Genomic DNA, 51,131 nt, shown 5'->3' with positions numbered 1-51,131 from the left:
CTCTTAGTTGACCATCGCCCAATGAAACAAAATGGCTAAGTACGCTCAGTATTCATTTCCAAGAACTTAAGAAGATTAGTTCTTAAAAATGCACTAAAGAAAAGGAAAGCAGCAGAATCTAATAAGAAAAAGGTTGGGCGGGTCTTTTTAAAAGATGGATGAGTTGGAGGATTTCTGAAAATTAATCGTTTGTCTCCGTACCAGCGTAAAAACGGGTTCTTTGTGGACCATTCGTGTTGGACCCATAGTGACAAATATCGCGAGATTTTCATAAATCTCGCGATATTATTGCGAGAAATTGCTTGAAAGTTTAAAACGGCAATTTCTTGCGAGGTTTTTAAAATATCGTGAGATTTATGAAAAAAATATAAATACCGTGATTTAAATGAGATATTTATGCCTATTTATTGTGAAAAAAGTGTGTATTCTTATTTTTAAATATTGTTTATTAATATTTTCTTATAAATTTTTTTATTTTTTAATTTATTTTTTTATTGCCAAGATTTTGCCGAAAAAATGTGAGATTTATGAAAAAATTTCAATTTCTTGTGAGTTTTTGAAAAATGAGATTTTGCCGAAAAATACGTGTCTGTCACTATGGTTGGACCTGATGGAAAAGATATGGATACGGTTCTTGCCAATTGTATCTGAATTGAATCCAGATATGAGCATATCCAATTGAAAATGAATAAAATTTCGGATATCTTTGAAAATCACATGAAATAAATGAGCTTGGATGTGGACTGACGCAGACCTAGTCGTCATCCACTTACAAACAAATCCAACATAGATTGAAGTGGATATGGACTAACCCTTTCTAACCGGATCCATATCCAACTTGGTTGCAATATCACAAGTCTTGGTACGGGGAAAAAGTTCGCAATAATCTGAAAAAATTTATTTTTGGGGAAAATTTAAGGAAAATATACCATTCAAAATTGGACGAAATTATAAAGAATATCAAATTATCAAAAGAAATGCTCTTATTGCATTAAACATCTCGATAAAATCGTGATACTTACAAAACGTCTCCAATATTTGTTGGACAGGTTGGTCGTTTATGTTCCTTGGTGAGATTTCATTTGTTCATAACATAGCCACAAAATATCGGCCGTGAGATATTGAAAACCGATATAATCCCAAGAAAAAATATATATATGATATTTCCAAAATATCTCCTATTTTGATAATATCATGTATCTATCACATCGCCTATTTTGATAATACCATGTATCTATCACGATATTAACTTGTTATTAATGTGATATTTATATTTTTTACAGATATTTTTTTAGTTTATTTTGTTTCTTTATTAACAGATAAATTATCGTCTATTTCTCTTTTTGTTCCCAAGGATATGAATAATTCCCAATATAAGAATACCATTTAGTTCTTACCTATGATTTTTTACTGGTGCATGGATAACCCACGGATAAGTTAACGCAATTCCTTCCTTAAAAGAAGGAAGAGGATGTTGGATTTTAGATCGGATCAGATCCAACATAGATGTGACCCATATTGTCACGGGCACATCAAGCTACATGAGAGAGGCTCTTGGGTTTTTGGGATTACAAGATAGTTATAAGGCCTGGTAACTGTTTATGTATGCTCATTATGGATCTCCACCAGATCTCCCCATAAATATGAAACCTGTAATGATGTGATGAGTGTCATTTATATATTATTGGTCTTTTTCATTGTTTATGGTTTAAAGAGTCTTGCTCACCTCTTAACCTTCTGGCTTAGGCTCATTGTGCGCATCAATTGGTTGAGAAAAACGCCCCATCAGCCGCATCCATTGAAGCATCATTCAAATCATCCATGGCCACATTCAATAAGTGGTTCTTTCACAATCCAGTTTACACTAACATTGAGTTATGGGCCTACTTACCACACATATTTGGGAAGTGGGTGTGCTAGCATCCATGCGGCGCTCACCGAAATTTTTGTCAGCGTTGTTCTCCCTCCCTGGACTTTCGTTTGGCTTTAGAAACCCTCGAGAGGTTGAGTCATGTTATATAGGGCGACAGTTGGCTACTTGAGGTCATGCGATAGTTGACCGCTTGAGTCCAACCATCACCGACGGGCATTGAGGCTAACGGTCGTCGAAGGCTGCCAGTAACTGTGGATGTGTACAACCAAAGTCAGCCGCAGCCAACCCTAGGTTTGTTGTTTCGTTGTCGAAAGGTGATCGTGGACGATGGTGACAGGTTGACAACTGTAGATTGTCGCCATTTGCGATGGAGGTCGGCCAACGTCCATAGGTGGAAGGGGGGACGGCCGCTAGAGATTGTGGTTGTAGAAGCCATAATTAAGCCTCGGTCTGACTGTCATCACAAATGGGTGGCCTTGGTCGATGGCAGTCGGCCGTCTGAGGCTAGTCGTCGCTGACACTACAAGAAAATCATGGATTAGCGACAGACTATATCCATCGCTAAGCCGTCGCTAAACTGTTTAGCGACGGATTAGCGATGAATAGCGCCCATTGTGAATTTTTCCTCGCTAATTAGCGAAAAAAATTTATTTGTCGTTACTTCTGTCACTAATTTGCGATAGATTAGCGACAGACATTATCCGTCGCTAAATTTTAAAAACAAAATAAAAAAAGTGATCCTTGTCGGGCGGTATTCCAGCAGCAATAAGCTGGACTTGTACCGCACCCGACAGGCATTTCACAGAATGGCAACTCTGCCTCATCGTCGAACTTGTACCGTCCTCTGTGAATCGGTGCTCTCCGGCATCGCCGTCCTCCATGAACTGGCGTGCTTTCTGGCATCAGTGTCCTCCAACAATCGCTATGCCTCATCGTCGTCCTTCGTGAACTGACGTCGTCGTCCTCCGTGAACCAGCGTCACCGTCCTCCGTGAATCGGCATGCTCTCCGACGTCGCCGTCCTCCGTGAACCGGCATGCATGCTCTCCGCCGTTGCCGTCCTCCGTGAACCGATATGCATGCGATCTCCGACGTCGCTGTCCTCCATGAACTGGCATGCTCTCCAGCGTTGTCTTCCTCTGTGAACCCGCATGCATGCTCTCTGGCGTCGCCGTCCTCCGTGAACCAGCGCTAAAATGTTTCTTGTATTGAGAATTAGCGACAAAAAAATTTGGTGTCGCTAATCCGTCGCTAAGTAGCGACTGTTTAGCGATGAAAGTTTTTCATCGCTAATCCATCGCTACTTAGAGACGGATTCATGAAGTATGTTTTCTCTAGCTAATCTGTCATAAATTTGCGACGAAAAAAATTCATCGCAAATTTCCGTCGCTAATTAACAATTTTCTTGTAGTGTGATAATGGTTATGGTTGGTCTCGATGGTGGCGGTATCTTAAGGGAACAACCAGAAGTTTTTCACCACTGCAATCGTCGACGGACAACTAAGGCTGACAACAGTTGGTCGACATCAACAACAGAGGTTGGTCGTTGGTGGCAGCTGCAAGCAGCAGAGGATGAAGGGGAGGGGGTAGAACCCTAAGAAAATTGAAGGGTTTATGTTTGTAGTTGGATGAAACTAGAGGTGGCAAAATCTAACCCGACTTGCCAACCCGCTTCTTAGCCGAGTTAGGGTTTGGCTTAAACGGGTTTATGTCGTAAATGGGTCGACCCGCCTAACCTGTTTATTAAATGGGTCAGGTTCGTGTTAGGGGTATGCCAATCCGCCAACCCATTTGACCCATTTAATAAGCGGGCTAGGCGAGCGGGTCAACCTGTTTACGACATGAACCCGTCAATCCGCAAGAGAGCAATAGCCAACCCACATCGCCTGAGTGGCAGCCAGAGGTCACCGACACCGACAGTCAGTCGAAAGGCCACTGACGATGGCAACCATCCCTCATTAGCATCATGATCGGGGTCAAAGGAAGAAAACGTTGGCCAATGCTTGGTGACCCACGTCGTTTACCGGCGACCATCCGACAACCCTGTGATGGCGGCCTCCGAAAGAGGTCCTTGGAGCCTTCCGTTGACGACAGCCGGATGGTCGGCCATCGTTGAGACCGAAGAGAGGAAAAGCTCCTTCTGCGTCTCTGACGACAGCAAACTTCGTCAGCACAACGATGATCCTCGGTGAGACATAGGACATCATCGGTGAGGCAGTGAGCCCCGACGAGCATCCTATCAGAAAACCTTTTTCCAACAAAAGGGATTCTGTGTTGCCAGCTACCAGAAAAAACTTAAAAACCCCTATCGACGTCATGTAATCGGGTGTTGACCCGACCCATTTATTAAACAGGTTAACCGTGTCGGGTTACTCGTTTAATAAATGGGTCATGTTTGTGTTTGCCACATCCGACCCGTTTAATAAATGGGTCATGTTCGGGTTGAGGTATTCTAACCTACCAACCCACTGACACGACTTGATTGCCACGCCTAGATGAAACATCGAGTTTCACTATAGCACTATACTACAATGAAACCAGACCCGACTGGACCAGGTTCGTGATCTGGACTCGGTTTGTGATTTGGACCCAGTTCATGGGTTCTGAGTGGACAGGGTCTCAGTATCACCCAGAGGGATCCGATATGAGACCCAAACTCATAAGGCATTCTAGGTGGATTGGATGCATGATCTACCTAATCTGAACCCAAACCCATTGCAGGATCGGGTGGTTCAGGTCTACACTTGACCCAACAGGACTCAATCTGGACCTGGAAGTTTTCCTCTATTGCAACCGTCGGTGAACGACTGAGGCTAACAATAGCTGGTTGACGTCAACAACAGAGGTTGGTCGCCCTTGGCAGCTGCAAGCAACGAAGGATGAAGGGGAGGGGGCAGAACCCTAAGAAAATTGAAGGGTTTTCATTTGTAGTGGGGTGAAACTTTGGGTTTCACTATAGCATTATACTACATTGAAACCAGACCTGACTGGACCCGGTTTGTAATCTAGACCTAGTTCATGGGTTCTAGATGGACAGGGTCTCAGTATCACCTAGAGGGATCTGATCTGAGACCCCAAACCCATAAGGCATTCTGGGTGGTTCGAATGCATGATCGACCTTATCTAGACCCAGATCCATTGCGGGATTGGGTCTACACCCGATCTAAACCTGGACCCATTAGCGAGATCGAGTGGATCGAGTCTGCACCTAATCTGGTCGGATCCAGTACGAGTTTCAAATAGACTAGATTTGTGTTTCACTTGGTATGATCCAGTCCAGGACCCAAAAACATTAGGGGTTTCAGGTGGATCAGATTCATGCCCAACCCAATTAGATCAGACATGTTTTAGTGTTTCCGTATGGATTGGGTTTAAGCCTGCCTCGAAGGCATCCAATCCAAAGTTGGACCCAGTAAGTGGGTTCAGGGTGGATTGGCTTTAAGTTCAGCCCGATTCGAGACCTGGACCCTTTGGGGGTTTGTTTGCATCTAACCCTGTCGAGCTCGAATCTGGGCCTATTGGGGGTTTTAGGTGGACCGAGTTTTCACCTGACCTGACTGGACCTGTTCTAGATCCAGAGCTATTGGCAGGACCGGGTGGATTGGGTCAACACATGACCTAGATTGACTTGATTCGGACCTAAACTCATTACGGGGTTCCAGGTGGATCGAGTCTATCCCTGACCTGGCAGGACCCGATCTAAACTGAAACCCAATAAGTAGGTTTTGGGTGGATCATTTTTAGTATCTCAATTCGAGGGATCTGATCTAGACCTGGACCCGATATGAGGGTCCAAGTGGATTGGGTCAATGCCCGTCCCGAGGGAGATAATCCTGACCCGAACCCATTAAGAGTTTTTGAGTGGATCGGGTCCACGACACACTTGGTCAAGACCCAAAACCATTTATAGGGTTCCAGGTTGAACCAACTATACTTGATCCTGAAACCTAAACTCGGTATTTGGGTTTCAGGTGGATCAGTTCTGAACCCGACCAGTTGAAACCATGTTCTAGGACCTATTACTGTTTTAGGGTGGATCGAGCCAGTAACCACGGGTCATATCAGGTCAAGAAACAAACCTTGTAACCCATCAAGGACATAACTGGTGCAGAAACCAATACGGTCCTTCTAAGACTGGTTCACAGGTTCTTGAGGCTGGTCATGGTGTTTTTAGAACATGTTCAAGGCATTTTAAGACCGGTTCAATGGTTTTCTAGACTAGTTCATGCATTCTGTGACTGGCTCAAGTGTTCATTGGATCGATTATGGGCTTCTTGAGACCAATTCAAGTATTTTTTGGATTGAGGGATTCGACCCATGTGTTGTTTCATGCATGTTAGATTAGGTCTAAAACCAGATCTTGTGATAGGATATGCATTGTTTGACCCTTTTAAGGAGCATAACTGGTTCAGTGATCAATTTGGTGGATTCCAAGACCAGTTCAGAGTCTTTTCTAACCAATTCTGAAAGGTTTTTCATTAGTTCCTGCAAGAGGAGACCTTGTTTTCTTGTATCTAATAAAGAATAGGGGTTTTCTCATTCGATTTTAGGGGTTTAGAGTTTTTTATGCATGTTTCAAATCGGTTCGGTAGTTTTGGGACCAGTTCAGAGTCTTTTTTGACTAGTTTGAGGTCATTTATATCGGTTCGAGGTATTTTATAGCTGGTTTCAACACTGGGACCTCGAGTATTACCTGGAGAAGCATGCTTTTATCATTTTTCTCGTGCTTTTATGTGTAATTTTATCATGGACGCATGACTCTTGCATGATATTTCATGCATTTTATATTATTTTATATTATCCATGATATTTAAGCATGAATTATGACTGAATTCATAATATATGAAATATGTTTTATCAAATTTTCATTTATGCACATGAGATGTATCACGAATTTGTGTTTTTGATGTTATAATACATAGTTTATCATGAATATACATGCATTATAATGATTGTATAGGCATGCTTTGCAATACAAATATATTTGCAGTAAAAGTTCTCGACCAACTCACTCTGGCTATCACCAAAGTGATTTGAGTTGTGTTGATAGAAGTTTTTTTGAACCATATTGAGAGTGTTATTCAGTATTGCATTTATATGTGACTTTATGGAGCAATGATTCTACCCAAAGGTAGATCATTGTGTTATAAATTCACACATGATGTAATATTAGGTGTGTATATTAGCCCATGAAGCATGATCATACCCAAAAGTATAGTGTTGAGTTTACTCTGGTTACATGATCTGCTGGTTTCATCGATTGAAGTCAATTCCTTAAGAATTGAAGAGGCAAAACAACTCAAAGTATTATTGTTTTCACCAAAGCGGAACAATAATGACTCTATTATGCTTGCCTTAGAAAAAGGTGAATAATAAAGGGTCTCATATTTATATTTTTTATATAAATATTGTATAAGCATTTATTTTGAAAGAAATTGTATTATCCTTTTTGGGATATATGGACTTACATTTAGCTTTTAGAACTAACAAACCTCCCACTCATACAGAGAATAGAACAGTTAATCAGATGGTTGTTTATGAGAAGTGGGAGCGCTTAAAAAGTTGTATATGAGAAGTGAAAATACTCAAATAGGCTTAGCCTATTGCTTTTGCAATTTTGAGTTGCTGAAAGTATTCGAGGCGTCATCCCTCACTGAAGGACAGTGAAGAAATTTTTGAAAGCCATTAAGGCTCAATTTATGAGTTCTAATAAAGTTAAGGTCATTTATTGCTTTATACAAGACTTCATCTCACGCCATAAGAATTAGAAACTTCATTTTGGGTCTTGGTATTGTGAACTCTATTAAAAACTTACTAAAGACATTTTGTGATAATGAAGTTAATGGACTAAGAATCATTTAATATGAATTGATATAATTAGTACGAAGAAAATGATTGTAGATCCTCTTACTAAAGAGTTAGCATCGATATTATATTTCTAACATGTAATAAGGATGAATTTATTTTATCTCTTCTGATGTATGACAATAACTATGGTTTTATGTGATCGCATTCATGAAATTAAATTGATTCTCTATGGTTTTATGCATTATTGATTCTGTATAAATTATTTCTCATTTGTGAAGAGAGAATGAAACTTTGGTGTCTAATGAGTGGAGGAAGAGTACTTTGGTGCCTCTATATAAGAATAAGGGTGATATATAAGATTGCACAAACTATCGTGGTATAAAACTCATGAGTCATACTATGAAACTTTGGGAGAGGGTGATTGAGTCTAGGTTGAGGAAGGTTGTCATGATATCGAAGAATCAATTTGGTTTTATGTCTGGAAGATCAACTATGGAAGCTTATTGAGAGAAATAGCGAGAGGAACAAAGATTTGCATATGTTTTTTATTGATTTGGAGAAGGCATACGATAGAGTACCTTGGGACGTTCTCTGATGGACAACGATGAAGAAAAGTGTTTCTCTCAAATACATTAGTATAATTAAAGATATGTATGAAGGAGTAGTAACCAATGTTCGCACATGTGGAGGGGTGACAACCAATTTTCCTATAACGATTGGGTTACATCAAGGATCTGCTTTAAGCCCTTTCCTATTTGCTATAGTGATGGATGAGCTTACGAGATCAATTCAAGAAAATGTGTCGTGGTGTATGTTGTTTGATGATGATATTGTTTTGATTGATGAGTCTAGAGCTGGGGTTAATGCTAAGTTAGAATTATGGAGACAGACATTAGAAGCAAGAGGTTTTAAGTTGACTAAGAGTAAGACAACATATATGGAATGTCGGTTTAGTAAGCAACGAAGTAGTGATGAGAGTGTAGTGAAGCTTGGTGAGCAAGAAATACTGGTGAATGATTGTTTCAAATATTTGGGATCTATCATTCAAAAGTATGGAGAAATTGATGGAGATGTAAATCATAAGATAAAGGTTGGGCGGATGAAATGGAAAAGTGCAATTGGAGTGTTGTGCGATCGTAGGATGCCATTGCGGTTGAAGGGAAAGTTTTATAGGATGACTATTAGGCCCACTTTCCTATATGGTACGGAATGTTGGGCTGCCAAGAGACATCATATTCAAAAAATGAGTGTAGCTGAGATGCAGATGCTTAGATGGATGTGTGGAAATACAATAAAAGATAAGATTCAGAATGAGGAGATACGTAAGAAGGTAGGCGTTGCACCCATTGAAAATAAGATGAAAGAGAATCATTTACGGTGGTTTGGACATATTCGATGAAGGCCTAATGATGCTCCAGTTAAAAAGATGGAGAAATGGGAAAATATATTACTTAAAAGAGGTCAGGGTAGGCCTAGGAAGACTTGGATGGAGATGATAGGAAAGGATATGAATGCTTTGAACCTCACCGAGGACATGGCATTGGCTAGAAATGATTGTAGGAGAAGGATTCGTGTGGAAGACCCAGAATGATTTTCTTTGTTGGTTCATATCGCCGACCCCAATTGTTTTGGGATGAAGGCGTAGTTGTTGTTGTGAAAAGAGAATGACATAATAACAATATTAAAAGGTCAAATAAAATGGGTTAAAGACCAACTTGTTCATAGCGATACTCTTAACATACTAAACACTTAAAATGAATAATATTATAGTTAATAAAAATATGACATCTGATATAGAGGTGTTCATCTCCATGACTCGGATGATTCATTCTTATGATACAAGATGGCATGTGAACCCACATAGAAATTAAATTGAGATAACAATAATAAACTTCGATGATGTGTTTTTTCCATATCAATGGGTCAAGTAGGAGAATGTTGGATTTTGGATCTGATCAAATCCAACCTGGATGTGACCCATATTGACATAGGCACATCAAGGGACATACATGGGAGAGGCTCTTGGGTTTTGGGGGTTACATAACAGTTATAAGATCCCATGTATGCCCATTATGGACCTCGACCAATGTCCATTATGGACATTCACCAAATCTCTCTATAAATAGAAGGCTTGCAGTAGTGTGATGAGTGTCATCTACATATTGTCAGTCTCTCTCACCGTTTATGGGTTTAAAGGGTCATGTTCACCTCTTAACATTCTGACTTGGGCTCATTGTGGGCGTCAATTGGTTGAGGAGAATGCCGATAACCCGTATCCACTGAAGTGCCATTAAGATCATCCATGGCGACATATGATAAATGGCTCTTTCATGAACCAGTTTATGCTAACAAAGGATGCAATACCATATCAGCCTTTTCCATCTCTTGCATGTGCACATGATTAGCTATTAAAGTGCACATGCATACACAAAGAATTACACAAGATGAACACAATAGAAAGCTTCATAATTTAAATCAGAATGATAGTTTGAAAATAGGTAGAACCATATCTTCCTTCTTTTTTCAAAAGGTAGAACCATGGTTATCATAGAAAATAATGGGAGAGAGGAGCAATGCACAAAGCAAAAAGCAAGAAGCTATATTCCAGTGATACCACAATGCTGAAGCATTAGGCATTATAAAAGCATCTAGGAAAGCAAATAGGAAATGGCAGTGGAAATGAGTAAGCAATATCTGAAGTGTGTTTTATTTAAATGCAATTTTCATTTTTTTTCTTGCCATAACTCCCACATAGATAGGTTTTACAGGAAAACATGATCTTTTGAATGATAGAGAAGCACTTTTTTTCTCCCTAACAAGATGAATACTATTTCAATTTAAAGAATGACCCTATTGTCCTTGCAAAATGGCACACTTTCTGAAATACTTAGCAATTTGACAAAAATGATAGACTTTTTTAGGACATTTTTGTCCTTCTCATATGAGAACTTGTTGAGGTTTGCAAGATATATAGGTATGTTATAGGAAGTTTGCAACCTTTTAATAAAAAAGAGATTCTATGAATATATGCAAATACAGTACAACCTTCACGAATATAACATGCATACCTCACTTAAGTAAATACTCAATGAGCTTCGCTCATGTGTTTGACATTTAAAGTCACTTGTGGTGAATGTCTTCAACATTTGCATTCTAATGAGACCTTCGCAAATATAATACGATATTCATAAATACAATACGACATTTACGAATATAACTTGTGAACCTTCTTTAAGTAAATACTCCTTAAAGAAATCCACAAATATTTGTTGACATTCACAAATACATGTTGTGAATGTCTCTGACGTTCGCACTCTGATGAGATCTCTACAAATACAATATGACATTCATAAATACAGTGTGACCTTTATGAATATAACTTGTGAACCTCCTTTAAGTAAATACTTCTCAAGGAGCTCCATAAATATCTACCAACATTTGCAAATATAATACTACCTTCACAGATACAATACTACCTTCAAAAATATAACCTTAGAACCTCCTTTAAGTAAAAACTCCTCAAGGAGCTCCAGTAATATGTATGACATTTACAAATAATTGTTGTGAATGTCTCAAACTTTTGCATATTTGTTGATTAATATATAAAGTCATTAAAGTGTTTTTTTGTTCTCGTTAGAACTCTAACCATTTTCATTCTCTTCCTCTCCTCTTTGTGGCGATTCCTGAGAAATCATCTTGTAGTATTTCAACGAGGCTGCAACATCTTTTTGGTCATTTTTTTTGTCTTTTGGTTATGTCTTAAAGTGAGTTATATATATATATAGTTTTCTTGCATTCTTAAGTTATTCTTGTGTAGATATATATATATATATATATATTTAATATGGCCTTATAGTATTTGTGTTTGGTTGTTTTCATGAAAGATTTATGTATATTTGCATGTATTTTATTTTAATATTTGACATCAAGAATTTTGTTTAGAGTTTACCATTTTTAGGGATTTTTCATATATATATATATATATTTGTTGGTGTTGTAGTTGATTTATGTTTATTTTATTATTTTATTATTTTTTATTTTTTTATGGGTTTTTTTAGGTAATGGGATTAGGGTTGACTGTGCACAAGCATTAAATTAGTGTGATGGTTGAGGTTGGCTATGCACAAGCATTCAATAGGGGTTAAGGTTTTTGCAAGTAGTTAGTTTTTAAAGTAGTTGTTGTAGGTAATTTTGTTAGTTGAATGTATGAATAATAAGTTGGATTACCTTTTTAGCTTATGCTATTTTCATTAGATGAATGATATATTGTGTGGTTGGTATAGGCAACTTTGAAAGGGTTAAAATACATTATTGTTGCACTGATTATGCTAATTGAAGATCTATAGTGGTCTCTAAAAATAGCAGCTTTAAGAAATTTGTAGCTTTGATGTCTCGTAAAATTAGATCTGTGTAAGAGTTATTGAGCCTTCGACATAGTTATTCTTCAAACGTAAATATGAATAATTATATTAAACGTTGATGATGTAGAATCAAAGTTATTTAGTGGTGATGTTTACTTGGAGGCTCACAAAGTTAAACAAAAAGTTGTTGCTTTTGTATCTAAACAAAAAAAATTGAAACTAATGTACAAGAAACAATTGATAATGAGAATGATGGAAATCCCATAAAAAATATGCATCTATCTCTGACATCATCTATTGAGTACAGTCTTTTAGAGAACATCTAATTGTTCCAAACTGTGGGTGATATTGATGTTCTTAATATGCATAAGGAGGCTCCTGGTGCCTCAGCCGGACTCGGACGATGACAGGGGCCCTCTCTCTCTGCGGCCTAACCTGATATCTTGTGTTCAGATCGGACCCAGACGACAGAGACACCCACCATCCCCAATCCCAGATGACAAGTCCCCCCACCATCCTCGGTCCCGAATGGTGGGTACCCCCGCCATCTGGTGCCCAGACCAGACCCAAACGGCTGGTACCCCATTGACCGGTCCTCTTTGGCACTCTCAAATGGTGGGTGTTCCACTGTTCAACTCTCTTTTATCATGTGAGGGACCTGGATAGTGAGTGTTCCATCGTCCGACCTCACCCCGTGTCCTGCCCCTCTCTGGTCGTGCTTAGGGAAGGTGACACGTAACATCATCCCATCTCGAGACGATGACTGGTCTAGTCATCCCATCTATGGTGTGGTTGTTTGTTTGGTCGTCGTTGTCTGGAATGACCGAACAACTCTGTCGTCTCGCATGTCGATTAGAGGATAAACCATTTGGCTTGTCCTCATCTCATTCCATATTGACCTTCCCCCTCTTGCATGATTTTAAAGAGGGAAGAACTCTTTTGGATGAGTCTTATTCTCATTAGGGATAGACTGTGATCTATTTGGACTGGATGAGAATTTGAAAGAACCCATTGATTTGTGACATTCAAAAAACTAAAAACAAAGGTCTTCCTCAATAACCTGATCATATAGCCCTGCCATACCCTTCTCTTTCGAGTTGTCATACCTACACAATGGTGTTGTTGAAGTGATTCAATAACCACTGTACCTATGCAGAGGTGCTATCAAATTTAAAAAAAGTTCCTAAATGCTAAACGGACCCTCGAGTCTGAAAAGGATAATTTTTTAGATCATTCTCTTGCATTTGTTCTTTTATTTTGATTTTTATTATTTTAAGAACAAATACTAATACACTTTAATCTTTATTGCATATTCGAGCATCTTGACAGTACGATTCACGCTATAAATATTGACGAACTTGCCTGGATCCTACCTATTAAGTTGTACATGTGTGTGTGTGTGTGTATATATATATATATATATATATATATATATATCACCATACATATATGTATATATTTGTTTCATATTGTATATATATATATTTTATTTATAATGATATAGTAGGTAATACTCTCTAAAGATATTTTTGATATTTCACAACATTATAATAGGTTGTGCCCATTAGGGGTACTTTAGTTCTTTTGATTTACTTTATTCTTTTTGCTATTTTTTGTTTTTATAGAGACTATTTGGTTAAAGACTAAATAGAGTTGTTGGGTTCTTTTTGAACTAGTCAACATAGAGTTGATTAGCCAGTAGAGTTGTTGGAACAGTTCAATAACTCTATTTGAGACTACCTCTTGTGTATAAATATGGGTGAAACCCCCTCTTGTTCTCTATTGCTCTTCCCTTTAGTGGTTGTTTGTATTTCCTATATTGGTACCTTGTATTATCCTATGATGAATTTGTGCATATGCACGTTGTGTTTATGTTATCATAAGACCTTTGTAATTATTGTTTTTGTTTTTTCACATATTTCGTGACATAGTATCAGAGCGAGAGATTCTTGATCTCATTATCTTGTTCAAGTTCGTGTTTTGAAAGAATATTTTTTATTGGTATATATGACTTGGATTCAAGGCCCTCGTATTTTGGTATGTATCTCTTGTTTAATTAAAAAAATATATAATATATATTTTCTTTCTTTTCTTTTTAAAATTTGTTTAAAATATTATGGTTATTTCTTGGGCATATAAAATGTGTTTTTTAAATCAACTAAAACTATAGTTTTGTAAAATGTCTTTTAATAAAATATTATTTAATGGCTCTTGTTGGGTTTTTCTTTTGACATTCACCCATAAGTAGTCTACTTTTGATCTCTTTATGGTAAGTTCTCTATGTTATTATTATTTTTAATAAAAAATAAAATTTTATGATCTCGTGTACATATATATATTTATTTTGGGTTTCTTGGACATCATTATGATTATTGGCGACTTTATGCATGTACCAAAACATGTTCTTTGAATTCTATTTGGTGATTTCATTGAGATATGCTCATTAAGAATTTTTAAATTCTTGTATGTTTTATATCTTGAGTCATCATGATTTTAAGTTTATTAGTCATGTCATAGTTGTTTTGTATGCACTCATGAGATTGTTCTATCGACATATCATCTTTATATTTATGTATTGTGGACATATGTTATGCATGTTTTATGTGCCATTAATGATTATGCGTTATTTCAAAATAATTTTTAGTATTTTGGGTTGAAAAAATAGACATTTTGCGTATTGTTTTATGGTATTAAATTAATTTGAAATTAGAGTTTTATCTTAAAAAACTCCTTTTTAAGTGAGCTAATATTTTATTAGATCTTGCGTAAGCATGATAAGTCAAAATATATTATGGGTAAATTAGTATCTTATATGAAATCATGGTGTTCATATTCATATCTTATGTGTTTCTTTATAATTTTTTTTGGCTTTAAAATTACTAGATTATTGTATATACATGAATTTTGATCTCTTTGTGAGTATCTATGATTAGTTGCACATATGTATACTCTTGGTTTTCTGTATGGTTTTTTAAAAATCTCTACATATGTTTTTGGCCATTGTTGTCTGATAATAGACTTGCTTATAGTAATCATACATATAATTGCATATGATTGCATCATTTGATATCTTGTTATTCATATGATTGCACTATACTCATTCTAAAGTTTTAATCTACCTTCATTGGATTTGATTTGAAACTTTGTTATTTTAAATTAGTTCTTATATATGAACTCACTTATTTGGAAACTGGTTTTTTTGAGTATATATTGCCTCCTTATGACATTTGTTTTGCCCATTACAAATTTTTATATAATGCTTCATTAATTTTTGACCTTGTTATCATTGGACCATAGTTGTTTGTTGGAGTGAGTTGTGTGCACCTCAATTTTTTGTCAATTTAGATTGTTGGCTTATAGTTTGACTATAACTAACGGTTTTTTGATTTCGGGTTTTGTGGGTGTGTTGTATCACTCATTTGTTTATTTGACCATTGTTATTGTGGATGTTTATAATTATATTTATCTGTGATGGCTATCTATTTTGAAACCATGGTGTTTCGAAAGATTGTTAAAATTGATAATCTTATTCTTCCTAATGACATTAGTTTATTTTCATTATAAGCTCTCTTATCTCGTATGTTGCTTATATTGTACATGTTATCTAAGTGTCATTATATGTAGATAAGAGATTTTTGTTCACACCTTTGTGTATGTTTTTAGCCCATTATTGATATTGTGATCATACACATAATCTAGTCGTTGATACACTTGATTTTTTAGTGTTATAATATATAGAAAAAATATGTTTATTAAACCTTCTTGTGTGATTTTAGCTTATCATTGACATTGTGATTATGTGCTTGTTCTAGTTGCTGATACACTTATTTTGAGTATCATTATATATAGACAAGAGATGTTTATACACACCTTTGTGTGCGTCTTTGGACTTTTAGTGACATTATGTCTATGCACTTGTTCTAGTCGTTGATATACTTGATTTCTAAGGTTCAGATGTCTAGTGAGGTGATTGTTTATGGTGGTCGAACTATTGTTGAGATTTGCAAAATGTCATTTCTTGATATTTGTAAGATTTTTAATTCACTTCGTATCTTTCACAAATTGGTGTTGATTTGCATATATCATTTTCTTTGTTATGTGTGATTTTTTATTTTTTTTCATAAAAATTTTAAACTTTTATTACTTGTTTTTCCATGTATGAAAAAATGCTTATCGATAAAATTTCATGCATTTCATTGATAACACACACACACACACACACACACACACACATATATATATATATATTAAAATCATTATTTGGTCCTTTGTACTTAATCTCATTCTACTATATGTGAGTGGATTTTAATGGGTTGTGATTTATGAGATTGCTCTAATTTATTATTATGTGCATTAAATATATTGCATATATATGTTTCTAATTGATTATCTTGTCCACATTGTTGTATACATAAATTTAATTAACTCATATTTTCTTGAGGGTTTTTTTTTGAAGTATTATACTTTATATGCATGTTGTTTTTATTATAAATTGATGATTTGTTCTATTTAAAGTATTTTTTTAAAAATTTAGGATATTATTAATACATGATTGTTTATCTCTTCATGATAATTTAAAAATTCTTTAAGTAATTAAATTCTTTTGTGATCAATATTTATGTTTTATTGAAAAATATGTTGATTATGAGCTTATACTTGTCTAAAATTATTTTTTAAAATTTTATATATGAGGTATGCTCCTCTTATCTTGCTTGAATTGTTACTAATGTTTATAAAAATCTTAAACTAGTATATATATATATACTAGTTTTTTTTAGCTATATAACTATTTGGTTAGGATATTTTCTTTTGGTGTAGATGAAATATGTGTTTTGATCTCTTTGCAGGTTCTTAAAGATGTGATGGATTGATAAAAAAATATCTTTGATACATTATATCATGAAGATGAAGATAGCCGATGAAGGCGGTTGAGAATGATCACCGTTGAAGACATTCAAAGACTTATATTTGCAAAATTCTCTGATGCATCATAAAGATGAAGACTTTCAACGAAGATACTTGAAGACTTGGATCCTCTCCTTTGATTTTTTTTTTCTATTTTCAAACTTTTGGTATATCACACCATAAGTTCGAGGGAGAGTGTTAAGTTGTACATGTATGCATATATATACATATATATTTGTTTCATATTGTACATATATATATATATATATATTTTATAATAATATAATAAGTAATATCCGCAAAAAGTATTTTTGTCATTTCACAACATTGCAATAGGTTGAGCCTATTAAGAGTATTTTAGTTCTTTTACTTTATTTTGTTTTTTTTGTCTTTTTTTGTTTTTATAGTGGCTATTTAGTTAAAGACCAAATAAAGTTGTTGGGTTCTTTTTGGACTAGTCAATATAGAATTAACTAGTCAATAGAGCTTTTAGAACAATCCAACAATTCTATTTGAGACTACTTCTTTTGTATAATAAGGGTGAACCCCCTTTTGTTCTTTAATGCTCTTCTAAAACATTCTCACTTTGTAAGTATATTATAAATAAAATATTATTTATTTTATTTTTGCTTTTGTGTTTTAATGCATGATATTGCCCTTAGTGGTTGTTTGTATTGCCTATGTTGACACTTTGTATTATCTCGTGGTGGACTTATATATGTGCACATTGTGTTGTGTTATCGTAAGCTCTTTGTGGTTCTTGATTTTATTTTTTTGCATATTTGTGACACTACCTTCTCGACAGGTGAAGAATGATCAAGACTCGTATATGATGTCCCCACATTTTTAAAAAAGATTTCAGTGAATTTGAGTAAAACTCCCTCTTTCTGCATTCAAATTTTTTTATAAACAACTAGGTATTTCAGAGTGCACGCCATTTTGCAAGGACAGTACGATTATTTTCCGATTTCATTTTTCTTGCCATCTTTTTAGAAGTGCAATTTTCCTCAAGCTTCAAAGCAAACAATTTTTGTTTCGGGCACACTTGAAAGCACATTTTCTAAGGCCTGGGAAGTTTCTATTAACTATAAACAAAATTCTATTTTTGCAATATTTGATATTGGCTGGATGGGAAAGCAAGATCAAGCAGTCAAAGAACAGATAATGGAGTTTACGTAGCCTCGAACCCATCAAAAGTTCACTCTTCATTTCCTCACGTTGCAATGCCACAACAGGCAACAAGAACAAAAAAGGACAGAGGACCCTAGAAAGCCAAGCAACCTTTTATACTATCCAACAACAGTAAAAGAATCTATCTATTTTACTTGCCATCTTTTTAGAAGTGCAATTTTCCTCAAGCTTCAGAAGCAAACAATTTTTGTTTCAGGCACACTTGAAAGCACATTTTCTACGACCATGTGAAGCTCCTATTAACTATAGATAAAATTCTATTTTTGCAGTATTTGATCTTGGCTGGATGGGAAAGCAAGATCAAGCAGCCAAGGAACAGATAATGGAGTTTACATAGCCTCAAACCCATCAAAAGTTTGTTAGGAAAGTTTTAAAATATTAAATCTTGATGATTTTGTTTACTACCAAAAGTGTTTTGAAAAATGTTTAGTCCCATATCTAAGAGAGAAAAGTTTTTCAAGAGGTTTAAATAGAGAGTTTGTTATCTATTCTTTACTTTGGTAAGCCTTGAGTCTTTAGGTGGATTGCGAACGTTGTTGCGCATCGTGCAGCAACAGACGCGTCATTCGCGCACACGCACACGCGCGTGCGCAAGGGCGCTTGAGGCGCAATGTGGCGTTTTGATGGCGCACTTCGCACGCTCGCAGCGGTGCGAGGTGCAAATGTCCATTTTGGATTTTTGGTTTTGAGATATTTGGTCGTTTGAAAGCTTTTAATAGCATTTATATTGAGTTTATGTTGCATTGTGACTGTTGGACGATTTTGAAGGCCTTTGATTGACAGTCAAAGGTGGGTGACTGTTCAAGGACCTTTTCGTCCTATTTTCAAACCATCTGAATTATGGCCATTAATCTCATTTATCTTAAAACGTTTTGGCTTTTCTCACAAGTCTATAAATCTTTTCTTTTTCCGTCTTTTGAATGATCAAAATTTCTGACTCTCCAGTTTTCTCATTTCTTTCTTCTCGGTTTGGCTTGCAGAGTTCATGTGTGGGAGAGGTCATCTGTTCTTGCAAAGCAGTGACTCTCTTGAGGTTCAAGCCTAGTTGTATCTTGGGAACTCAGTCGTAACAAAATCCTTTTTCGCATCTTCGGAATTCCCGGAGTGGGGCGATTGAAGTTCTAAAGATAGCGATCTTAAGAATGTGCCTCTAGGCTTGAAATCTCTTTTTTCTGAAATCCATTTTTCACAAGGTTGGAATAACAAAGTTCACTCTTCATGTCCTCACATTGCAATGCCACAGCATGCATGAACAAAAAAAGATGGAGGACCCTAGAAAGCCACGCAACCTTTTCTACTATCCAGCATCCGTAAAAGAATCTATCTATTTAAGAGCAGACAGGTCCGACCCAGTGGCGGAGGCATGGGTGGGTGGTCGCCCACCCCAGAATTAGAAACCGAGTCGGAATATGATACGACTCGAGTCTTCTTCTTCATTCCCCATGATTTGGAGGTTGCATTCTTTCCTTGCGAATGCTTGTCGAAGAAGATCAGAGCATGGTCGTGCAGGAGTGGAGATCACGCCTCCCTGCGATACAAAGTTGCTCTGCCTCGATGCTGTGGCGAGGACCGTCCCCTCCGAGAGAGAGCTGAGGAGGCACCTCAGTTGAAAGGCCTTCGGCTTGCTGCTGGATCACCACCGAGAAGGAGGTGGCTCAACTACCGTAACAGGCTTTCGATCTCGATATATGATCTTCACCACCATGGAAGCTTCGTGCCACTGCGCCACCGACAGAGGTCGATGATCACCACCCGAAGTCTGCCCACCAACAAAAAACTTCTGGCTCCGCCACTGGTTCGACCTGATCCTTCTTTTCCTCAATCTCTTAGCAATTGCAAATGCTAGCTCTAGAGACTAAGCATTAAGTTTGGGATCACAATGGGTATGGTATCTGGAATTCAAGTCATCATAAGTTATGGTTTTTGATCCTCCAATACACTCAGTGACATTTTGTCCAGTCATTTCCAAATGCACACTCCTCCAGGGTGACTGCCCTCTTGCTCTTGCACATCAAAGAAAGCTCTAAGCTCAGCCTACACAGGAAAACAACAAAACCATTAAACTTTATCCATGGAGAGAAGAAACAGAATGACCGACGGAGCTCATAAAACAACAGCAACTGCTAGATTCACTCTAATTAGCATAATTCTTACTCTGATTGCATCAAAGGAACGTGTTTTCAAGGCACATGGTGCCTTAGTTGAGTTTCCATGCATTGGATCACTGGCCCAAATCACAATGAGTCATGCCTGTCTCACAGCTCGTATCAGATGCGGGAGCTTAACACGCATATTTTCAGCCCCCATCCGAGTGATTATGATTACCCTTTCTGGCTTGTTATGAGGGTTTAGAATCTCACGGAGTTTCACAAGCTCCTTTGGGTCCATCTTATCACTTACCTGTACACCACATATGAATTTACATAGCGAACTGGTTAGATCATTTAGGAAAAGAAAATTTGGGGGAAAATATAATGAAATTGGGCAAAAATTCTGACCAGTACTGCTGAAGTAGCAAACCAACAAGTTGGTAATGCGTTCTAAGAACCAAAGGTCCACAAAGAATAACAAAAGGGTTTTTGTATAATAATAGATTTTAACAGTCCACTATAAGCACATGAAATTTGGAATATAAAGATCATAACTAAATGCAAATTGAGAAAATAGGGGAAAAAAGAAAGTACAGGCTCAAGTTACAGGTTATGATAATAAGCACCACCTTTATACCAAGAGGATTGGCTACTGTTAAGATATGCATATATATGTTTTTTTATTAAAGGTATTTTTGTCTTTTCACAGGTTTTTAATAGGTTGTGCCCATTAGGGTACAACAATCTTTTATTTTATTTGTGTACAAAATAGGACTTTAGGTTGTTCTTGAGGGCATCTATGTAAAATATAAATAGAGTCGTTAGGACCTCCCCAACTGCTCTATTTCTAGCTGTTGGAGAGTGTCCCAATGGCCCTCTAAGGCATTGGTTGTGTATAAATAGAGGGATTCTCCCTCTTGTAAACTCAATGCTTTTCTTAAGTATTTATGCTCAATAAAAATGAATAATTTTTATGTTTTGTGTTTTTCTATTTAGTCCTTTAATGTTTTATATGCACTTAGTGCTTGTGTTGTTGCCCTTTGTTTGACTATTGTGTTGTCTCATAGTGAACTTATGTTGTGTACATTGTGATTGTGAAAGCACTTTCTGACATTGGTTTGTGCTTATGCACTTTTGTGCTTGCTATCTTGTAAGCCCTTAGTGGCATTATTTTTGTATTTTTCACAATTTCATTACATCTACACTATGCAGAGACTCTACATGAGCCCCATCTAACCGCCTTGTCTTCTCCCTTACCCAAAGGAAATGAGTTAAACAATCTTAGAAAAGTTCAGATGTGTAATCCTTTCTCATCAATGCTTGCTTATAAGGCAGGTGATGACACTCATGGGAAGTACAAAGCTCTGTGGTTCATTATGGGATGTTCCATGGTAAGACCAACAGCTGCTATGAATCCCAAAGCATCATCCACTCTCTGGGCAAACTCCTTGTAGATAGGTTAGTTCCCCCCAAAGCCAAACATCAGCTTTTACAAAGAGATTAGAGTACAATTATAGTTTATTTAATTTCATTTAATTTCAAGACATGTTCACAAATTCTAAGTGAAATTATCCAGTATGATAACAGTAAGCGTGACTATTAGATATCTTTCACCTTGCTCATTATGTGCAGTGAAGTCCAAGTTCCACTGAGTGACTCTCTGCATAGCAGCATATCCTCCAGTAGCTAATGCTCAGAGAAGATTCACAGTGGCTGCATACTGGGTATAAGCATTGATCAACCTCTACAGATCTGGAGCTTTAGATTTCTCATCAAAGACATCGCCATCCCTGGTAACTAAGAAGAGTCACCCTATCTCTGGTCTCAATAATCAAAGATGTAGTGCAATTTAACATTCTTAAGGCTTAAGAGATTAAGGTATCTTTGCACATACTTTGTTTTCTCCTTATCAAAGAGGCAGTGAGAAGCAACATTCTTGTGAAAAAATGAAATGAATGCAATCTATGAACAACTTTATTTTGTGAAGAATGGAATGAATGCACAATTTATGAGCAACTTCATTTTGTAAAAAAATAGAATAAACGCAATGCATGAACACCTTCTTTATGTAAAAGAATGAAATGAATACAAAATGTATAAAAGAATGAAATGAATGTAATGTATGAATGACTTTATTTTGTAAAAGAACAAATCACATGTATACATGCAGATTTTATATACAAATTCATATGTATATATGTAAATTTATTTCAAAATATATAAATTTTCTACTTATGTGATATTTTTTCTTTAAATTTCACTATTACAAAACAAATCCACCTGTTTAATAATACATACAAACATAACTAAAATTTATAACTAACATTCACCCATAAACATAACATAACTACAAATTTTGTCAATCTTACATGCAAAATTCCAATAAAGTTTTTAAATACAATTATAAATGAACTTTACATCCAAATGTCATCCACGTTTTTATTCATTCCGTCAAAATTACACCCACATATGGTATTCAGATGCAAATAAGGGGTTGATGATCACAAGAACTCTAGGGTTACAAAAACAGGACATCCATGTGCAAATAAGGGGTTGAGAAATAAAACATCACTTATATAGAACAAAATTTTGCAAGAAAAAGAAATTTCACAATACCCCTGCAATACTCGTTTGGAATTTCTCAAGGCACAAACTTTCGCAAGTTTTTAGTAATTTTGCAATACCTCATGCAATATTCTTCTAGAGTTTCATAAGGTACAAACTTATGCAACACTTAAATGATTTTTGCAATGTGCTTTGTGATACTCATCACACGTTTCACAAGTATTTTAGGTCTATCAACTTTTAACGGGTCTATCAACTTTTAACGTCGTAACCCGCAAAAAAAAATCACAATTGCGAGGGGTAAAAGCATCCAAAAAAGTGAGAACCTGCGAAATTGTCCATTTGATGAATTTAGTAAATTGTGGGGAATTTTTAAAATGTGTCGTTTTTGTCATACCGTACAATCATTTTTTATTTTTATAAGATTAAAAGTCAGTGGCCTAAAATTTTCATAAAATTTTGAAGCTCTAAATACCATTTTTTCATCCAAAATGCATTATTCAAGTGTTGCCTTTTAATAAATCAATCATGTTAAACACATCTATGGGGTCAGAATTTCAAAAAAAAAACACACACCAAAAATCCATTAGTATGTTTCATTCTTGCACTACACCCATTTTGTAGGTTCTCTCTCTCTCTCTCTCTCTCTCTCTCTATCACACACACACACACACACACACACATATATATATATATATATATATATATATATATAGAGAGAGAGAGAGAGAGAGAGAGATATTTTTCATGTTTTTCTTAAATTTGATTATACACATGCATTCTACATGTTTGATTTTATAGGAGTCGGCTCTTGCATCATCCAATTCTGATACCAAGAAGGTTTTTATAAGGCTTAAAAAATCAATGGTGCAAGATTTTCTTAGATATTCAAGGCTTACAAAATCATAGTTTTTCATAAAATAAAACATAATCCAAGTATCGTTTCCTAGTAAATCGATAGTACCAAACACATCTATAGAGTCAAATTTATGTACATGGGGAAAATCTTATGAAAGCCCCGTTAACACGACAATTGGCTAGAAAAATGGTTAGCAGCTACCACCTTTTCTCTCTCTCTCTCTCTCTCTCTCTATATATATATATATATATATATATATATATATATATATATATATATATATATATATATATATATATATATATATATATATATATACACACACACTAAATGGGTCCATGCTAAACCCATTTGATGGTAAACTGCGTGCTAAATGGGTTTTTCAACTTCTCCAGTTCTTTTTACACATGGACCCATTTAGTGTATATATATATATATATATGTGGGTGCTTCTATGGTTTAAGTAGATCTAAGCTCGAAAAGCCAAATCTAACTTTTGGATCACGCTTTGCATGTTCTATTTAGAAATTTTTTCAAAAAACACAACTAAAGTTTGAGCATTAATAAAAAATGCACCTGAGTTTTGGAAAATTTTAAAAGGAACCTAATTTTTTTCACGTTAACCACAAACAAACTTTCATTCATTTAACTTAAGTTACCACTAACCCAAGATGAGTTAAGAGAGTTAATTTACTAGTGAACCCTTCAAAGATTCCTCCACGCTCTTTTTTAGGTGCATTTTTAAAACATGACACTGAGGTTAAAATGGTAATTCTATATCACATTTAACAGCAACCTTAACTGTAGTAAACTCCTAGGCTTTTTTTTAATTAACCACGATATTTTTGAGGTGAGTTTTTAAATTTTTTTAAAACTTAAGTGTTATTTTATCAATTCCCAAACTTTAGGGGTCTTTTGATAAATTTTCTTCTATTTTTATTATTTTTATGTGTTAAAGTTACTCAAATATGATATTTTATACCATTTTTAAACTACCCTTATTTTCGAATTGAAAGAGCACAATGTTGCGTGTTTAGCAAATTCATTGTGGCTTCCTAAGCTAACCATCAATGGCTCCCATGGTTGGAGGAGCCTTACTCATGGATTGAATTTCATTAGAGAGGATGTGAAGTGGCATGTGGGTAACAGTCAAATAATCTCCTTCTGGCTGGATCCCTGGTGTGACCCAAACCCCTTAATTGATCATCTCAACATTCCAATTACAGAGTCGGTAATGTGGTTCAAGAGATCATTTGGAAGATTTGGAGCATTCGTAATCAAATAATCTTTGAAGACGAGAAATTCGCCAATCAGCAGATTCAGATGTGTTTTACAACCGTAAGAGAGCATGGACCAAGATTAACTTCTTCAGCATAATACCATTCTCGATGGCAAGTGGGTTATGAGATACGGGACTTTGACGGTCGGTTCATCAAAGCAGGATGGGTCATCGACCATTCAACACTCGATGACGTACTTTCGCTGTTGAGTAAGGATTTCATTTTTTCATTTTATCCCAATTTCATCCTGTGTTATTGTAGAAGTTTCTCAAAGGATTCACTCGTTCAAATCAACCAAAGTATGGAAGGCAGGGATACAACTAGGGATGGCATTAGATCGGGGGCAGAGGCGGGAGACAAGATCTCCACCCCCGCCCTGTTTCAAAATTTTGCTTTTCATTCTCGCACTGGTTTTTTATTTTAACCTCTACCATCAGTTCATTCTCTAGTTCCATCATCATCTCCTGATGATAGTGGACCTAGTTCATCCTCGGTTTTATCACCTTCCCAATTCCTTGCATCTACATTGCTACCTAGCCCACCGACTACCCTAAACAAACCTAGTGTTGAGTCTCCTTCCCATCTTGATCCAATGTCTACCTCGTCTGCCAGTGAACTGTCTTTCCCTGCTGAGTCGATCCTTCCTAGTGGCCCTTTCTCACCTTTTGAGTCGAGCTTCCCTGCCCCTATTTTCCCTTTTTCTCATCTGGCATATCATGTTCATCCTATGGCCATTAGGTCCATGACAGGTTCTCTCAAGCCTAAAGCTTATACCACCTCACTATATCCCATTCCCTTATCCTATTTCAATACCACCATTCTGAACCCACCTTGTTTAAACAGGCGTCTCAAAGTCCCAAATGGAGATTAGCCATGGAGGATGAGTACAAGGATCTCCTGCAGAATCAAATGTGGCACCTCATTCCACCTCAAACTCATTTTAATGTTGTTGAATCCAAGTGGATTTATCGGATCAAACGTCATGTTGATGACTCCATTGCTCGCTACAAAGCTCGGCTTATAGCCAAAGGCTTCCATCAGAATGAGGGTATTGATTTTTTTTTAGACATTCTGCCCGGTTATTAAACCTACCTTCATTCAGGTGATTCTCTCTCTTGTCTCGTTTCAATGGCCCATTCACCAACTTGATTTTAACACTGCCTTTTTTAAAGGGTTTCTTGATGAGGATGTATATATGTGTTAACCACAAGGTTTTGAGGATGTCAACTTTCCTACTCATGTGTAAGCTCGATCGAGCTTTTTATGGTCTCAAGCAGCCCCCTCATGCTTGGTACGTATCAGAGTTTGAGCACCTATTTGGTCTCCACCGACTTCATCATCTCTTAATCTGATGCTTTGTTGTTCATTTTTCAATGTCGTGTGATTATTGTCTATTTATTGGTTTATGTTTATGATATCATCATCACAAGCAATTCTGTATCGGCAATTAAGCAACTGGTCACTCATCTTGGATCAACCTTCTCTATCAAAGATCTTAGTTGTCTCAACTACTTTATTGGCATCGAGGTTCTCTACTCTATTGTAGGGGTTTATCTTTCTCAACGATTGTGCATTCTCAACCTTCTTCAGAAAGCATCCATGGCTGACGCCAAACCTGTCTCCACTCTATTGAGTTCCAGTTCCAAACTTACTAAGGATGACCCTTCTCTCTTTTCTGATGCTACCATCAATCACAACATCATTGGTGGTTTACAGTATCTCACTCTCATTCAACCTGATGTTGCATTTGCTGTCAACATGGTCTGCCAATACATGCACCAACCCACTGTTGCTCACTGGTCCGCAGTCAAATATATCCTGTATTACCTTAAGGATACGTTACAACATGGTCTCCTACTTAAGTGGCTTGTCTCAATGCAACTTAGTGCCTACTCGGACACTGACTAAGCTGGTTGCCCAGATGATCGTAAATCTACTCATACATTTGTGGTGTTTTTAGGCCCCAATGTCATTTCCTGGTCTTCTCGCAAGCAGAAAATAGTAGTACCGAGGCTGAATATAAATCTCTAGCATGTGCTGCGTATATGGCTAAAGTCATTGCTTGGGGAACTCGACTTCTTACATCCTGAACCGCCCATTCTCTGGTGTGATAATATCGTTGCTCGCTATCTCACAGCTAAATCCAGTTTTTTCGTGCCCGAACTAAACATGTCAAAATTGATTTTCATTTTGTTCGTGATCATGTTCGTAAAGGGCATCTTCAAATCTGCTTTATCTCTTCTAAAGACCAACTAGCGGATGGCTTGACCAAACCGCTTTGGCTGACTCAATTTGCTGATATATATTCGATACAAGCTGAACGTGCGGGCCTCCACATTGAGCTTGATGGGGGCATGTTAAGAAAAGTGTCTACCTACAGTAAAGCAATTGCAGATACGGCAAATGCCCACGGTAAAGCAAATAGAGATAACGTAAAAGACTCCACTCGTGGACTTCAACCAACTGAGATAATCAATAAACACAAATGATCCAGATCTCGGCATTGAAGTTGGATCTTGTTTGTAACTGTCATCCGAGTACTGCAATATCATTTCAACATCTATCAAGACGAAAGACTAACTATGTTAAATATAATTGAATCATCTCACAACTCACGAAAGAGTTAGTGAGTTCGTGTGATATTACATTCAGTGTTTATATCTTTTAGGCTCCGCGTGGTTGGTAGGAGCTATCAGTGCACGTCTCCTTTAAAAAAAGAAAAAAACAAGTTACGTGGTTTGGCAATTTTGGCCTACATCCAAGGTATAGTATTTATTTGTAGGAGCTATGCCTCCTTGAGATACGTGCCATCTTTTTCTATTCTCAAGACCATATTTCCTTTATTTTATGCAATGGTCTTTTGTCTTCTCAAGGTTACATGATGCATGAGAGCCATCAATAATGTCTTCCTTATCCTTGGTCTCTTCTCAAGATTGCCGACTCATTGGAGTTGGCAATAACGCCTTCAATGACGTCTTCATTATCCCTTTGTCTTCTCTTTATTGCTGAGTTTGAGCCTTCTAGATCTAATCCGTTTATATATATCCATGGGCCACCATACCCGTTGTCCAGCCCTACATGTAGTTTGCTAGTTCAAGCCTTAGGAAACTTGCCTAAATTGGTCTGGCCCTATCTGGCCCATATGACCAAACCGGGATGAGGCATGAACTTGGTCATATGCCTGATCCAAGATCTTGTTATTGTCTGTATGACGTGATCAGCTGAATCATTAATTTCCACCATAGTTTGTGAAGCTTTGATGTGCTCCAAGAGCATTCTTTTGGTTGTACCCTTTTGGCCTTTGGATCTTGAGGCGCAAAAAGAATTGGTGATTAGAGAAACTTGCAGACAGTCCTGTATCAGGATGATATGTAAAGCCCATAACATATAGGCATAACTAAGTGATTTGCTATATTTTACAGTGATAACAAAGTGTCTCACTATGATCCGTTTCTCTGATGGGCAGCCAAGGGAATAGACTTGGAAACGTCTATTGACTCATCTCATCACAACTAAAACCAAACAATTATAATCAAGCTTGAAGAAAACAATTAATAGGAGTCCTGGTTGCATGTGGGAGCCATATCACAAGCATCTCAGGGATATTAACAGTTTCCAAAACTGTAACCTGAACAAAGTACATACATAACTATACAGTAAGCACATGATGAACAAATGTTCATTTGATAATAAATGCCCGCAGATTCATGACACATGCACATGCAGGCACACGTTTGACTGCATAAACCACAAGATTAATTGTGAGGTTAATCAAAGTTAATGCATCGCGTGTAAGCACTGTAAGACAATGTCGTATACATAACAGAGATGACACTACAAGAGGACACCATTGCCTATGGCAGCCCCATTCATATCAGCCAAATCAACAACAGTAAATCCCAACACAATACATGAATTATTCACGCAGTTCCTCCAGATGTTAATGTTACTTGAGCTCCAATATTGGTTTTCAACCTTCCTTGCAAGTAGTCTCTGCTTCATCTTCAATAACCATAACCATCTGATTCAGATTGCATCAGCATAATCTCCACTAGTTTCAAGATCATCACCATCATCATCGAGTTCAGCATCAAGATCGTCAGGATCCATAGCTCCCTCAACTGGAACCTTAGCACCTTGAACAGTAGATCCAGCTTCTTCTAGAATCTTCATTATTTCTTCAACGCTCTGCTGAGGATGATTCTTATCTTCATCCTCAAAGTTTTTCCCCTCCCCTTCGATCATTTCCTTTGGTAAGTTCTTTAAAAACCACTTATGGTTCTTTATCTCTGGGATTGTGATCCTCTACATAAGGCAAGTCACAGAAATGTTAAAGTCATTTAGTTTAAACTTTAGCAGGGATGCTAGAGAAAAACTTACCTTTGATGGGTCAGCAACAAATATTCGGGAAAGAAGTTGCCTGCAATCTGCAGATACATGCACGTATTCTGGAATTGAGTATTTCACGTTCCTTATTCGCTGTCAAGATCATGCCACTAAATTAGTCACACCTTCCTGAATTGTTAAAAATTCCATGGCTGCTAAAACCAAAAATTTGCAAGGGCGATAAGGTACTAACTGCAATAGTTTTGCGAAAATTTCTTGGATCTTCTGGATCCTCAAAAGGATATGACCCAACTAACATCACATAGAGTGTCACCCCACAAGACCAAACATCAGCAATCTACAAGTTTCAGTGGCATGAGTCCTTCAACCAAAAAAAATGAATATGGATTCAAAGACAGTATGATACTATAGTGCCGCTTTAATAGCCAAGAGGCTAGGTCCCAAGTCAAAACCAAATAAATCGGTACACAGACAAAGTAAAATGGGAAGAACAAAATAATGGAACTTGATCATCCACCAAACAAGTTTTATTTCAAATAGAGCACTGAATTCAGTTTCATTGATGAGCTCAATTGAGTCCCTGATCTAGGCATCAAAATCAACCCAGTATCTACATCAGTAAGGCAGAGCAGGATCCACTCTTTGGGAATATGAGTTAAAGCAATAACAAGAATATATCCAGTGGAACAAAAAACTAGGGTATAAAACCATTGAAGATACATGTTTCTATGAAAAAGAAATACCTTTCCATCATATTCCTTTCGAGATAATACCTCTGGTGCAATATATGCTGGTGTTCCTACCGTTGATTTGGGCTTAGAATGCAATAACGAAGACTGCACACAAGCAAAAGAAAAAGTCTTACAAATAAATCAAAGGCTACGAAAATCAAATATCCAAACAGCGTAAAATTACTTTGGAGTAACCAAAATCACAAATTTTAAGCCGAGGTGCTTCACTTCCATCCAGAAGAGTGTTTTCAAGTTTTAGGTCCCTGTGACAAATTTCCTGCCATATGACAAATGTCTGTAGGTATATTCTCATAAAAAATGAGCAAAGTTACATGAACAAATAATAACCATCAAAATAAAAATTGACAACAAGTGGCTAAATATACCATTGAGTGGCAGTAGCTGACTCCTGATATGAGTTGTTGAAAGAAATACCTTGCCTGTTTCAGAGCAAAAGTAACAGAAAATGGATTTACAGTCTTACAAACAAAGAAGTGAATACAACTGATGGGTATTTATTAATGGGTACTAATTAATCCAGCAAGACCTCATCCTCACTGAATCTACCAGCATTGCATATCCTCTCAAAAAGCTCGCCTCCAGCAGCGTATTCCATGACAATGGCTAAATGAGTGGGTGTTAACATTACCTGCATATGCCAGTTCCACTGTCATCATCTCTTCCATTTCAGAGCGACTAAAATCTGTTCTAGAAATAGAATAGCACAAACTTAGGTGTAAGTAAGTCTGGCTCTGTCATGGCGCTAGGTCTCTTCAAGCAAATCACAAGGTTAATTTACTTTGGGGGGGGGGGGGGGGGGCATGAGAGAGAGAGGTAAATTGAAAACCAAAAACTCCAGCCAGAATTTCAAGTGGTTCCAGCTCTAATCCAGCCTTCAAAACTTGGTAGCATTCAAGAAGCAGGCCAAATTGATAAGGTCACGAGTTAAAAAGGCTCACAAAAAGGAAGTCGAAAGTTGAAACCAGTGTGTTTGCCAAGGGGAATGAATAAAAGTTGGGATTTAAGTGATTCTTGTTATTTTGTCACTGGTTCTCAAATGACTTGTATAAGTACACCCATAATATGGTAAACTCTTCAACTTCTAGTATGCCATTGTATCATCTCTATATTTTGTCTCTAGAATACCGCATGCATCATAGATCAAAAAATTGCATAATGATCTTATATGTTACAATGAAATTATAAATCTCCTTACAAGTAAAAAAATGCTAGTATTCTGAGCTCAAAACTACATTACACAGGTAGTGATTAACGGCCTGAGTCCAACTAATGGAGCACACACACATACACACGGAGAGAGAGAGAGAGAGAGAGAGAGAGAGAGAGAGAGAGAGAGAGAGAGAGAGAGAGAGAGAGAGAGAGAGAGAGAGAGAGAGAGAGCATCATATGTGCATGGTATATAGATTTACAAAAAAAAAAACATGCTCCACTATATTTGTAATCTGGAAATTTTCAGCCCATTACCTCCTGCCTTTCTCTAAAACCTTCGGGCCCATGCTAATATAGGCGCTTGGGTGATTTTTGGTAATTAAATGTAGAGGTAAGAACTAAATCATTTGACGTCAATGCTGTTTTTTCAATTGCACAAGTGTATATTTTATAAGGTGTAGGCCTAACCATATTATGTTTAGAAAAAGAAGAAAAAGAAGCATGACTGCACTTAAACAAAATTCTGAACAAGTTAGTTCGAAGTTACCAAAAAGCTTATTCCACAAATATATGCATGCAGGGTATTCAAAGTGGTATATCCTGTTATTGATGGCTTAGCATAACTCTGGTAATTTCTGTTAAGAAAGAATGACTAAAAAGAATAAAAAATGATGTATAATATAACTCAATTAATGGCAATGTTTTTGCAGCTCCAAATACCTCCTTTTAGGCTGCATTGAAACAGTTGGTTCAGATTTCTGACTTGGAAACAAGAGGAGATGAACTACTTTGAATACACTAAGAATAATCTCTAGTTCTTTCTTGTTGCTTCTTCATCTCTTTTATAATTCTTTCTTTTTCCTCTCCAGCAAACTCGAGTATAATTAATTGTAATACAATGAATACAAAGGCTTCCATTCAGGGCCACCAGAACAATCATGACTTTTATATTAAACAAACTCAGACTTCATGAAATTTCAAAAAACAAACAGTTATGAACATCAGTGCATTCCAAACTGGCAATCGACTGGAATAAAACATCAATGACAGGACATGTGAAATTGTTGCTTCCTCGGATATCCACTAAAATTTACACACTAAATGGATCAAGGTGCCAAACAAAAAGCATCTCATACAGCGACCTCCACAGAATGGCTTGGAACCATATATTCCTTTACAAACTCTAAATTTGGGCAAGTTGGGACAAGATGAAATGGAATCTGACGATGACATGGACAAACCCACTTGAAACTCAATCTGGTAGAATACAAGTCAATTCAGTAAGCATGTTCAGCTGAACTTTTCTAGTTCAGCAAGCCTTAACCTCATTTTGGTCCTTGTCTCAGACCAAATCAAGTTGGCCTCATTGCCAGACCGATGCATTAGGATGCCATCCCTCAGTCTCCAGTTCATACAAATCAAATAACGCAATAGTAACTTGCATGGTTTACACCTTATGACACAAAGGACTACACTAGCAATGGCCTAACCTGTGCTTTTTTTCACAGTAGAGAGCTCCCCATAACAATGTAAAACAGTCACATGAAATGATGCTTCAAGTTTCCATAATGAAAGTCTTCTAAAATTTCTTCAAATCATCGAGTAGATATGCACTACTCTTCTAGGACTTCCATCTAAATTTAATTGAAAGAGCTCTTACCTCCTTAAACCTAATAATGTTTGGATGCCGCAATGATCTGTGATTAATGGTCTCCCTCCGCACATTCTCATCAATCTGTAAGGCGAAACAGAGAAAAGAAAATAAATAAAACCCTTGTAATTAAATTAAACTACTGAATCAACCAAAACTCAAGATCCAAGTCCATTAAGAATGATAGTAACTGAAATTGGCATTTTTGTTGCTAAAGACGACCAAACACACGGACAACCAACTCGTAAACTTACATATTTTCTTACCAAAAGAAACTAACAAAAAAATTGTGCAAAAAAAATGAAGAGAAACAAAAATCAATTTGTAAAGACCCAGATCATAAATTAACATAATAACTTTAAAAAACTGAATTTTTAAGATGCTCAATGAATACCCAGATCAAACAGAACATCAAAGAAAAGAAAACTTCTTCTTCCCTTACAGATTTACAGCTGGCAAATCATATACAAAAATAATAACGAAAACATTGCTCTTGTGACAATCCAATTCAAAAATAAGAGGAAAAAACTACGCTTTAAAAAAATTAAAGGATAAAACAAAAGGAATCGACCATTATTTGACAAACCAAAAACTTAAAGGAAGAAAAGACCATTGCTTCGGAGAACCAACCTTCTTCCCCCTCTCTATGTATTTGACAGCAACGAGTTCCTTGGTCTTCTTGTCCCTCACAAGCCTCGCCACCCCAAAATGTCCCGCCCCCAGATCCTTTAGAGGCTCATACCTGTCCTCCATCCCTCTAGAGAGAGAGAGAATTGATTAATGAAGGATTCGCTAACGAGACAGATCGTTGGTGATTGCTATAGAATTTTAGAAATGCTTGTTATGAAGTCTGAGAGAGAGAGAGAGAGTTGATGAATCATGAAACAATGAATTATTTAAAATGAGAGGAACCGTTGAAATGCTATGTTAGAGAGAGAGAACTCTAGCCGCCTCGGAGACTCAAATATACGGAAAAAATTTAACATACATTATCAGGACAAATCAAGAAGAGATTCTATATTAGAAACCCACCCTTGTTTAGTCCAGAATTAAAACAATGGTTTCTTGCCATTTTAAAAATTTGCCAATATTATTAAAAAACTAAAATTAGTGCTACAATATCTTTCACATAGGGCCCACACCACAAGGGCTCAGTACAAATGTTATTAAAATCGGTTCACTAGGTGAACTGGTTTAAAAAAACGAAACAAAAAAGAAATTCGAATTGACCAGAATCGATCAAGTTTTTACCATCAGATGACACGTTCCATTAAAAATATTAGAAATTCTAATAGTCTTAAAAAATATTTAAAAAATAATTAGAATCGTCTTTGGGCCGATTAATTCGATCTGAATCAGCCGATTCACACTGATTTTAGCAACATTGATATGTACATCCGGATAGGTGGGTTGAATTAAGGCATTCAAGTTGAAAGACATCACAACTTCGATACCCAAGGTGTGCATCTCTTGCTATAATGTGAAGGAGAAACTGTCCCCAGTGAATAGGGGAAGTAGTAACCACAGATAATGTGGCATCTCTGATGTCTGAACTGAATCAGTCGATTCTAATCAAATCGACACTTCATCAATTTATTGAAAATCAATCTGAACCACTTTTTTAATATTTTATGATAATTATGATATTTATTTACTAAGTATATTTTTAAGCAATTAATTCATATATTAGAATTATATTGAATTTTTTAAGTCATCATTTATTTTATTTATGTTTTTATCTTATTTTTAAATAAATATTTTTTGGTTTTTTGTATTCTTATGATTTTTTATTTTTTTTAAATCAAAAGTTTGAAAATAGACTGATTAAAAATGATTCGGTTAAATGCGATTCAGTCTGAGCTGAATCCTTTTTTATAAAATTATTAGTCTTAGAAATCGATTTTGTCAACATTGATGTGAACCATAACAATGGCTTCTCCTTGTTATCGAATCTTTTAGCAAGTTCTGAAAGCTACGCATAGCATGATGGAAACTTAAATGACAGCGGTGTTTACCCATGGAAACAAGCTGAAGGCTTAGGATCAAATCCTGCTGGCGCACAGTTGGACCGCGGTCTTATCCTCAACCTGGAGTTTTTGTTTTTATTTGATAGGCAAGCTGGGGTTAGGCAGACCCATACCAGATCTCTTAAGCCCCATGTGGCAGAGGGATTCGAATCAGGACCCCGCTTACCACATGGGATATCACCTGGGTGGTCTCAACCCGAAGTTTTACCTTGTAAGAAGATGGACCCATTAAGTGAACCTGTTGACTTTGTTTATTCGGGTCTTTGTAACAAATATCGCGAGATTTATAAAAATCTCAGGATAATATTGAGAGAAATTGCCTGAAAGTTTAAAACAGCAATTTCTCGCAAGATTTTCAATATGCGACAAATATCATGATATTTACCATTTTAGCAGATAGTTATCATGAGATTTTTATTTTTAAATGTGTTTTATTTATATTTTCCTGTAAATTTTTTATATTTTTTAATTTAATTTTTATTGTCAAAATTTTGCCAAAAAATGCAAGATTTATGAAAATTTTCAAAATCTCCTCAGTTTTTGACTCTCAAGATTTTTGCCTTTTTTAACTTTTGTCACTATGATTGGGGTGGTGTTACTGTTCAGTGAGAAAACATTAAAAACCAAATAGCACATTTGGAAGAGGGAAAAACTCTCATAGGAAAAGAAAGTTGCTTATGAGAGTTTTTGATATGAGAAGTTTTCCAAAAAAAAGTTTTTCTCTTGTTTGTGTAGCATGAGAAAATGTAAAAAAAATGAGAGAGTGGACGAGGCCGGTGGTGGTGGTGGTGATAGTGGTAGGTGATGGTGAGATGGACGGTAGTGGTGATGGTGGGATATGGTGAGATGGGTGGTGGGGAGTGTAAAAATAATTTTATTCTTGGTAGAAAATATTCATCTATCAAAAAGCATAATTTTTAGAAAAAATCTTTCGGCCAAAAAGTCTCTCGCTCGTTTGAAAGGATTGAAAAATCTTTATCAATTATTCATTTTACTTTTTCTGCATCTTTCTCGCTTTCAAACATGCCCTTTCACATCTTTTTTCTATTTTGACTACTCTAAATGTACAACAAACATTGTCGTATTGTTGATTTTATGACATGCTTGTCCCAACTACTCATTTTCAATTGGAAAAATGTTGATCACAGGTTTTTTCTCTTCCAATAATTTTTTCAGTATATCATTATTTTCTTGGCGTGTACTTTGAGGTGCACTAAGGTTTGGTGGAAGGGAGGAAGCATGCTAAAATGTGGACTGATCAACGGTTAGGATTGACTGATCCTAGCCATCCAGATGATTCAGCTGGACGGATGCCTTGGGATCCTTTTGGCAATGTATGTGTTGGGTGAAAAACTTTAAAATTATATATATATATATATATCAAGAGTTTCATTTTTCTAACAGACATTGGTACAAGAGTTAAAAATATTATCAGTTTTGTATCGCCCCTTGAATTGTTGGGCCAACTATTCATGTGAATCCGGGGATACCGATTTGGGCCTGAATAGATTTGAATCTGCCAACTTTTAACAACAAAAAGACACGTGTCATAAAAAATATTAAAATATTATTTTTGACTTTTCCATTTATTTAAAAAATAGCCCGTTCAAGTCATTTGTGTGTACGACACGTATCAGGCGATACTGACAACATTTTAAAATTATATCCCAACCTTTTTTTTAAAGCTAACTCAAGCCCCTTATCAACGACTGCATATTGGGTCGTATACTTTGCTTGAACCTTGTAGCAAAGGCTGCCCCCTTTACCAACGGTGGGGCTTCCCTTGTTTGGTAGGAGCTATTAGTGCAGGTCACCTTGTGTTGGGAAGTTGCAAGTTCAAACCCCAATGATATGTAATGTAACTGGTTTGGGTCTGCCTAACCCCAACTTGCCTATAAAAAAAATGTGTCCTTGTGAGTTTCAAACCATGGTCAACTCATGTCAGATGACAAGCCATGGTTGTCGCTAGCCATCTCGCAAATCTTTCTAATTTTTTTTTTGAAAGTCTAGCTGGGATTAGTTAGACCCCTACTAGTTATACAAGGATACCATTGGGATTTGAACTTGCAACGTCCCAACACAAGGTGACCTGCACTAGCTGCCCTTACCAAACAAGCGAAGAACCCGTTTTAATTCTCTTTTATTTTATAATTATTAAAATAACTTTTTTGGGGGGTTAAGCTAATGAAAATTCAGACTCTCATTAACTCCTTGGTGAGCAGGGTGGACCTCAATGGTTTTACCAATGAAGGCCAGCTAATGTACTGTTGGTGATGGGGAGTTTTTCCTTTGGAATATCCAAAAAAAAAAAACAATTATCGACCCCATTGACCAGGATGGATGTAAACCCAGCTCTAACCAATGTTTAGACACTAAAAATGCATTATATTACCAACAGGGGTGCTCCGCTTGGTAGGAGCTGTCAGTGCACATCTCCTTGTGTTGGGACGTTGCATGTTCAAATCTCAGCGGTACGTTGAATAGTAACTGGTGGGGGTTAGCCTAACCCCTGCTTGCCTTTAAAAAAATGCATTATATTAAAAAAAGAGCATGTGATGTTGATATTTCCTTGTAGAATTGTATCATTAACTTGGCAGCAAATTTTATCGTTTTAGAAGTATGATACATTGATAATATTTGAAGTCTCATTCAAGTGAAATGAGATGCGGTGTTGAAATGTGCAGAAGATGATAAAAGTATTACAAGATGGAGCCAAAAACTGCCAAATGTAGATTGGCTCTAAAAATGTGCAGGCTTGTCTCTTGCCCTAATCTGGTAGACCCCAATTGGCATGACTTGAGTTAATTCTAAGAGGACAAACCCAACTTTTCTTTTTCAACAGTTTAGATTCATAAGTTAAATGACTAATGCTTAAAAGCCCTCATCCAGTCTGATATCCCCTAAATTGCTCGAGTGATAAGGAGTGTGTGGTTATCTACTTAGCTCAGTCATGAGAATATTTTGGACAAAGTTTACGGAAAGCGCCCTTAGTAGTGGAGAAGCACGCTTCCCCGAAATGTGCTAGAAATTGCACCCAAAAAATAGGAAGCTCGCTTCCTTCTCTTTTTCCCTTTTTTTAATTTTTTATTTGTATTTTTATTTATTTTTATTTTTTCACTTTTTCACGCTTTTGGTTCGCTTTTTAGGTCACTTCCGATTCGCTTCCTAGGTTGGTTTTGAGATGACTCTTAGTTCACTTTTAAGTCGTCCCACTTTTTCAGCCTTGCTTTCCGTATTACTTCCCGCTTACACTTTCTTGACGAAGCAGGTTATATGCCCCCCCCCCCCCCCCGAACAGGGCAGTTAGCTACATCTCATGTTCGGGGGGTCCCAAAGAGCACCACGTATGTAAGCATGTGCGACTCAAATCCTCATGTTTGTCAGCATCACTAAGTGTTGAAGTCCGATGCAGTTGCAAAGACTTAAGTATCATTTCCTCCATTGGTGCAAAAAAAATGACGATTCTGGAAAAGGAGTGGTTGCAAAGACTTAAGTACCCTGAAGATGGTTATTTATGACCCTGCACTGTAGGATCATCTGAGAAATGAATCCCCCTTGAAAAAGTTCATGAACATCAATCATCTCTCTCTCCCTTTTCTTTCTGCTTTTGTGCACATCCAGCAGACGATCCTACATTGCTCCATCAAGCACCGACTGACATGCACACTGACTATAGCATTGTTCAACTTGATGAGTTATGGAGCTTGATTCAAAGTTTTTGCCCTTACAGAAGGGGGGTTTGGGGGCTCCTCCCATCGTGGGTAGCACAGTTTTTGCCCTTACATGAGGAGGGTTTGGAGGCTCTTCCCAGCGTGGGTAGCATCATTCAACTGGATGAGTTGTGAATCTTGATTCAGAGTTTTTGCCCTTACAGGAAAGGGGTTTGGGGGGCTCTTCTCAACATGGATAGCATAGTTTTTGCCCTTACAGGAGGAGGGTTTGGGGGCTCTTCCCAGCGTGGGTAGCACCATTCAACTGGATGAGTTATGAAGCCTGGTTCAGAGTTTTTGCCCTTACAGGAGGGGGGTTTGGGGGCTCTTCCCAGCGTGTGTAGCATCATTCAACTTGATGAGTTGTGGAACCTGATTTAGAGTTTTTGACCTTACAGGAGGGGGTCCGGGGGCTCTCCCTCGGCATGGGTTCCGATGCGCGGTCAGCAGGTGGGGGTCCAAGGGGAGCCGCCCCTGGCGGGGGGCAGCGCCTCCCGGACCAAAATTTTTTGAGGCCTTTATATGATCTCTTTTATAAATTGCTACTCTCTTAACTGATTTTCACTATAAATCGCTATGGTGAGACTCGTCAACACTATAAATCCCTGTGGGGCTCGTTGAAGAGTCGAAAACACTACAAATCGCTATAGAGAGACCTGCCAACACCACAAATCGTTGTTGAAAGACCAAACAACACTATAAATCGTCGTGGGGGTCGTTGGAGACCCAAAAATACTATAAATTATAAATTGCTACTCTCTGATCTGATTTCTATTGTAAATCGCTACTCTATGGTCTGATTTTACTGTAAATCGCTACTCTCTGATCTGATTTATACTGTAAGACCCTAAAAAAATTATACAAGGCCCTAAACAAATTTGGTCCGGAGGGCGCTGCCCCCCGAGGCCCCCGCTAGGGGCGGCCCCCCTGGACCCCCGCCCGCTGACCGCGTAGCGGGACCTGCACTAGGGGAGAGCCCCCAGACCCCCCTTTTGTAAGGGCAAAAACTCTAAATTAGGCTCCATAACTCATCAAGCTGAATGATGCTACACACGCTGAGAAGAGCCCCCAAACCCCCCTCCTGTAAGGGCAAAAACTCTGAATCAAGCTTCACAACTCATCAAGTTGAACGATGCTACAGTCAGTGTGCAGGTCAGTCGGTGTTTGATGGAGCAATGTAGGATCATCTGCTGGATGTGCACAGAAGTAGAAAGAGAAGAGAGAGTGAGTGAGAGGGTTGATGTTCATGGCCTTCTCCAGGGGGAACTTTTTGTCTCCCTTGATTTCTTCTCTAGAGAGAGAGAGAGAGAGTTTTACAGAGAAGAAAAAAGAAAAAGATGACGATGAAAAATTCAAATAGACATTTTTTATGGCTCAGGTTCGTTTCGCCGGATGACCATCGGATCGTCGGCTCACCATCGGATCGTCGACTCACCATCGTTTCGCCGGATCACCATAGGATCGTCGGCTAAGGTTCGTTTCGCTGTGTAGACTTTGAAGAGTCAACATCATCCTCGACTTTCTGGATGAAGGACATGTTTGTCCTTTTTTTGAAATGTTTGTTTTCCTTTTTTGAATGAAGGACTTTTTTGTCATTTTCTCAAATCGTCGTTTTATGGCAAGAATAGCAAGAAAGGGTACTTAAGTCTTTGCAACCGCACCAGACTCCAATGTTGAGTGATGTCAACATACACGGGAATACGAGCCCCATGTGCTTATATACGTTGTGCTTTTTGAGACCCTTGAACACAGACATGGGATTCAGTGAATCATCGGGGGCGAACATACACCACCCTCTCCTTTCTCGACTCGCAACTCTGTTGTAGACACACTTTGTACAACTATAACTGATCTGCTAAATGGTCTGAAACAATAAGAGCTTTTAACAAAGTATAATCCATTGGCAACCTCGCCAAACCATTCAATTTATGCAACACTTGATAGAAGACAAAGAACCGTTGGCATAAAACTCTTATTAGAGACCAACAGGGACTTCATTTGTCTGGTAGGAGCAGCTAGTGCAGGTCACATTGTGTTGGGACATTGCAGGTTAAAAACCCAATGTTATTGTTGTATAACTGGTAGGGGTCTGCCTAACCCTAGCTTGCCTTAAAAAAAACTCTCGAGTACCTCACATCACACAAAACTGAGTTTTTTTTTCCGTTATTGCTAATTAGCCAAGGGAAAGAACTCCATCACTGTTTTGACCTTTGGCAGACGTTTGGCAGCAAAACCCTAGAGGTTCTTCCTATCCACCAGGAAATACATCCAGCTTTGACCTTGTAGCATGTTCGTGTCAAGTTGGTGACCTTCACAAGTTGACTCTATTAGATGAGCTAAGCCCTTGTGACTTGTGAGTGAGTTGGTCGTTTTAATCATAGTTTTGAAACCCAGTGACTCATCACTCAGCTCGTCCTTGATTGACTCGTGACTCAGCCGGGTTAACTCCGGGTCACCATCTTTTTATGTATTATATACATAATATTTATATTGCATTTCATATATACATATATGGTGATTGGTAAGTGTTAAATGGGTTTTTCAGCCTTTTTTAATTTTATTTATAAAATTTGGCCATACGTATGTGATCTATATGCTTGATTTTATACGGATCAGCTCTTGAAGTGTTCGATTCCTACATGGGTGGGGTTTTATAAGGTTTAAAAAATCAATGGGTCAAAATCTTTGTAAATTTTTTAGGCTCCAAATATCATTTTTTTCATAAAAAAACCCATGATCCAGGTTTAGATTTCTAGTAAATAGACCATACCCGATACATTTATTGGGTTGAAACTGTGAAAAAGACACAAATCATTTAGCACATAACGTATAAGCAGCTATATATATATATATATATATATATATAGTCATGACAAAAGTTGGCCTAATCATACTAAAACTTGGCTGACTAGAATGACTTGCCGAGTTTTGTTCATTTTTGGGTCATTTTCTGATTTGACCTAGTAAATGACCCAGTCAACTGAGTCACTGGGTTGGCTCGATGAGTTTTTAAACAATGATTTTAATACCTAACAATATTAAAAAAATTAACCAAAAATGAAAGTGGAGAATCTCCCCATAATAGGATGATGGTTTGTCTGTTGTGAATTGCAATTTTTGCACCATATCACAAGTCTCCATATTGAAAAATTTCTTGGCAAAGTAAAATCAGTTGATAAGTTAATTCTTTTAATTTTTTTGAGAGAACTTTGTGAAAATATCAGCAAATATGAAATATCAAAATATAAAAATGATGTAAATATATGAACAAAAATTACAAAAATATACCAATAATGATTAATATCAGGTTAATAGTTTGATATTTTTAAGACCAACAACATTTTGAAATTTTCACAGGACTTTTCGGGATTACATCACATCGGTTGAGTAGGTGCAAACAGTATAGTGGGGAACAAGGCAAAGTGGCAAACCCACTCAAAAAAGGGGTAATCTTAGTAGGGGAGGTTGGGGAACGCTTGGAAGGCACGTGACGTGTGGAGATCGCAGCGGACAGAAGGGTTTCCTCGCCGTGTTAAAGTGGTAAAGATCCCAAGTTTTATGGCGATTGCTTTCAAAAGTCACCGTCGGCACGTGCGAAAGCCCACGGGGAGGAATATTTTGTGGCTCCTTCATCATGAATTCCTCGGCGAGTCAGATAGGCTAAAGTCAATGCGTCGGGCTACGGTTAGGGGTGGACATCGGGTCGGGTCTGGCCCAATCCGTTTTAGTCCAAACCTATTTGTAAGTTATTTTTTAATAAAATTAATACATCAATTCTTAGAACACTAAACAACTGAATTAAATGAAAAAACATAAAATTAATAACTAGTAATACACTACAAGAAAAATGTTAGTTAACGACAAAAATTTGCGATGAATTTTTTTCGTCGTAAATTTGTGACGGATTAGCTAGAGAAAACTAGCCGTCGCTAAAATTGGAATTAACGATGAAAAATTTTTGTCGCAATATTCGTCGTTAATTATCGACGAATTCACGACGAAAAAAATTTATCTCAAACTCTGCCGCAACTTCACGACGAACTAGTGCCAAAAAATTTTCATCGCTAATTAGTGACGGATATTGCGATGGAATTTTTTTGTCAAGCCGGACCATCTAGGGCGCAAAATTCTCTCTCTCTCTCTCATTACCTCAAAATCGGCTTCCCGACAGAGAAGAGGGCGGCCTGCACCGTCGTCGTTGATCATCATCCGTGGAAGATCATCCCTTCCCCATCCGCAGTCAATCGGCCGGAGTCGGGTGCTATCGCCGTAATCACCATCGCCTCCGCCTCTTTCCCTTCTTCTCCTCCCTCTTCTCTTTTTCCTTTCCCTGTCTGTGGCCTCGTCGAAGCAGCGTCGTCGCTAACACCCCCAGCCAACCCCTCTCCTCACCTTCTTCTCTTTCCCTTTCGTCTGAACGTTGGCCATCGCCGATGCCCCTCCTCTTCCCATCTTCCTCACCTTCTTTTTCTTCTTCTCTCTTCTTTGATCTGTCGCTGCATTCCCCTTTTCGTTTGTGTGCTCACTGAAACCGGTGCCATGACTCATCGTTGTCGCCTGGGTCTCACTTCGCCACCCTCATTCCTACCTTGTTTTGGGTATCTATCGTCGGAGGAAAATCCCTCGCCGGAAGCCATCTTCGAGCTGTTGTCGCCCGTGGACCTAGCTGAGCCCCGAATTTTGCCTGTTAGCAAGCTGCACCTTGTGCCTCCACCGCCGACGCCGGACGTCCACATCTCCACCACCTCTGCATGATCGCCCAATGCCGAAGGGTATATATCTCCTTGTTTTTCTCCTTGGATTTGTCCCTGCATAAGAGAGCATTGATTCGGTGGATCAACTACAGGTCACCTTTTGGGCAAATAACTTGGGGCTAAGAAGCACAAATTGGCATTGTGTTTGTAAGATGCTTTTTATTCCTGCTTACTTGAAATCTCAGTTGGGCATATGACCAATTCTTCTTCTACCCTAAAATGACTTTCATTGAATTTTGGTTTTTGATGATAACTTTTTCTTCTCACACACTTCACATTGCAAGCTTTTTCTGGTGGCTCTACCTTGTTCACGTGTTGATATACATGATTTTAATTCAGTGTTCAAGAAACTGTTTCTTATGATGTTTATGTTGTTAACTACCAGCTAACCAAAGAACATGGAATTCGGAGTCGATGTGTAAATCTTTGAGTGACATCTGTTTTCTTTGTCATCGATATTTCCATCATCCTTGACTTTTTATTTTTCCTTGGATATGTTTCCCTTCATGTGGGCCTTGATGCCCAGGATTTGTTGCAGATCACCTTTTCAACTTGGGAGTAGAACACAATTTGGAGTTGAATATGTAAAATGCTTTCATGTAGCATGATAGGCTTCTTCTTTTTTTGTCATAGTTTTCATCATCTTCAGAGACTTTTTATTTGGATATGTTGTTCACACCAGTGCTTGAGGACTACCTATCATCTTATGTTATTCCAAACTAATCTTTCCGTGTTTGGAATCTGATTTGTTGTTTACTAGTATGGTTGTTTTCTCTCCCATGTAGTGTGTTCGTGGTTGGAGTGGTCACTATTACCATCATAGATAGGTTGTTGTAGCTTTGAGGTGGTAATGTTGGTTGGTTGTATTAATCCTTAAGTGTTGGAAGTGGAAGTATGCAGTGTGATATTCATCTATTTTGTCTGGGGTGTTTTGGATAAGATGTTATACAGCAAGGTATTAGGGTTGTGGAAGCAAAAACGGATGGTAAAATTATTTTTCTTGTCTTTTTGAACCTCCCTTCTTGCAGCTTTTTCTTTTTTTTTTGGTTTATCTTCCTTCCTAATTTTGGTGGTTCCTGTTTCACATCCTTAGATTTAAGGATAGCTCATGTGTTTTGTCACCTATGTGGTTATTGGATACACAATTCGAAATGATATCTTGGGGCTGTATGTTTGCATGAGTTTTGGGTTCTTATTTCTCTTTTGAAGTTGATTTTTCTTGTTGTTTTTGGGTTTGAAGTTTTGGCGTTTAATGTTGTTCATTCATTTGCAGTCGTCTAGTGGATTTTGAAGGGTTATGTTGGGCTTAGTGTTGCTGTATATACAGAAATTTACTTAGGGGTACTTGATAATTCCTCTGAAAAGCTCTTGCTCTTTCTTACTGTAGGGCTTCCTGTTATGTGTCTTGCACTGATGTATTTTGTCAGGCCTTACACACCTGCATCAGGAAAAGGCTCAGTTGAGCATGGTCATTTCTTGTTCACTCAAGCAGCCAACATTTTTTTTAGGCATTTATCTTCTCATAACTACTATTATGGATGATGTGTCTATTAGTTATGCTATTTATGTGTCATTTGTGGCATTAATGGTAATCTTCCTTTTGGCACCGATGGCGATTCCTATAAAGATGACAATTTTTTGAGATAAATCCAGAATCCAAAGTGTATCTGATCTAAGAGGTGATGAGTTGTGGAGCCTGATTCAGAGTTTTTTGCCCTTGTGAGAAGGGGGGTCCGGGGCTCTTCCAGGGGGGGCCACCCCTGGCGGAGGGGTCATGGGGGGCAGCGCCCCCTAGAAGAATTTTTTTGGGGGGCTTATGTTTGAGACCCAGTTTCTTATGGATCAGACCCTATTTGTTTAGGTTTAGGGTTGTCGCCCTTGTCTTGTATAAATACTTTCTTTTCTTTCTCTCTTGTAACAGTCGGAAAAGAGCAATAAGATTTTTCTTTGGGTGGTCGTGGTTTTTTACTCTCTCTAGTTTGAGGAGAGTTTTTCCATATAAATTTGTGTGTCCCTCTTCTTTGTGATTTGATTGTTTTTGTTTCTTCGTTTTCTTGCTTGAGCGTTTCCTAACAATTGATATCAGAGCGAGGTTCGAGTTTTTTTCTTCTTGTGAGAAACACACCTTGGCAGTAGAACGTGAATTTCCACTATTCTTTGGCCTTGAGTCGAAGTGGTTTGTGAGTACGTGAATATCTACCGTACTGCGATCTCACTAAAATAGGAAGAAATTTGTCGAAGCAAGAATGGAAGAAGGAAAGATAAAGATTAATCGATTTGATGACAAGGATTTCAGTTTTTGAAAGATGCAGATCGAGGATCTACTGTATCAAAAGAAATTGTATCAGCCTCTATCGAGAAAGAAACTGGAGATGATGGGGGAAGAAGAATGGCTATTGTTGGATCGGCAAGCCTTAGACATGATTTGTCTCACCCTATCTCGCAATGTTGTGTTTAACATTGCAAATGAGAAAACGACGACAGATTTGATGGCAGCACTGTTAAACATGTACGAAAAGCCATCCGCCTCTAATAAGGTGTACTTGATACACCGGTTATTCAATCTGAAGATGGCCAAAGGGGCTTCTGTGATTAATCAGATCAACGAGTTCAACACCATCATGAGTTAGTTGAGTTTTGTGAGTATCGATTTTGATAATGAGGTAAAAGCCCTTATCTTACTCTCCTCCTTACCCGAGAGTTGGGGTGCGACTGTAACCACGGTTAGCCGTTCTTCTGGGCAAAAGAAATTGAAAGTTCTGAAAATCCGAGACCTAATTCTTAGTGAGGATATTCACAGAAAAGAGTCAAGAGAATCCTCAGGTATTGCCTTGAGTACCGAAGGCAAAGGGCGACCCTTTCAACAGGGTTAAAATTCAAACCGTGGAAAGTCGAGGTCGAAAGGAAGGAGTAAGTCAAGACCTCGAGGTGATCTTGTGTGTTGGAAATACGGCAAGAAAGGTCACCTAAAACGAGATTACAAAGCCCCAAGAAAGAAACAAAATCAGAATCAGGAGAATGATCAGTCTGTGAATGTGACGGTTGAAGAAACGATATTTGAGGACGCTCTTATCTTGAGCATGGACAGTTCGATCGAGTCGTGGATTCTAGACTCAAGCGCCTTCTTTCACTCCACTTTGTGCAAAGAGCTTATACACAACTTCGTGGCCGAAAAGCTCGGTAAGGTTTATTTAGCTGATGATGAACAATTATATATTATGAGGAGGGGTGATATGCATATTAGGACTGTTTATAGGTCTAAATAGACATTGCATAATGTTCGTTATATACCCAATTTAAAGAGAAATCTGATCTCAATAAGTCAGTTGGATAGTGGATATAGAACAATATTTGGTAATGACTCTTGGAAAATTGTTGAAGAAATCTTAGTTGTTGCACAGGGAAGAAAATTGGAGAGCCTTTACATGACTAATAACAATAGGGACATTGTTGCATCCTTGAGTTCGGAAGCAGATGCTAAGTTATAGCACTGTAGACTTGGGCACATGAGCGAAAAAGGGATGAAAGTTCTAGCATTAAAGGGGTTATTGCCAGATCTGAAGTCTGTACATGCTGGTTTCTGTGAGGATTGTGTGCTAGGCAAACAAAAACGGATCAGTTTCTCCAAGATCAGAAGAGAACCAAAGGTAGAGAAACTGGAGTTGGTGCACAGTGATGTTTGGGGACCAGCCCCTATCTATTCCCTTGGAGGCTCACGATACTATGTGACCTTCATTGATGACTCCACCAGGAAGGTATGGGTTTATTTTTTGAAAAATAAATCTGATGTGTTTGTCACTTTTAAGAAGTGGAAAATAGAGATGGAAAATGAGACCGGGTTGAAAGTCAAGGGCTTACGGTCTGACAATGGGGGCGAGTATGACAGTGTAAAGTTCAAAACATTTTGTGCAAAAAACAGAATTAAAATGACTCAGATTGTTCCAAATCGACTACAACAAAATGGAGTTGCTGAGAGAATGAACCGAACTCTCAATGAATGTGTAAGGAGCATGAGACTGCACGCGGGTTTGCCCAAGGCATTCTGGGCTGCTGCAATCAACACCGCAGCTTATCTTATCAACCGAGGTCCCTCAGTCCCACTTGATCTAAAGCTGTCAGAAGAAGAATGGACGGGAAAAAAGGTAAATCTCTCTCATTTAAGAATTTTTTGTTGTATTTCTTATGTACACATTGACTATGAGAAAATGGACAAGCTATATGCTAAGGCCCTAAAATATTATTTTATTGGATATGATTCAAATTACTTTGGTTATCGTTTCTAGGATAAACAAAACCGAAAAGTAATAAGAACTAATGATATAACATTCAATGAGAATATATTATACAAGGATAGGCCTGGTGTAGAATCAAAGGGTACAGGGAAATAGGGAGAGATGACGAGAGAGATTGATTTGGAGGAAATATCAACAAATACTCATGTTGAGAATTTTGAGACAGTCGAGGTAGACTGTAACACAGAGCCAGTCACTCCTGCACATGAGTTGAGGAGATCTATTAGAGTACCTAAACCTTTGACTTGATATTCCTCATCTTTACACTATTTACTGTTGACTGACTCTGGAGAGCCAAAACATTTTTTTAAGGCAATACAGATAAAAGATTCGGTTAAGTGTGAGTTAGCAATGCAAGATGAAATCAAGTCTTTTCAAAAGAATGAGACTTGAGTGCTAACCAAATTACCGAAGCAGAAGAAAGCATTGCTGAACAAATGGGTGTATAGAGTGAAAGATGAGCCTGATGGCAACAAGAGGTACAAGGCAAGATTGGTAGTCAAGGGATTCTTGCAGAATGAGGGGATTGACTACATTGAGATATTCTCCTCCGTGGTGAAGTTGACTAGCATCAAAACAATTTTTGGTATTGTGGCTGCAGAAAACTTGTACCTAGAGCAGTTGGATGTGAAAACTGATTTTTTTCCATGGGGACTTGGAGGAGGAAATCTATATGGTGCAGCCGAAAGGGTTCAAGGCTCTGAAGAAAGAAGACTTGGTGTGTAAACTAAAGAAGAGTTTATATGGCCTAAAACAAGCCCCTAGGCAATGGTATAAGAAGTTTGACACCTTCATGTGTAATTGTGGGTTCACCAGATCCAAGTTGGATCATTGTTGTTACTACAAGAACTTTGCTGAGTCTTACATTATTTTGCTTTTGTATGTAGATGACATGTTTGTTGCAGGTTCTAGCATGCATAAAATCAACATACTTAAGCGGCAATTGTCAAAAGAGTTTGAGATGAAAGACTTGAGCCCAAAAAACCAGATTCTTGGTATGTGGATCACTCAGGATAGAGAGAAGGGAACGCTAAACCTATCACAAAAAATACATTAAAAAGGTGTTGGAAATGTTTAGAGTTTAAGATGCAAAGCCTAGAAGCATCCCGCTGAAAAGTCACTTCAAACTCTTAAAGGAGCAGTCACCAAAGACAGACGAGGAGCGAGAGAAAATGGCTAAGGTCCCATATGCCTCAGCCGTTGGCAGTCTCATGTATGCCATGGTGTGCACCAGACCGAACATTGTTCATGCAGTGGGAGTTGTGGGCCGTTTTATGGCGGATCTCAGACCAGAGCATTAGGAAGTTGTGAAGTGGCTATTGAGATATCTGAAGGAGACATCAGGTATGTCACTTTGTTTCAATGGGAGAAGTGCAAACCTGCAGGGTTTTGTAGATGCAGACCTTGGTGGAGATGTGGACGGACGGAAGAGCACTTTCGGATATGTGTTTACACTTGGTAACATCGCGATCAGTTGGATGTCAAGACTTCAGAAACATGTTGCCATCTCAACCATAAAAGTTGAATATATTGCTATTTCTAAGGCCGAAAATGATATGATGTAGTTGAAGAATTTTTTGAAGGAGATTGACAAGGAAAAGGACAAAAGTGTTCTCTTTAGTGACAGTCAGAGTGCTTTGTGCCTTGCAAAGAATCCAGTATTTCATTTAAGGATAAAGCACATTCAATTGAGGTATCATTACATTCGAGAGATGATAAATGATGGGACATTGTCATTAGATAAGATCCCTGGTGCCAAGAATCCAGCAAACATGTTGACAAAGGGTATGACCACTGAGAAATTGAGGTTGTGCATTGCCTCAGTTGAACTCCTTTATTGAGCATGAGGGAGGGATGCTGTTCCAGAGATGCAGAGAAGAGATTGGGAAGACAAGGTAGATGGAGGTCTTTTTATATCAATCTTCAAGTGGGAGATTGATGAGTTGTGGAGCCTGATTCAAAGTTTTTTGCCCTTGCAGGAAGGGGGGTTCGGGGGCTCCTCCAGAGGGGACCGCCCCTAGCGGGGGATCATGGGGGGCAACGCCCCCCGGAAGAAACTTTTTTTGGGGCTTATGTTTGAGACCTGATTTCTTATGGATCAGACCCAATTTGTTTAGGTTTAGGGTTGTCGCCCTTGCCTTATATAAATACTTTCTTTTCTTTCTCTCTTGTAACAGTCAGAAAAAAGCAATAAGATTTCTCTCTAGGCAGTCGTGGTTTTTTACTCTCTCTCTAGTTTGAGGGAAGGTTTTTCCATATAAATTTGTGCGTCCCTCTTCTTTGTGATTTGATTGTTCTTGTTTCTTCATTTTCTTGCTTGAGCGTTTCCTAACAAGAGGTGTTGTTACAGAACCTTTAATTGTCGGATTTGCAAGAAGGAAAGAACATATGAACAATACGGCAGCTGATTGTGTTGATCCAAATTCTGAAAACCAGGAGCCCTATTTGCTTGTTTCTTTGTCAACCAGAAACCAAAAACCTTGGGAGCCCTATTTTTCGGTGTTTTTCTTTTTTTTTTCTCCCGTTTTTTACTTTGGGTTAGCAATGAAAATTTACCAGGTAAGATGTTGGGAGGTAAACACGAGTGGAGGTAGGGTGCCAAAAGCATCAATCTCACATGATCATCCAGTATGTTACTCTTAAGGAATTTAGTTGATTGGGTGTTGCAAATTTTGCATTTATAAGAATGAGCATTATCTTAATAGTTTTTTGCCTTTATGATAGGTTCTTTGTTCGGCTTGGAAAGATGATGGGACCGCTGTGTTTTCAGCAGGTTGTGATAAGCAAGCAAAATGTGGACTGAAAGGGTCCCCTCTGTTGTATCAAATGTATATATGATGACACCTACCACTTGATTTACCTTGTTTGGGCTGGCTGGCTAGCTAGTTGTTAGAGGTCATTTTTCATGAAAACTAGTGCAATCTTCTGTTCCTAGTCTACTGTTTTTTCATAATGTTGACAACATCTACTTGGCTTATTTAAAATCACAGATACAAAAGTTGGAAGGTGAAATCCAGGAGAAATGGAAGCAAATGAGGATTCTTTAGCAGCGTATTATTGAAACTGGTAAGGCATCAATGTCAAATGTGTCACTGGTGGACATGCAATAAGTATTGCTCAAGTGGTGGTCTATTTTTATGTGTCTACATGGCTGAAGTGGTTGCTTTTTTCCCACTTTCTGTATATCATAAGTTGATTTTTAGATACTTATGGAGCAGGCTGTTACAAGATTAATGGCTTAATGCAACGAGAAGGCCTATGAGTTGGAGGTAGTCTCCTATTGGACCTATTCTGTTGTTTTCATTTCTTGGTTGCCAAAACTTGGTCTTATTTCTGAAGTAGCACAATGGAGGAATTTGGTAAGGTTAATTGTTATCATTCTATCCGGAGCATCTGTCAATGCAAGCTACTGTCATCAGATATACTTTCCCTTTACAAATGTTGGTTTGACTTTTCTTAAATGTTCTCGCTTTTTGGGATGCCACTGTAGTGTATAATGATTCAACCTTGTACAATCG

At 37.7% G+C, this 51,131-nt stretch overlaps 1 protein-coding gene and 1 pseudogene across 2 annotated transcripts; both read right to left on the bottom strand.

Moving 5' to 3' along the window:
- Nucleotides 1–3,892: 3,892 nt before the first annotated feature.
- On the bottom strand, nt 3,893–22,161 carry LOC149813534 (phospho-2-dehydro-3-deoxyheptonate aldolase 1, chloroplastic-like; annotated as a pseudogene).
- A 6,529-nt stretch (nt 22,162–28,690) lies between these two features.
- Nucleotides 28,691–33,714, bottom strand: LOC149813533 (serine/threonine-protein kinase SAPK3-like). 2 transcript variants are annotated; one of them, XM_089992183.1, is made up of 9 exons: nt 33,461–33,714; nt 32,840–32,914; nt 30,557–30,658; nt 30,396–30,449; nt 30,194–30,286; nt 30,022–30,114; nt 29,511–29,615; nt 29,312–29,410; nt 28,691–29,236 (listed from the first exon to the last, which is right to left on the bottom strand). In XM_089992183.1, the coding sequence occupies exons 1-9, from the start codon at nt 33,581–33,583 to the stop codon at nt 28,958–28,960; spliced, it is 1,023 nt and encodes a 340-aa protein (XP_089848309.1). In that variant the 5' UTR covers nt 33,584–33,714; the 3' UTR covers nt 28,691–28,957. The 2 variants fall into 2 exon arrangements, with proteins under 2 accessions (XP_089848309.1, XP_089848310.1); XM_089992184.1 differs by lacking the exon at nt 30,194–30,286.
- Nucleotides 33,715–51,131: the final 17,417 nt, after the last annotated feature.

This window comes from Nuphar pumila, chromosome 16 (assembly GCF_984573655.1).
Source record: "Nuphar pumila chromosome 16, dmNupPumi1.hap1.1, whole genome shotgun sequence".
Lineage (NCBI taxonomy): Eukaryota > Viridiplantae > Streptophyta > Magnoliopsida > Nymphaeales > Nymphaeaceae > Nuphar > Nuphar pumila.
This window is presented reverse-complemented; position numbering and strand designations above follow the sequence as displayed.

Coding starts and splice junctions, on each gene's coding strand:
- LOC149813533 (XM_089992183.1), bottom strand. CDS start 33,583: ATGGAGGACAGGTATGAGCCTCTAAAGGATCTGGGGGCGGGACATTTT. Junction 30,659..32,839: donor ACATTATTAGGTTTAAGGAG/GTAAGAGCTCTT, acceptor TGGCATATGCAG/GTAATGTTAACACCCACTCA. Junction 30,450..30,556: donor GTAGATTCAGTGAGGATGAG/GTCTTGCTGGAT, acceptor GCTCTGAAACAG/GCAAGGTATTTCTTTCAACA.